The 71,910-nt window shown below is 42.2% G+C and overlaps 2 protein-coding genes across 5 annotated transcripts; one reads left to right on the plus strand and one right to left on the minus strand.

The window, feature by feature from the left end:
- Positions 1-15,733: 15,733 nt before the first annotated feature.
- Positions 15,734-25,957, plus strand: GOT1 (glutamic-oxaloacetic transaminase 1). The gene is made up of 9 exons (XM_020803030.3): positions 15,734-16,031; positions 19,769-19,950; positions 20,629-20,752; positions 21,086-21,198; positions 22,168-22,272; positions 22,569-22,719; positions 23,211-23,376; positions 23,517-23,659; positions 24,939-25,957. The coding sequence occupies exons 1-9, from the start codon at positions 15,908-15,910 to the stop codon at positions 25,076-25,078; spliced, it is 1,248 nt and encodes a 415-aa protein (XP_020658689.1). The 5' UTR covers positions 15,734-15,907; the 3' UTR covers positions 25,079-25,957.
- A 371-nt stretch (positions 25,958-26,328) lies between these two features.
- CNNM1 (cyclin and CBS domain divalent metal cation transport mediator 1) lies at positions 26,329-54,790 on the minus strand. Of its 4 annotated transcripts, XM_072995720.2 has the most exons (13): positions 53,229-54,788; positions 45,956-46,099; positions 44,961-45,101; positions 43,710-43,879; positions 40,062-40,161; positions 38,906-38,953; positions 36,494-36,556; positions 33,627-33,793; positions 29,460-29,643; positions 28,651-28,767; positions 28,429-28,545; positions 27,998-28,106; positions 26,329-26,974 (listed from the first exon to the last, which is right to left on the minus strand). In XM_072995720.2, the coding sequence occupies exons 1-12, from the start codon at positions 54,745-54,747 to the stop codon at positions 28,027-28,029; spliced, it is 2,850 nt and encodes a 949-aa protein (XP_072851821.2). In that variant the 5' UTR covers positions 54,748-54,788; the 3' UTR covers positions 26,329-26,974; positions 27,998-28,026. The 4 variants fall into 4 exon arrangements, with proteins under 4 accessions (XP_072851821.2, XP_072851824.2, XP_072851822.2 ...); XM_072995723.2 differs by lacking the exon at positions 44,961-45,101 and having other exon boundaries at positions 53,229-54,790; XM_072995721.2 differs by lacking the exon at positions 36,494-36,556.
- Positions 54,791-71,910: the final 17,120 nt, after the last annotated feature.

Here is a 71,910-nt window from a genome sequence, read left to right on the forward strand (position 1 = left end):
TCAAGGTAAGTAGGTACAGAATTGCAGCCTTAGTTACGCCCATCTGAGAAGCAGTTAGAACAGAACAAAACAAAATTGAGGTAGAAAACAATGCTCCACATTTTCTAATAAGTAAAGAAACTACAGTAAATAAATGGTCTAATGTGGTCACTTTAATTAAGGACTAGCAGTACATTTGGTTTGAATATTAAGTTTTATAGCACCTCTGAAATCATTTAATTCTAAAGTATACTAAAGAGTGATAATTCCTTTATGCTGTTGATGCATTCACATAGAAATCTTTATTTTTCACATTTCAGTGAATAAAACCTTGTCTTAAAAAGAACTTTTCTTGTTCCAAAATATTTAAAAAATAATAATAAGACAATTCTGTCATCTGCCTCAAAACTTCAATTTTTCCCCTATCTGATAATTTGAGAAATGTCCTCAAAATGTGTAACAAAGGTTTCCCTTTGGATTTTATAAGTGTTAACTCCAGACCTCCTTATCTGTGAGAGGATTTTACCTTGTAAAAACCTTAGATAATTTACTTTTTCCACCTTACTAACAAAAAACCACACACAAACCTCACACAAAAATGCTTTGTGAGTTATCATAATGGGTCAGTTATGTAGCAGAGGATGTAAACACCAACGCTGAGATGTTTATCAAGCTACCTTTTCCTTAAACATGATTTTGTGAGTTGGAATATTTCCTTCAGCTGGCAACACAGAAGGCATTGAGATTAGATTTAGGGCTTCCAGTCTAGCAATACATATTTGGAAACAAAAATCTGGCTTGCAAAGAATAAATCTTATAATAGTTTGGCTTTATGAAGCCATAGTCTAAAATATATTTTGCTTCAGCTAAGAACTCACAATAACCAAGCTTCTCTTTCTGGAGTTATTACACTGAATTTTAACAACAGAAACCTCATGAAGACTCTGAGGAAAATTGTAGGAACATAAACTCTAATTTTAATTTGAGTTCTTCTAGATCTATTTTAGTTGGATATTTGTTTGGTTAAAACAAGTCAAACCCTGTAAAAACAAAAGTCACTATCCCATTACTTGTCCCAACTTAGAGTAGACTCATTAAATAAATTACTGAATGGTAAGTTACCACTTCTACAAATTGCACTGAATCAATGAGTCTACTCTCACTAGAATTAGCAACAGGATATGGCCATAGTTTTTGTGATGAATTCTGATCTAATCTCCACATATTCAAGACATGAATATGAATTAAAAATAACTCCGGACATGGAAGATTTCATTGTTACGATATTAATGGTTACTTTAGAAGAGGCATAATACATTCTTTGAGAGGAAATGTAAGTCAGTGTTCAAAATATAAGATCTACATGTTGATCAAATTAAGCCTGGGAGTGACCAGCAGCTGGAGAAGTTGACGAAGATTGAGAAATGGATGAGCTTGTTTCAATATACAGTACACCAGAGGAAATGAGGATGGAAGAATATGAGTTAGCATAGGTTCCAAACTGTCAGTGACGAATCTTGCTGCTTAATACTCAGAATCTTAAGAATCTTGAGAACCTTTAGAGAGAATTAAGTTCTGCCACAGAATCTATCATAACTACATAGGTTTCATAATGATGACAATTGGCTTTGCATTTAAAAACAAACAAAAAAATCGCAAACTTCAAGATGCTTATTAGCTACTTTTCAACTGAAGCTTCTTGTACAGTTAATGAAATGAAAGCAATAGAATTAAAATCACTGCAAAAAAATTACAATCAAAAGCACAGTCTATCAAAATAAAATATCAGCCCAAAACATTCTATGAATTCAAGAGCCTGATTGTAACATCCATTTTAGTGCCCTTATGTTGCTTAACAACTCAAGTGATTCAGGGCGCAGTTGCACTCCTGAAATAAATTGGGAGCTGGACTGGGTGTTTGAAATTGGTTGGAGATCATATGATAGCCACATGGTTTTGGGGTCAGGGTGTATGTTCTCTTGGGATAACTTAATCTGAGTGTAAGATGCACGGTATACCAGTCAAGGAAGATACACAGGTTTTTAAAATCATTTTTAAATTGGCACCACAGGGCTCCGCCTTCCTGTGTTTTGCCCTCCTGAGGCGATGCATTCCTGGAGTGAAATGTCAGCACCAAAAAACTAAAATAAACCCCTGCACTGCTAAAGCTACAGGGAGACATGCTGGTTGCTGGCACATTATCCTGGGGCCTCTTTTGAGTCCACCTGCCTGCACTCATGCTGGTTGCCTCTCACAGCCACTGCCAACTCACTTTCCATGCTGAGGTGAAGTGGGTGGCACGGACAAAAGCCATGTCCTACGGTGCAATATTTATTATTTGTTTCATTTTTAATGTGTTTTGTTTTTTTTAAACTAGCATAGTGTTAGACCAGTATAACAGATTTTTAAAATTATGTATATAACCTATATATATATAACCCATTTTCTGAACAACAAAAACAACAACAAAGCCTCCTGGACAAAATAAATGTGTGCTTAGCTGCACTTCATGTAAATGGATCTTTTAAAATTGATTTTGAGCGTGTCATACCTGATGCAAACCGAGGAGTATTTTGATCTGTACCCTCAGTCACTTAGAACTGGATCTTCAGAATCTGTTTTTTCTTTCTTTCCTGTTCCACATCATAGGGACACAGAATGAACTTTGCTAGAATCTTGTTTCCTGCAAGTTCTTATAAATTAAATTTGAACAACAAGGTTCAACATAATTTTTGATTCTTTTAAAAGGGCTGTTTTACTCCCATCTTTCTGCAAGATTTTGTATTCCTGATGCACCAAAGGTGGCATAGCACTGCCGCCTCGTGGTTCTAACAGAAATTACCAGCCCTATAGCAAACTGGTATGTGTACATAGAAATTTGACCGAGGGAGGGTGCAGCATGGGACTGGGTGACTGGCAGCATTCCTCTCATTTCATTCATTTTGTTTCTGTATTTTTGATGGTAAATTAGATTTGTTTCATTTTTTGGGACAATAAAAGCTATTTCCACCTCTTTTAATTTAAAATAATTTTATTAAGTTTTGTATTTGTTTTCCCTTTTAAATTATGAATTATCTTTTTTGTTCTGCTTTGTTTTGTTTTTTTGCTAAAAGAGAGTGGGACAATGGTAACAAAGAGACAGGGAATGCATAAGGGATTCTAAAAAATAAAAAAAGGAAACATGATGCTCAAAAGTTTGGGAATCACTGCCCAAGAGGAGTTATATGTGATGTAGCACCATCACTACATATGGCACTGTAAAGAAGTTAACCAACTTAGAGGTTCCTGTCCCAAATACATAACTCTTTGTTTAAATAAGGTTTCTCTCTCTCATACACACTCACCTCATCTATCAGGGTGAAAGAGGGTAACAGTATTTTCTCCTTGTAGGCATGCTTCTACTTCTACTCCCGATTTTATTACTTTTATATTATCAACTTACAGTTTCTCTGACCAGCATTTTTAAGCTCCTCCACCCCTACTGTCAGCATCTCAGGCATCCAGATTTAACCCCTTCCTCACATCTCTCCAAATGTTCACATTGCTCAGCTGCTAAAAGAAATCTCTCCCTTTTGCCCTTGTATCAAAGAAATACTGGCCTCTGCTACCTTTTCTGTCTTAAATTTCCAATCAGTTTCTATCCAGTCCCTCCTTCTGGTTGCTGTATTTTTGTTTGAGAATAATAGATTTCAATTCCCACCAAAGTAGTGTTCTGTCTTTTGGTTAGGCTTCTAAGTAAAATGCCATGTACCTCAGTAGTAGTGCTGTGTATTCACCTGCACAAGGGAAATAAATAATTACAGCACTGTAACTAACATTGTGAGCTTTGCTTTCCATGCATCTTGGCGAATACACAATTTGGTAGAAGTATTATTCTAAAATGAAGGGGAATTTCTCCCCCTGACACTGAAGATGTGGCCTAACTTTCTGAGGGTTACATCTTCTAACCCAGGACTAGACAACCTCCCAAGGTCTGGGAACCATATATCCTTCTTTCTAAAGGCTGGAGGGCTGTACTCACTCTTGCTCCCACACACAAGGCCCACACCTGCAAGAAATGTTCTTACAAAAAGGGTTGTTTTTAAACTGAAAAAAACCCACTTGTGCTTTCTGGAATCTAACCAAAACACAAGTTTTGGTTAGACTCCAGAATCATTTTTGCTTTTATTTAACTTTTTCAAAGGCAGTAGATCACTTCAAAGTTATCTCCAGCTTTTATTATGATAGAAACTGCCATGGAACTCCAGTTCCATTCACTGCTTTACTTGTTTAAGCTTGGCAAACATGTAACTGTTTTGTCACGGGACTATCTCTTACCCACTTTGCCCCAGGGCAGGGGTGCAAGCCCCCTCACGAAAAAGGAGCAAGAAATGTGGTGTTCCTCCCAAAGAGAACACACACACACACACACACACACACACACACAAAGCTGGGAGGTGTCACTGTTTATTTTCTACTCATCTCTAAATTTCACTGTGCTTTACATTTTAGGGGGCTGTGGAAAAGCCACACTTGCTCTCTCCTATTTATGATGCTGAAGGTTGAAGGAGAATTAAATTTTAATCCAGGGTCAATTACAGTTTTTTTGTCTTAGCAATCTGAGATGCAATCAGAAATATCCATAGAGTTCAATTACATCCTTTGTCTCCTGCTACATTTTGGACTAATGGTAAAGGATACTGACAGTAAAGTCTTTTGGAACATAGCCTATTTTGCTCCCACACCAGGGAAGATCTGAGACAGCTCTGTGAAAGCCTGTTTATGAACTGAGCTAGTGCACTACTGTACTAAGGTAATTTTTTTTTAATCAAACTGAATTATCAGTTGCAAAAATACCAGTACCTGTTGTATGACCAATCTTGCAACCAATGGAAGCATGGACATGCAACAATCAGCCTGCCAGTGCAGGGAAGCAGATGCTTATGCTTACATTATTGCCTTTTTTCCTATACATTGAGCCAACAGAATATTGGCTATAGTCAATATATAGAGAGAGACAACCTTTATTGGCATAAAGAGGATAAAACATAACCAAAATGGTACTTTGAATAACACCAGGCACACCAAAATCAAGGAAGGAAGAAAGAATAAGACAAAACCCCCAATAACATTTAATAGTAAGCGAGGCTTTGCTTTCTCACATTTGAGCTGATGAAATCTGCAATTTTTTCCCAGAGTTTCAGGCACCTCCACTGATAACATAAAATGGACTTTGTCCACATCAGATTTTCCCTCCAATTTTGACAAGACCAGTGCCACAGGTTTGGAGCCATCACTCTGGTGGTGTGGGCAGTGCTGAAACATGTGGTCAAGAGTTTCCAATGTACCCTGCTCACATGGACAATGTCTTTCGAGGTAAGGGATTCCTTTGAACCTACCATATAGTAGAGCTGCAGGAATGACATTGCATCTGGCTAGGGAGAATGCCCTCCATTTTGTGGACTTTTAAGCAGGGAAAGGAAAGCAGCAGGTTTTCCAATCTTAAAGGGGATGTGGGAAAACAGTGGCGAACAGGACTTATTGGCTGTGTTCCATAGTTCCTCTAATTCAATGTCCAAAATTCAATATACATTCATCTTTCTGAGTTGTTTACAATTGATACCCTAGATCAGTGTTCCCAACCTTGGGTAACCCAGAAACCCTGGCCAGTACAACTGGAGTTGAAGGCTTCTGGGAGCAGCAGTCTAAGAACACCTGGGCTACCCAAGGTTGGGAACCAGTGCCTTAGACAAACTGTTGGTAGAAACCATTTATAAACATTTTCACAACATATTCTACATGACTGAATATATATACCCCCCCCCCCCGAGAGAAGTAGGTAGGTTTAATAATTTTATGTGGTTAGCATACTGACATTAGTAATTGTAGCAGGCCACTCTCAAGCCTCTACCCATCCAGGCCTCTAAGAGTGCTCACTACTTTTCTTCAAAACTGCTGCCACCAACCTATCCTTAAAATCAAAAGGACAAGTGTTTCTTTCAAAACAAATAAAGTGTTTATTAATTTGTACAAAAATAAAAAGAGTGAATCACGTATAAAATCAATTAGTCAATCACTGTTTATAAGACACTAACTCACAGACTTTTCCCTCACTGACAGGCTCTTTCTCGCTCTCTCTGACAATCTCTCTAAACTCTCATCTTCCAAACTCAATCTGCTCTCCTCTCACACATCCCACACACCTTATATAACCCAGCTCCTCCCACTTCTGCACCACCCTCCATCCTCTCATTGGCTGAGGTTCCCCTGCCCAGCTGTGACAGACAGGTGAGAGCAGAGCTGTATGCCACAGTAATATTATTAGATCAGCAGATTAATTGCATGGTTGTAGTGCCCATTCTCGGTCTTGGCTGTGGCTGCATGCTATCAAGTCACTTTCAACATATGGCGACCCTATGAATGAGTGACCTCCAAGTGGCCTTGTCATTAGCAGCCCTGCTCAGGTCTCATGAACTCAAGGCCATGTCTTTCTTTATTGAGTCAACCATTTCAGATGTGATCTTCTTCACAATACTTTTACTTTTTACTTTTACTTTTATTGAATTTATACCCTGCCCCTCTAGACAAAATCTACTCGGGGTGGCTTACATGAGTAATAATACAAGATAAAATAACATACATAGTAAAACCTAAAATCAAGTGTCTATATATATAGACACACTACATTATCAAGATGGAAATAGTTAAGGACAGCAACAGAAAATAAGTAAATTGACTGGAGGGAAGGCTGGCCTAAAGAGCCAAGTTTTTAAATGGCTTTTAAAAACACCCAGTGAGGGAGCCAGACGGACTTCCGTTGGGAGCGTATTCCATAGCCAAGGGGCCACCGTCAAGAAGGCCCGGTTTCTTGTTCTTTCCTCCCAGGCTTCTCTCGGCGTAAGACCCCTCAGCCGTCCCTGCTGGCTTTGTTGAGTGATTCGGGTAGACCTGGGTGGGAGAAGGCGATATGCCAGATATCGAGGTCCCAAACTGTTTAGGGCTTTATATGTCATCATCAATACTTTGAAATCAATGCGGAAACAAACGGGCAACCAATGCAAAGCAGCCAGAATGGAGCACGGACGCCACCTGGGTTTCCATGTTAAGCGCCAGATCCAGATGTATCCCCAATCTGCGAACCCCGTTTTTTGTGGTGAAGGTCATCCCTCCCCAAAAGACCGCTGACAGGAGGACCGCTCACCCTCAAGACCTCCGTCTTGTCCGGGTTATACAATCGTATAATCATGCTCTTGGTCTTCTGATTTCTTGACTGCAGTCTCCATAGACTGATGACTGAACCAAGGTATACAAAATCCTTTAAATGTTTGTGGTTTTTTCATTGCAAATATTAAAATTATATACTTCTCTAGTCACAAGTTTTGTCTTAATGTTCACTTGCAATCTTGCCATTAAAAGCTGTTGCTAGGAAAACCCGGAAGTGTGTTTTGGTTTTCAGGAGTCATCATCTAACACATTTCTCTTCACATTTGAAAGCAAGTTTGATTCCATATGATTGTATTTCTCAAGTTCCTACAAGACTAGACAGGGGGGAGTGTTACAGTTTTGGCGACAGTAGAAAACGCAGAGTTATTCTTTTGTTGCAAGACGGTTCTATTTACGTACATGCATTTACAGTTATATACAGGCAGGTATCTTAACAGCACGGCAGGAACTCTTTGTACAGTCTGACAGCATGCGTGGCAGCAAGTGATAGTGGAGGAAGAGAGAGAAGCAAAGACACAGTCCACTTATATACAGTACATGGCTTTGTTCAGTCCAATCAGAATGCAGGTGACTTCATCCTTTTGCACCTGGTCTTCTTCTGGTTTCAAGTCATTGCATCAGCTCCAGAGTGATTCAGCATTCTCACATCTGTGCACAATGGCAGCTCGTTAATGAAACACATATACAGGTTCAGGCTTATAAAATTTCTATACTCTGACAGGGAGGAGGGAAGATTTGTCTGAAATGATCAAGCAAAATTTGGCCAAGATTTCTTTGTGACTGAGCTCCCTTCAGAAGAATCAGTCAGAAGGTAGACAATATAGAGTACTGCATATTGCAAAGGCTGATTGAATGGAGAGAAGCAATATGTTCTTCCTTGGTTGTGTCCTCAGGCAGGCCAATAACTTTGGTGATGTCTGAGAACCTCACAGCTAGAGGTAGTCTATCACAATGGCCTAGAAAAAGCAAGCTTGAGATGATTCTTCTTAAAGAATATCTTCATTGAACCACACATGGGCTTTCCTGGAGGAGGGAGAAAAAGCTGCTAGTGCTGAACCCATTTGTGCTCTATATGCTGTGGCTCCACAAAATAAGAAAGGCCTCCTATAACATTTCAACTCAGATTCATCCTTGAGTAGCAGCATTCACAAAATACATTTTCCTGTGTTTTTGTTTGCAGTCTGCATAGTCCCTGAAGCTTGTTTCTCTCAATACTTTATTGGTTTCTGACACTGATCACTTGTATGACTTTGTGCATGATATAAACAGCACAGGTAGCTGTATCATAATATGCATAAGCCCTTAGTCTCTCAGAAATGTATATTTTGTTCTGTTATCATAGTGATACGATGACGACCAACATAGAAGCAGTCTATAATCACAATATGTGACTAACAGAAATTGTATGAGAGTTCCAAATTGATTGCAAAGGTTTTATATTAAGACTAAAAAAAAGGAGTGTGTTTATTTTCCTGTTTTGTCCATTTACAGATTTTACATTGTTTTCATCAGCATGTGCAGTGACCAAGTCTTGTTTTGAGCTTCTTTTGGAAACTCACAGAAACATTCTTGATTCTTCAGTTTTTGGCTGGATTATATCACAAGATTCTCTATGCCTCAATAAATTACAGGCCAGCTTCTCTCCCCCCCCCCCCGCGAATATTTGGTCTACATCACTGAACAGGCTTGTCTCTGGGTCAATTTAAGCTGAACTGCAGTCAATAACTGCAGAAAAATAAACTAAACTATTTTTCAACCAAGGCGAGGATGGGCTATTATTTTTATTGCCTCTGTATCTGGGGTAGCCAATTTGTAAGTAATTCTAACAATGTAACATAGTATAATAGTGTAACCACAACAGAATTGGCAGTTTAGTTAATCTCCCACATACATATATTGATTACACTTCCTGATGCAATACTGGCAGAATATACAGTACTGTGTTTCCATGAAAATAAGAAAAGGTCTTATATTAATTTTTGCTCCAAAAATGCATTAGGGCTTATTTTCAGTGAATGTTTCATTATTATTTTTTCATGTACAACAATCTACATTTACAGTGGTACCTTGCAAAATGATTACCCCTCAGAACGACGAATCCACATGATGACGTTTTGCGACCGCCATTTTGCTTCGCAAAACAGTGATTCCTATGGGGGAATTTCGCTGGACGGAGATTTGGTCCATGCTTCGCGGACCATTTTTTCGCAAGATGACGATTTAGAACAGCTGATCGACAGTTCACAAAATGGCTTTCCTAGGGGCGATCTTCGCAAAACGGGTGTTTCTGGGCCCGTTTTTCGTAAGATAGCGATTTAGAACAGCTGATCGGCGGTTCGCAAAGCAGCTTCCCTATGGATGATCTTCACAGGACGATGAGGTATTTTCCCCATTGGAACGCATTAAACGGGTTTGAATGCATTCCAATGGGGAAAGGCTTTTCGCTAGATGATGTTTTCGCTATACAGCGATTTCAATGGAACTAATTAACATCGTCTAGCAGGGCACCACTGTATTCATTTATGGTCACATCATCTTCTTCTGGTTCCTGCACAATGGTGGAGGGTGGGGTTTCACTTAACTGAGGCTTATTTTGGGGTAAGGATTATATAACGAGCATTCTGAAAAATCATACTAGGGCTTATTTTCAGGTTAAGTCTTATTTTCGGGGAAACAGGGTATGCCAGTGGTAACGTGCCACAAGAAGTCAGCAGAGGCATTGGCTGTTGTGTATCAAGCCACTTCATACTTCTTTACACCGAATTTTGTCATTTCAGCGCCCACAATCCCAGTTTACAGAAATCCTTTTGGAACTCTTCACAACCTGTTTTTGTTCTTATGACTTTAAATAATTTCCTGTTCTGAGCAAATCTGGCCACAACACTGCCCACCTCTAATTCCAGGGCTTGTATGAGGACATCCACCATACCTGAACCTTAGTATTGTATATGTTAATCCATTTTCTTTTAAGAATATTTCATTGTATTCTTATACATGCTAACATAGCTCCATCACCTTCACTGTTAATATCGTAAGCAAGAGGGGAGTATGTTTCAGATACCTTATTGAACAACTCCTTAACATCATCAGGTCCTTTCATAAGGAAATGAAGGGCACTGTAGTTTTTGATGGTTCAACATCAGATCCTTTTGACATCCAAAGTGGAGTGAAACAGGACTGTGTCCTCACGCCAACCCTGTTTGGGATTGTGGCGTTCGCCCCTCATGGCCCCTGCCTGACTCCCCAAAAACAGAGCACACGAAGGCAAACCAATACTCCTTTTCACCTGCTGACATCAATTAATCACTGAATCAACATTACTTATGGAAGGATGAAGATGCAAGTTGAAACTTCACTGACTTTTAAATAAAACTTGTTTATTGATTACAGATGTTTGAGTATTAATCATAGGTAACTTCTACAGGTTGATTATTCTTGATTATTAATTATAGGTAACTTCTACATCATACTTCTACAATCTCAACCTTCTATTTGTTATAACAGTTCTTATTCACTCTGCACTTTAATCACACCTCAGGTCTCCCAAATACCACACTCTATCTCCTTCTTCACTTTCATTCACTCTGACTGACTCACTCTCTGCCTCTGCCTCTTTATTACATCTCTCTCTGCTCTGCCTCTCAGCAACATTAGCCTGCAACATGAATATGCATGACTACTTAACATAATAAGGGTGACCGCTAGTTACCTCCCCCCTTAAATGTTTGTTTGGCAGGGGAAACGCGTTTTTCCTCCTAAACAAATAGGCACAATTGCATTAAACTTCACTTACTATACAACACAATTCTATAGGCAATACCACATTTAATATAACGATTACTATACCTTATACACTAAACATTTCACTACTATTCAATAATATACTTTACCTTATCAGTGACACTTATTATTTTACATTTAACATTACCAACCTTAGAGAAATCACAATCAGGAAACTTTTACATAAATTTATTTTATTTACATAAAATAATTAGCTAGTAAATCATAGTCCATTCCAGTTTCTTTTGTAAGTTCTAGCGTCATTCGCCTAGCCTCCTGGAAAGCGCATCCATTACAATGTTGTGGGCTTTCGAGGCACGATCTGAGTCTATGTTGCAAAGTCCAAATTTGCAAAGTCCAAGTCTTTCACCTTCTTGTTGTAATAAGGTGCACCGTGGACTGGTCCGATTGTTACTGCCTCCTTCAGCTGGACACATGTCTGCTGGCACTCAGGAGTCCCTCTGTTGATCACTGGCTCCTTCCGCAACCTTTTCCGTTTACCGGTGGTCATCGGCCACTTGGTTGTCCACTGGATGTTGTCTGCACAGAATCTAACGCTACCGTCAGGCTTGTATATAAGTACTATGGGTGCAGCCCAGGGACTCTCAGATGGGGTGATTATCCCTGCCTTTAGCATCTCCTGGACCTCCCTTCGTACTTTCTTGACATAATCCCCAGTGATCCTATATGGGGTAACAGCTATGGGGCTGGCATCCCCGGTGTTAATTCGGTGGACTACCCCCTTGACTTTCCCAGGTTTATTAGTGAAGATGGTTTGGTATTTTTGCATGATCTCCACTACGTCTTTTCTCTGTTGTGTGGTAAGGGAGTAGTCTAGATTTACTTCCTCTGGACTAAAACATAGTTCTCCTTTCCCTTCCCAGCACATGCGTTCTTCGTTATCACTTGGGTCCTCTCTAATAGCATATAGGGTCCAGAGATTTCTTCGACAGTAAGGTTTGAATATGTTGACATACACAACCTTGCGACCCTCCTCCACCTTTTGAATTACATCACTTACATTGTTCATTTTTGAAACTACTTTATAGGGACCCTCCCAAGCTAATTGTAGCTTGTGACCCTTGACTGGCCTAAGTAAAAGAACTTCATATACTGGCCCAAAAGTTCTTTCCCAGGCTTTCCTGTCAGACCAGGTCTTCTGCTTGGTCTGGGCAGCCTTTAGCTTCTTTCCAGCTATCTCCAGTGACTTCTGCAGGGTGTTTTGCAATCTGTTCATATAGTCTATTACTGACTCTAGGTCATTTTCACTATGGTCTTCCCAGTTCATGCGGAGCAAATCTAAAGGTCTGTGCACCTCCCGTCCTAGCAACAACTCCAAGGACTGAATCCAGTGCTTTCCTGCAGAATGCTCTTATAGGTGTATAATAGGGGTTGTATTTTGCAGTCCCAATCATTTGGGTTCTCTGCCACATAGGCCTTAATCGTGCGCACTAATGTGCCATTAAAATTTTCAATTAGTCCATTAGTCTTAGGACGATATCGTGTAGAGTTGATTTGGGTTATTCCACAAGCCTCCCATAACCTCTTTATCAGTCTGGAGGTGAAGCTAGTTCCCAAATCACTGACTATTCCGCTAGCAAATCCGAATCGGCTCATGTAATTGATTAAGGCATCTGCCACTGTGTCAGTTTCCATGTTACGTAATGGAATTGCCTCAGGATATCTAGTGGCAAAGTCCATAATGGTCAGAATGTACTTATTTCCCCTTCTGGTGGCTTTAGGCAAAGGACCAACCAGATTGATTCCCAGCCTTTGGAATGGGGTAGAGATGACTGGCAAAGGACATAATTTGGCTTTAGTCCTGTCCTGCCCTGTCCCTCATATCTGACAGACATCACAAGTTCTGCAATAATAATCTGTTTACCCATACCTGGCCAAAAGAAGTTCTGGACAACCCTTCTTTTGGTTTGTGTGATCCCCATGTGTGTCCCAAACAAACTGCTGTGAGCTTGATTTATGATTTTCTCCCTGTATTTACTTGGGACCATTAATTGCTTTTGGGGTTCTCCTTTTCCTCTGTATGGGGTGGCTAAAGTTTCCCTATACAAAAGTTCTTTATACATGCAAAAATCTCTCAGGAGATTCAGGAGACAATACAGTGGGTGTTCTGGCTGCTTCAAAGCAAACCCCCAAGCTAATGTTCTCCTTCTGCTTCTAGGCAAAATAATGTTTACTGGGATTCTTCAGAAGCATGAGATCAACTTCAGCACCACTATTAATCTGGTATTCAAGGGACTCTCCCTCTCCCAGTATCCCTCTGCTACTGTATCCAATTCTGCTGCAGTGGGTGATGTTTGGCCCCCCTTTGAGCGTGTAAGTACAAAAGTACTTTTGACATGCTCTATTAAGTCCCAACTGATTAGAAAAGCAGCTCGTATTTCATCTGAAACTGCCACCTGCCACTTTCCAGACCAATTCCCATAGTTTATTTGAACCTCTGCCACTTTCAGCACTACAGATTATTTCCCAATTACTTCTAGGGTCATAGTTCTGCCTGGGAATATGTCATCCTGGGCTATCAAATCAATGTACTATAGAAATTTAAGATCCTGTGTCCCTTATAGCAATGTATTTCCTTCCTCCCACTAATATCTCTTCACCAGCATTTTTGAGAAGGGTATAGTCATTTTTGATATAACAATGTACTATAGAGGCTTCAGGAATGTCCTTCTCAAGATAAGTAGAAGCTGTAGTTGCCATGGAAACAGGACTCTGGTTACTGCTTCCCTCAGAGGATTCAGCTTGTTTTACACTTTTTTGGTTTGATTATCATTCTTCCCAGTATTAAGTTCATTTTGCACACACTGGAACTGTAAATGCCCAGACTGGCCACAGTTGTAACATTTATATTTCCTTCTCTCATTCTGAGGAGATTTGGTAAACTTTTCCTCAGAGTTCATTTGGTTCTGAGGACTAGGCCATGCTAATTTAAGATGAGGCACCACCCTGGCCTTCATTCCCTGATGTTTTTCTGTGGTACTGTTTGTTGAAAGGTTGGCTGAAGGATTTCTTATGGTTGTCGCAGGTTGGCTTGTTAACTTGTACTCCCTAATATGATCTGCCTGTTTCAGCTTCTATTAGAATTTTAGGATTTTTGTCCCTAACTAGATAGCACAATTCCCCAGGTAAAATAGAGTAAAATTGTTCTAAGCCTATCACAATTTTAATCTCTTCTAGAGAAGTAACTTTTTTACATGTCATCCATTTGTCCAGATACTGGTGTAACTTGCAATTAAATGCAGACTTCCAAAGAATAGCAAGGAGAGACAAGAGGGCCTTCTTAAATGAACAGTGCAAAGATACAGAGGAAAAGAATAGAAAAGGAAAAACCAGAGACCTGTTCAAGAAAACTGGAGATATTAAAGGAACCTTTTGTGCAAAGATGGACATGATAAAGGGAAAAAAATGGTAGGGACCTAACAAAAGCAGAAGACATCAAGGAGAGGTGGCAAGAATACACAGAGGATCTGCTGACCTGGACAACCCAGATAGTGTGGTTGCTGACCTTGAGCCAGACATCCTGGAGAGTGAAGTCACAGAGGTCTACTTGAAGAACCATGGTTACAGGCAAGTAACCTGTCTTTCTGCTTCATTTACTATGCAAAAGCCTTTGACTGTATGGACCACAGCAAACTATGGCAAGTCCTTAAAGAAATGGGAGTGCCTGACCACCTTATCTATTTCCTGAGAAATCTATCTGTGGGACAGGAAGGAACAGTTAGAACTGGATATGGAACAACTGATTGGTTCAAAATTGGGAAAGGAGTACGAAAAGGGTGTATATTGTCCCCCGGCTTATTTACCTTATATGCAGAATACATCATGCGAAAAGCAGGACTGGATGAATCCCAAGCAGGAATTAAGATTTCTGGAAGAAATATCAACAACCACAGATATGCAGATGATACCACTCTGGTGTCAGAAAGTGAGGAGGAATTAAAGAACCTTTTAATGAGGATGAAAGAGGAGAGCACCAAAAATGGTCTGAAGCTCAACATAAAAAAACTAAGATCATGACCACAGGTCCCATCACCTCCTGGCAAATAGAAGGGGAAGATATAGAGGCAGTGACAGATTTTACTTTCTTGGGCTCCATGATCACTGCAGATGGTGACAGCAGCCACGAAATTAAAAGATGCCTGCTTCTTGGGAGGAAAGCAATGACAAACCTAGACAGCATCTTAAAGAGCAGAGACATCACCTTGCCTACAAAGGTCCGCATAGTCAAAGCTATGGTTTTTCCAGTAGCGATGTATGGAAGTGAGAGCTGGACCATAAAGAAGGCTGATCGCCGAAGAATTGATGCTATTGAATTGTATAAAATAGAACGTTAGCCTATTAAACAAAGAGATGTAAAATCACACCTGCAGGGAAGCGACTTTCACAAGGACCTGCCTGCCAACTGTGAGCCCGCCCACCTGAAAAATAATTCCAGGGTCCCTGAGCCACCCATTTTTTCATCCTGAGAAATTCAATCTACGCCTTCCCCCCCACCCCGCCCCATAACCGCACAGCCCCCACCCCGCCCCATAACCGTCTCCCTGGCAGGTCGCATCTCATTTCTACAACCGCCTTTGTGACTCGTTCGTTGCTCTCCAGCGGGTGGCAAAAGTCCTTTCACCTTTGGCCCGCCTTCATGAGAAGGTGGTTGGCTGTATCCCAGGCCCTTCAAATATTTGCAGCATCCTATTCGCCAAGCAGGCCAGCCTCCTACCTTGTGTCTCGTGCGATTGGCTGCCGCGCCTACTCTTCCCGAGAGCGGCTCTCTGGTTGGTGCAACGTGGGTCCTTGCCGTGAGCGGGGTGGGAGTCCGGGATTAACTCGCGGCCGTCTCTCCGTGGCCGTCGGTGAAGGTGAGAGTCTCCTCCGGGTAGTGTGGCTGATTGAGCGCTGCAGGAACTCCAGCCTTGGCGTCGCCCCCGCGATGGCTCCCGGAACAGGATCCGTTTTTGCCACCGTCCCGCAGGCTCTGCCTGTCGCCGTTTTCCAGCTCACCGCGGATTTCCGCGCCGACGAGGACCCTCGCAAGGTCAATCTCGGCGTGGGAGGTGAGTGACCCGGAGGGGCGAATGATCTGCTGTGGGACTGAGACCTTGGGGTGGGTGGGTGGGAAGTGGTTCCGAAGGGGGCTCGAGCACTGGAAGTCCCAGGTTCGACTCAATTTTGGATGCACAGAAGTACTGTTGAGAGCGGAGTTGCAATCAGTCAGTCAATCAATCCCACAGCCTTTGGCCCTGCAGAGGAGATGGTTTTGGACTGCAGCTCCCACGACCCTCTGCCAGTGGCCGGGCTTTGGGTGCTAAAATGCAAGATATCTGAATGGCCCAAAAAGTTCCCACCCCTTGGCCTAGGTCAGCCTTCCTCGGCCTGGTGCTCACCAGATGTGCTGGCCTGAAGAGTGACAATCAAACCCATCTGGAAGGCACCATGCCAAAGGAGGCTGCCCTATATGGAGGGTGGCTACCATCTTTTTTTTCCTTTCACACAGATCCACTTGGACTTTTCAAGGTCTGTATGACCTCCTAAAATCCAGCCCATGGTACCTTCTGCATAATTGCAACTTTATGCTGTCTGTGACAGCTCTGCCCTTGGAGAATTTTTGCTTTCCAGGCAACAGCTAAAAGTACAAAAGCTATTTCAAGACTAAAAAGAAAAGAGAAAGGCTGGTTGTCAGACCTACATGTATACCCAGATAGTTGTGTGGTGAAGGTGACTGGTGCTATTTGCATCAGCATTTCACAGCCAAGTAATTCAACCCTGTTTCGGTATTCCTGCCATGATTCTATGAAACTCAAATATTTAATCAACTGTTTTCAGTATATGTTTCCTCTTGAATAAGTTGTGTTTTTTGCTTTAACCATGTAGGGTGATCAGAAGTACTTCAGCTATTTATACAACCTTTGAAACCCTTCTGTATGTTAACTGGAGGTTTAGCCATGTTAATGTATTGCAATAAAACCAACAATTTTGTAGCACCTTAAAGGCCAACAAAAATTAAATCAATAAGACTGGCTAGTCAAATGAAACTGATCAGTTAAATCTGAGTTTTGAAGGTACCTCAGGACTCTTTGTTGATTTTTGCTGTGTGTTATCTAGTGGCAGCTATTAGGAAGAAAATCATGTATTTTCCACGTATGTGCATCACATATGGTTCAGGCTAATTTTCAGTTGGCAAAGTATATTGTCCAAGATGTTTAAAATAGGAGATAACTGGGATGAGAGGCTCTGTAGTCCTGTAATTAACATCCTTTTAAGATGTTTGTTCCTTTGCCTTAAGGCTTATGAAGATTTCCTGGAAAAGTGTAGGAGGAAACCAGACATTGCATTTTTTAGAGAATGCAATGGATGATCTTTTTTGCCTCTATAGACTTTGACCTGCAGCAGGGAAAGAGTGTTAATATTATTTTGTTTAGATTTGGGATGGGGTCTTGAAGTCAATCTAGTCCAAACTCCCTGTCTAGACTGTATCTAAGTGTTTTCTATACTTTGCTTGAAGCCCTCCAATTAGGGAAACCCTACTGTCACTCTGAATGGTGTGGTGTGTCTCCTTAAAACTCCTTAAAAATCAGAACTTAGAAAAATGTTGTGTTTTGCAGGTTCTGGCATGAACGTTCTTAGAACCATCTTTATTTTTCAAATATTATATCAGTACTTTGTATTGCATATGGTTCAATGACTATACTGTGTAGAAATATAAAAATAATTCCCCATTGCTGATTGATACAGGTACAATAATTGAGCTTTTGACACTGGTGTAAGAGGCCAATACAAATGTAGAATAACTTGCACTTTGTTACCATCACTGTGTTTACTTTTAAATCTGGAGCCAACCTGTAGACTTCATAAAAGGCAACCATTAAAAAAATGTACCAATTATTAGTAATGGGGCTTTTGGTTACAAATATGGGTGCCTAATGGTGTGAAATGTGGTCCATAGACTACCCTTGAAGATGCTGAAGGAAGATTTGTAGTTTACCCTGGTTTACAGTGTAGAATCTGTAATGAGAGGTACAGAGGAAATAAAACAAGGAAGGGGTTTACACTGGCTGGAGAGGGGAAAGGCTTTTGTTTCCTCTGCTTTGATTTGCAGCTGTACCCTGTCAGTGATTTAATGCAAATTAAATTGATAACTCACTGAAGTGAAGTAACTAAGGAGGCACTGGTTGTAGAGTAGATTCATGCTGAGCAACCTCATGGTTAGTAGCAGTTCACTGCAGTAAGTTACCATGTTTTCCCAAAAATAAGACAGGGTCTTATATTAATTTTTGCTCCAAAAAACACATTAGGGCTTATTTTCAGGGGATGTTTTATTTTTTCATAAACAACAATCTACACTTATTCAAATACAGTCATGTTATCTTCTTCTGCGCTGCACAGTGGTGGAGGGTGGGGTTTCACTTAACTGGGGCTTACTTTGTGGGTAGGGCTTACATTACGAGCATCCTGAAAAATCATACAAGGGCTTATTTTCAGGTTATGTCTTACTTTCAGGGAAACAGGGTACACAGTTTAACTTGTATAGATAGTCAACAGGAGTCTTATCTTTCTTACAATCATGTTTTCCTCTTTAATCTGGTCTGCAGCCTAATCTGGTCTGCTGCTTAATGTTCTTGGAGGAGAATGTCATTTGGCTTTCTTCTTTAGGCTTTGACTGTTTTGGCTTCTCTCAGGTGTGGGGTTGTGATGCTGCCCGGGTTTTTGCCACCTGTTATTCTTGTGACTGGGGCTCAGCTGTCAAGAGATCTGGGCTAATGTCCAGGTTCTGCTTGGGTGTGTGTGTGACCTTGAGCATGTTTAAATTGGAAGCGGACTCTGCTCCTGGCATTAAGAACCAGAGTACAACCTGGACACACTGTTCAGATAGTTGCTAGCCCTGCATCCTTTAAAAGTTTACTCTTTATTTCTGAGTTCTTTGGCCTGCAGTCAGAGCTTGGAAGAGTCTTCCCATATTTTTGGACCATAGTTTGCAGAATCTTCCAGTCAGCATATCATCCTGACTCTGGGAGCACAATGGGAAAATCATTTTATATAGTTCCTCCTGCTCCTGTATTGTATCTTTTGCATGATAATAGCTTAAACTCAGTCTATGGCTCACAATTTAAAGTAGGCTTTTCAGTTCTTTGCTGAAGTTGACTGGGGAGGGCATTTGTCAGTCCAGGTCTGAGTTGAGGTCTACTGCTCTTGGCTTAAAGCTCCCATTCAACTGATGATGATGATGATTTCCATCAAAGTTTTTCAGGTTTTGTCCATGTAGTGGCATATTTTCCCAACTTCAAATTGTTGTTTCTTATATTGAGTCTTTGTTTCTGTTTTTAAAATATTCTCCATTTTCCCCACCGTAAGCAATTTTCCTCTACTTACACTTTCATAATCATTTAGGCTTCTTTTTTCCTCCTCTACTACCTGCTGTTTTGCAGTAATCCACAACATCTATTTTTTTCTGGTAAATATAATTTGTCCATATCACTTTTTGGATATAGTACGTGATGTGTGTTCATTAGTTTCTGTGTTTTTTGTTCCAATTTTTCCAATTCATTTTGGGTCCAATTTATTATTCCAGCTCAAATTTAATTACTGGAACTGCCCATGTATTTATGACTTTGATTGTATTTCCACCATTTACTTTTGATTTTAATATTTTCCACAGTCTTATTCAAAGGTTTAAAATTTGGCAGAGCATCCTAAAATGGAAGGAGTAGGGAAGAAAAAGAAACTCAGCACTAAGCCCTTTACTATCAACTGGTGTGCCTTTGCTTAGAGTAATTTTATCCCTTCCACCCCACAGCCTATCGCACAGATGAGGGTCAGCCATGGGTCTTGCCAGTGGTAAGGAAGGTGGAGATGATGATTACCAAAGACACCAGCTTGAATCATGAGTACCTTCCTATCTTGGGCTTGCCAGAATTTCGTGCCAATTCCTCACGTATTGCCCTTGGAGAGGACAGCCCTGCCATCAAAGAGAACAGGGTGAGCCTGAAGAGGAAATACCTATTATTAATTTGGTACAAAAGGTCTTGAGCTGGGTGGCGAGTTAGCTTCCAGAAGTGGGGATTATTTTGTGCAGCTTTTCAGGCTGGTGAATTGGTGACTGGTGGAGCTAGGGAGCGAATGCTAATGGACAAGTACTTCTGAGAGCACAAATGAAAAGGCATTGTGCCATTGAAACAACTGGCTTCTACTCAGTTAGAACTAGGGAATGTTTGGCTTTCTAGGTGCTTTAGAGTAGACTATACCCCCCCCCCCCCAATAATCCCTTATAACTGGCCAAGTTGGCTATAGCTTCTGAGAGCTGTAGTCTAAAATGCTTGGAGGACCAAAAGTTATTTCTCCTGGCCTGGGTGGAGAGACATTGGAAATGGCTGGGCATGGGGTGAGCTCTTCAGGAACAGAAGTGGGGGTGATGCAGAAGGCTTAGGGCACAAAGAAGTTGGCACTCTGATGCATAATGTCAGTTTGTGTCTGCAGACTTCAGTCACCTAAAGGCTCTATGGACTTTGGCTGAACAGAGGAATTTGGAGGTGACTTAGAATCCCAGTGCAATCAACATGTATATTCTTTGGAAAAAGGATACTTGCTGGTAGAATACACAGTTCCTCTCCTGAAAATATTATCTGTTTACTGATGATTCCTTTTCCTTTGTTCCAGGTTGGGGGTGTCCAGTCTTTGGGAGGCACGGGGGCTCTGCGTATTGGAGCAGAGTTCTTGAGACGCTGGTACAATGGAACCAACAACACAGCAACCCCTGTCTACATCTCTTCCCCTTCTTGGGGTGAGTGCTGAGGCCTGAACTCGAATCCTTGGCATGGTATGAAGCAGAGAGATGGATGGTTGGGGTCCCTGCATGGTTTAGAAAGCTTCCTGCATTACAGTTCCCAAAATTCTTAACAGCCATGCTGGGGGAGGCGGTGGATTCAGATAGCTGTAAACCAGGGCAGTAACGTTTCAAAGCTTCATAACCTCACCCCCCTGCCCTGTATCTCCAACGCTTCAAAATACACCCCCTGCCCTGTATCTCCAACGTTTCAAAATACTTAAAAATGAAAGGCAGCTTGGTCCCAAGTGTCGCAAACTTGAATTACAAATGCTTCTCCACATTCCACAGAAAACCATAACTCTGTCTTCACGGATGCTGGCTTCAAGGACATCCGAACCTATCACTACTGGGATCCTGCAAAGAGGGGTCTAGACATCAAGGGATTTCTAGAGGACTTAGAGGTGGGTCAACTTGCCATACAAGGGGAGGGCAAAGTAGATGAAGATCTGAATAGGGCTGGAGGTTGCTTTTTAGGATTGAAAAGGGCCACAGTCTCCTGCTATTTAGAAGTTTTAGAAGAGCTACACTTCACAGTGAGTAGGAATGACCTAATACAGTGCTTTAATTAGTGTGTTAAATTTAGATTAGACTTACTTTTGGGTAGCCAAACTTTTGCTAGGAGAGTCTGCATTCCTTGCCCACAAGACCACTCAGGAATCCTGTATATTGACTAGGATTGAGGTACAGTGGTGCCCCGCATAGCGACGATAATCCGTGCAGCAAAAATTGTCGCTATACAGATTCATCGCTATGCGAAAAGAAAAAGCCCATAGGAATGCATTAAAACCCGTTTAATGTGTTCCTATGGGCAAAAAAACTCACCTTTAAGCGAAAATCCTCCATACGGCCGCCATTTTCACTGCCCAGTAAGCGAGGAATCCGGGCGAAAACACAGCAGGTGGCCAATTTTTTTACCCAGCGCCATCTCGGCTGTTGGGAAATCATCGTTATGCGAAAATTGGTAAGCGAAACAGCTTACCGATAATCGCAAAGCGATTTTTTCCCATTAGAAACATCGCAATGCAATCGCAAAAACAATTGCAAAAAGTTAATCGCTATGCAGATTCATCGTTAAACGGGGCGCCTGTTAAGCAAGGCACCACTGTATATATGTACACAGCCTAAGTGCGTATTTCTAGGTATCTGATGGTGATTCTGGTATCTTTATATCACATCCATTGATGTCTGCTAAACATCAACTCCAGAAAAGGAGTCTTCTAGAATAATGTCTTATTTCATTTCTTATGTATGTTTATTCTACTGTACTCTCCCTGTCTAGTTCACTTGGATCTAATCAGTGAGTCCCAAAAAGGAATGATTAATGCTATATAGCCCAAATTCTATTCTTTTTTCTTTTTGCCCTAATCCAGAAAGCTCCAGAGTTCTCCATCTTTATCCTCCATGCTTGTGCTCATAATCCAACTGGCACAGATCCTACACAAGAACAATGGAAGCAAATTGCTGCTGTTATGAAGGTATGCCACTAAAGAGTAACAAGGCTGTGTATGCTTCAGGCAGTAAAACATCAAATTCTGCTATAAGATACTCCTAGGTTCTGTGCCCAAAAGCAAAATGTTGTGATCTGGCTCAATTAAGCCAATGAAGCTAAGTTTCCTTTTTTGCATAATTTAATTTTTCTAGTTGTTGGCTTCTTAATGGCAAGGAGCTCAGTGTGGGGACCAATAAATGGGATGTGGTTCCAGGGGGCAGTAAAGTCTGCTGTGAAGAATGCACTGCATCCCAAAACTACAACTGATTGTCTTTCTTGCAGCGCCGGTTCCTGTTCCCATTCTTTGACTCAGCCTATCAAGGTTTCGCTTCTGGTTGTCTGGACAGAGACGCCTGGGCTGTACGCTACTTTGTTTCAGAGGGTTTTGAACTCTTTTGTGCCCAGTCCTTCTCAAAAAACTTTGGCTTATACAGTGAGTATTTAATTTTCCTACTAATTGGATTATTTGGTGATGTTTTCTCCTTGCATTATTGTTTCTTTGGACTAAAGCCAGTGTAGTGCTAGCATGTGACTGCTAGCACTGTGGGAGTTTATTTTTTTCCTTCCCTATGTTCCATTTTGAAAATCTGCACCAGAGCTGAACTTCCTGGAAAAGATTTTGACAGCACACGGGGGAGGGCTGCAGAGGGAGCAGGAACCTTCCAGGTTTTGCCAGTGGAAGTAGTTCCGTCAGTGGAACAAGTCTGCTGGATTCAGAACTGTTTTTTTAAACAATTCTGCACTGTATGATTTTGATGCTGAAACCTTCCACTTTCGGAGCCTTTTAAAAAGCTTCAGAAAATGGTAAACTTACAAATAAATGCCGCTTTGAATCTTGGGAAGCGGGGCTTGTTTTTTCACTCTGTGGGTTGCTATCGTATGAAGCTGGAGGCTTATGGTTTGCAATTCTGTTTGTCTCCACAGACGAGCGGGTGGGAAACCTGACTGTTGTGGCCAAGGATGCAGACAATGTGCAGCGGGTCTTATCTCAGATGGAGAAGATTGTCCGTACCACTTGGTCTAACCCCCCATCCCAGGGGGCTCGTATTGTGGCAACTACCCTCACTTCCCCAGAGCTTTTTGCTGAGTGGTAAGAACCAGTAAGGCAAGATTTATTGGGCGTTCCCCTGTTGTGGGCAAATTGAGATTACAATTTAGTTGAATTCTGTTCCTCTGGGTTAGGTTGGTGCTGGGTCAACCTTCAGATATATCCCCCCCCCCATGTTACAGGAAGCAGAATGTGAAGACTATGGCAGATCGTGTTTTGCTGATGCGGGCAGAACTCAGGTCTCGTCTTGAGGCCCTGGGCACACCGGGGACTTGGAATCACATCACAGAGCAGATTGGAATGTTCAGCTTTACTGGCCTCAACCGTGAGTAGAGATATGGATCAGGCAAAAAACTGTAACAGGGGATGGACCAAGAAGAGGAAGAGTTGCCTGGGGTGACCTTGTGGAAGGTCCCATAGTGGATAGTCCCCTACCTCAAATTCCATCCACCTGTTTTATGCAGCTCCTCACTGAGAGTATTTGCACACAGTAGTAAGAAATCTTTAAAATTCTAGCCTACTAGAAATACAAATATTGCTTCAGCTACTTAGCACAAGTCAGAGCAACTAAACAAATAACAAACCATTCATTGCTTTCCTTGACACCCAAACCTAGCAGTCTGGTTTGTTTATTCCCTAATGAACTAGAGAAGTTATCTGTATGTGCAAATATCACATTAAATGAGGCAAAGGACAGGCTGCATGCAGTTCTCCCAACCTCCCACCCTGCCAGGTCTTTGTGCAGCCGTCAGCCGTTTCTTTTTATGGTGAAAAAAGGACAAATTGTAGCTCCTAGAAGTCTCTAGGAGTGGCAGTTCCCATAAATAGCTTGTAGGGACTGCCTGCACCATCTAGCACATCAAAATACCAAAGTGAATTTCTATCCATTCTGCTTCACTTTTATGTTGTTTGGAATTTTTTACTTTGCACCCCTGGCCTATTTCTGGGCAACAAATTGGCTCCAAGTGTTACCCATGTGAGATATTTGTGGTTAATTTTTTGACCCCCAACCCCCATTTATTGTTCAGGGTTTTTTGGCTCCAAGTCTCAGATTTTTCCCAAGAATTCCCTAGGCAAAATTGTGGGGGTACCTGTCCACAGATACATCTACATACTCCCACATTTCACTCAGTTGGAACAAGCCCAGACTGTCTTGGGCCAACCTCTTGTGCAAAAAGGAAACTTCTCCCACGTTTCCTGGGAGGTCCAGGGCTGTGGATGGTGTAGTTTTTTGGGGATGCCCTATATGGAGTCTAATAGCAAGACTTCACCTTTCACAAAGACCTAGGTTTATTGCCCACTCCTGCATTAAACAACCAGCTGTTGTCTAGCTGCTCCCACGTCCAGTGAGAACGATTGGGCAGTGCGGAGTATTAATATGCTGCCTCATTGGTGGAGAGCCAGGCAGAGTTCTACCTTATTTATAAGTCTAAACACAACTGAGCTTCCATTTCACATCAGGCTCTGATTAGAATCTATTGCTCCTTGTCTCTTTCTGTTTACTGAAGGTTTTTCTTCTTGTAAGCTTTTCCATAGTAGATACATCTTAGCACAGACTGCTCTGTATTGTTGCTGAGTCTGATATGTGTTTTTTCCTTCTCCAGCAAAGCAAGTACTGTTCATGATAAAGGAGAAACACATCTACCTGATGGCCAGTGGCCGTATCAACATGTGTGGCTTGACTACGAAGAACCTGGACTATGTTGCTAACTCCATCCATGAAGCTGTCACCACGATCCAGTAAATCTGAAGCCATCCCTTGCATGCAGTTGCGTCTTAAATTCCTCCCCTTAATGTTTTAGGTGTTTTAAAACCAAAATTATTGAAATGTAGAAATGTAAATAGAGGGATGCTACTTAATCCTTTCCCCTCCCTTCTTGCCACTTTTCTGTTTAAATACTGCCCGTTCTGAAGGCTACCTCTTTTTCCCCTGCAGGTGCAAAATTAGCTGGATGGGGGGGCAACTGCAAACAGAAGAGTTGTTCGAAAGAGGATTTAATTAGTCCTTTGTACTTTTTTCACCTGCTTGAATTTGAATCCTGCTTAGGTTGCATGGGGAGTGTAGTGAACAGAACGGTCAGGAAAATTATGCGCACCTGTATGCAAATTAATGTGATCTTCAGCCACAAGAACAATTAATTTCATTCATCTTATAACAGAGTCTCATCTCCCTCACATCCATGACTCACTAGGGACTTGGAACAGCAATTATGACACCAAAGTGTCTCCCTGCCTCTTTAATGGCCCTCTATTTGTATGCAAGCATGGCAGCAGGAATGAGACAGCAATGTTTCTGTTCCTCCTGTGTGCGAGCTGTTGATTTTGCACACCTAGTACTGATAGTGATTCATTCTAGAATGCAAGCACGTGGCCTCTTTCATTGCCTTTTCCGTGTGACCATTTGCACTTTATGTAACCCTCTCTGGCCCATGCCTGCTGCAGCAAAGGAGCAGTATGTTGTGAGGTAAATACCAAAATCGTTGGTTCCTGTGTATTGGTTGCATGGGCTATTTCAGGGAGCAAGGCTGGTGCCGTTTCTGGCCTTGCACAAGTAAAGATTGTAATCTTAATAACTGTACCTTTTTCCTGTCAGTGCACCAAAATAAAACATCTCTTCATGCCATGCTCTTTTTAAACCAATATCATAGTGGTTAGGAGAGGAGAACAAAGCTGCTTTCCTTGGTAGAAAATTACATTTGATCCTGGGCTGTTGTTGTTCTTCCAGGTTGAGATCAAATCCAGAAGTACTCCTCTTCACTCAATACTCCTAAGATTCTGAAACAACCTATCTCTAACTGCCCTTGAAACCTCTGTGATGCCATACAAGCAAAAACCTGTTTGGAACTATGTTCCATAGATAGACTCAACCTCCACTTGCACACTCAGGACCTGAAAAGCAGAACTCTCCTGGCAGTCCCTCCTATGTTGCTGTGCCTTTTCACTCGCCCTTCCTCCCTATAATACCCATCCAAATATATATGTGAAAGGGACTGGTTTAATGTAGAACAAGTACATTTTATTTTTCCCTTACAGATGCCTGATGTCAAAACTTCCTCTTTGCTCTAAATTGCCCTGGAGGCTGGGGTTTTGTTGTTCTATAGCCAAGTGTCCATGTTAGTGTTGCTTGGCGCTCACAGGTCAGAAGGTGATCAGTGCATGAATCTGCACTTCAGCCCAGAGGTGCTGGTTACAAATACCAATGGGTCAGGACAAATCTAGGTAATGCACATGAATACTGTGTATGGTGTGATGCTGCTGTTGAACAAACAAACATGCGCAGAGGTCCAGGTAGGGAGCTGGACCATGCAAGAGGAACTTCCAACAGGAAGGAGAGCTGGCTGTGTGCCACTCCTCTCCCCTTGGTCATTACTCCAATGGAAGTAATTTTGTGAGAGGGGGTGATGGTACTGCCCTGCTGAGCTGCCCACAGGGATACCCGATCGGTTGGTTTCTTCTCATTTCTACCTTTCACTGAGCCTTGGTGCTCAGCTCTCTCTGTGTGCTGGTGTCCCCTCTTGAGCTCAAAGGGCTGCTCTCTGACTTGCAAGCCCTGGAGGCAGGGGATTAGTTGATGTGAGAAAAAAGCAGGTGCCATCACGCACACATGAATCTTACCACGGTCGGCTGGCATGCTGCTGACCTGAGAAAGGAAAAACAGCTATTCACAAATGTGCACCTAAAAGATTATCTCCCCCCCCCCCCCTTTTCCTACAGCATTTCATGGAGCCCACAAGATGTGTCAGGCACCCTCAGCCTCTCAAAAAGCTTATGGCCTTTCTGTGCAGCTGCAAGAATATCCTCAGCAGCAAATTCCAATAGCTGCAAATCTCCTGTTTTGGAAGAATACAGCCCCCAAATAAAGGCTTTGCATTCTTGAGGGATGCATCTAAAGTTTCCAGCATCCATGTTCGTTAATTAAAAGGAAACTCCACTTACACTATGCTTCCATCATCTTGGAGAACTCTGATGGAAACACATGAAAGTCTGCAACACCGATGGAGCAGGTCCAGGGGGTTAATTTTCTGGCCTTGGGACCTTTCATAGACCATAAAGATCACCCAACTTGTACCAAAAATGAAACCAAAAGCAACTGGAAGCTTACACTTACTGATTACTCAGTGTTTTATTGGTATTAAATAATATGCATGGGGAGGATGCTGCCTATTCAAAAAGTGAATCATCACTTCTGAAGGCTGCAGTTACTGCATGTCGCTCTAAACATCCTTGTCTGTTTTTTAAAGTCCCTATTAATTAGTTTATAGTTCAGATTGGTTTGAGAAATTTGGGGGGGGGGGAACAGGAGCAAAGCTCTCTCACCGTGTTCTAATGAAGCAGCAGGTCACAAGGTGATGAGTGCATGGATCTGCACTTATATAGCAGGAAGTGTCCATTGCCACCATTTTTCGTCAGTGTAAAAGTTCACCAAATAACCTGCTGTGCTTTTTTTTAAAGTATAAAGCCAACACTGTGCTTTAACACTTTGATTAAGAAAGATGTGATGGATTGCTGAAGAATAGCAGCTCTGGTGGATGAGGTACAGTCCAAATAAATAACACTTCCAAGCTCTCATGTGGATGCCCTCATGTGCATTCAATGTACAACAGGTGTACACAGGTGAAGAAGAGACCAGCATTACTTGTAAAGGTCAATAAACACTACAAACCTGTGGGAGGAGCAATACCACGTTGCCACTCATGTGAAGAGAGATGTGAAGTTAGTATTATCATCTGCACTCTTTTCGCTGTCCGCCGAGGGCTTTCTTTTTATTCCACCTGCAAAACCAAGCACAATAGTATCAGGGCCAGCAGCCACTTTTGGCACAAATGCCCTGCTGCAGAGGCTAATGTCAGCAAGCGAGGGTTACAATATCCAAACTTCTCACCAGTCAGTGTAAACTCCACAGGCTTAAACAGCATGGTGGCTGGTGGATAGGAGACACCATGAGCATCTGTTCCTTTGCAGATGAGAAATATCCACTGTCTGACCAAGCTGACCAAGGCAAGGTTCAAGTGACTGGAACTGTATACCTGTGGTGTCAAATGGCACCCCCCCCCGCATGAATTCACCCACTGCAGGGGCTGTGGTGTGACTCACTAAGGGTTCGAAGCAGCTTCTTGCCCAGGGGTTCCTCGGGGCCACTAGGAGAAGTGGTGAATTCCATTTCTCTGTTGCAGACTTCATGTTCCAGCCTGACAAAACAGCCCTCATTTTCTGTAAGGCAATAAGAGCCAATATAAGGGTAGGACTTGTTCTGACACCTTGAGGGTGTAATTTCTATTCCTGTCCAGATGTTCTCACTAGTTTTAGAGCACTCACTTTGTTGTATATTAGTTTCTGTGCCACTTGCTGACCCCTGTTGGATGTGAGAGATCCCCTCCATGTGTAGGAACACAGAATCTGTGGGGCTCTTCAGACGCCCATCTGACTGGCTAACTGTAGGATACAGATAGAGAAACTGCAGCATCTAGTACATCAGGTACACATACTGCATTTCAAACAGGAAGACAGCACATTTATTTGAAGAGTGATCAAGGAGAAAATCAGAAATTACACAAATGCAATAACTAACAAAATAACAACAGTGAAGCTAGTTCCAATTTTTTCAGTATGTCCTGATTTAAAACACTTTGAGGTCCTAAACTAGGATGGGTGCTGATGTAATTTGTGATTAGTAAGTTAAAGGCATATTGAAGCAAGCCTCTGAATTGGCCTGGAACAGTATAAATATCTGTACAGTGGGATGGCAATGTGTGGCCTGCAGACTGTCAGTTGCCTCAAAGGCCTGTTTTTCAATCCCCACCCAGTGCTCCAGATTAAACAGCAACTTTTTCTATTTTGGTAATAAAATCATGTTTTTCTGCTCCTGCATGCTTCAAGAACAATGATTTTCATATTAAAAAACAAAATGTCAATATCTGCAGTGGATGTCCAGACCCTTATATTTTTTTTAAAATTCATTCGCTCACTCCTTTTGCCATTTTAGAGCCTGGCACACACACACACCGCCACACACACACGCATCCTATGGATACTAAAGACAAAATGTTGGCCACCAGGCATGCTAATGTTACCCATCCCTGCTTTCCATAACTAGGGCGATGGAGCACACCTCAAGCTGTACCTACCCACAATGGTGCTCTGCTCATTCAGGAGAAGACCAGGGTCATCTTTGGGAGTCTGTGGGGTGCCTCTGACTGTGGAGGGAGGCTTTGTGGAGTCTCCATCATTGAAAACCTCCATGTCAGGAGTCTGGGGTGAGCTATCCATTCGGCTTGCAGCCAGGGCATTCTGGTACTGTTGCCGAGTGATCTAGAGGCATCGGGTAGACCACAAATGATTCAGATTTTTTTTTCTAGTCCTGCCAGTTCAGAATCTCTACAGCTTTTCTACATTCTCTGCTACAGACTACAATCACAACACTTCTGCTCCTTCATCTCTGGAGCTCTTCCATTTCGTGGCAACACTGCTCTCCTGCTCAAAACATCTAGAGTAGGAGAGTGCTGCCAAAATCAAACCAACTAACCACGATCAGAGTTGTGTCTCTGTGCTTACAAAGGCTCTGCAATGCTTCCTTATTGCCTCTAGTTAAATCCTAAGCCTAACAGTTTCCACTATTCTGGTCTTCAGTAGATCTCATCTTTTCTCTTTCCCTTCTTTTCCACCCTTTCTCTTCTATACAATGGGGAGATTTTAGCAGTCCTCTTCTTCATCCTTCACCTTACATGAAGAAATTCCCCGCTATACCATTTCCCCGTTGTCACATCTGTTCTCAAAACTGTGTCACCTGCAAAACAGTTTACATTAGCATTCTTGTAGCAAAGCAACACCTCTGCCCCAAATGATACTTGCATTAAAAGATCTATTAATTAATCACTTTTGTACTTCATTTTGTTTTCTCCTATAACCTGAGGCACCATCACCAGCCTCAAGGCCACACAGTGAATTCATGGCCAAAGATTCACAACCCAGAAGTAACTACCAAGTCCAATATTTCAGATCTCTGTATTCCATGCTCACTGTTCTAAACGTGGGAGAAGGACCTTTGGCACACCAAATACATCACCCAGAATCCCCTGCCACTGGCTATGTTGGGTAGAGCTGATGGGTAAACCAAAACATTAGGAGAGCCAAAGCCCCCCCATCCCAATGCACACCTTAACATGAAAACCACACTATTTTTCATTAGCTGGAATCAGAAGGAAAGCAAAGAAGAAACTATATACTATGCTAATGGGTGAAAAACACACAAGATTTTTGTGTGAAAAGATACTAAATACTGCAAATGTACTACTGTAGAGAATGGATCCTGCATTTTACTAAAACATTTCTTACCAGGTTATATGGTCACCAATGATGTAGTAAGAAAAAATCTTACTCCTTACTGAATTCCATCTTTGTTTTTAAGGAATCTTTTTTTTTTTAAAGAACAACAACTACATGCACAAAGGAATAGTGAATTCTACCTGGTATCTATCAACTTCTAATATCACAATGCAAGCAATACCAAAGAGATGCTATGGCACATAGCACTAGAAGCTTAGTACCATAACAGAGAGACCTGGAAGGATTATTATGCCACAACAGGAATATGACTATATTTCATCGCACTTATTTTGCAATCTGAGTAACTAGAATTCGAGAGAAAATACACTTGTAACCCCAAAAACCAAAGGATCACAAAGATACAGTGGTGCCTCGCATGACGACGTTAATTCGTTCCGAAAAAATCGCTGTCAAACGAAAACGTCGTCATGCAATTTTAAAAAGCCCATGGAAACGCATTAAAACCCAATTAATGCGTTCCTAGGGGCTTAAAACTCACCATCCAGCGAAGATTCTCCATTGCGCGGCCATTTTCGCTGCCCATGCAGTGAGGAATCCGTGCCAGAAAACAGCAGGCGGCCATGTTTTTCACCCAGTGGCCATTTTGAAACTGCCGATCAGCTGGCTAAAAATCATCGCTTTGCGATAATCGGTTAGCAAAACGGGACCGATCATCGCAAAGTGAAATTCCCCAATAGGGAACATTGTTTTGTGATTGCTAAATCTTCGTCGTGATGCGATTTCATCGTCAAACGGAGCACTCGTAATGCGAGGCACCACTGTATCTCAAATAAATGGGGGAGATATCTCCCCCAAATAAATGTTCTGCAGAAGCCTAGAGACTTGAAAATGCTATGTGATGTGCCTGGTTAATCATCTCTGTTGTTGTTGTTTAGTTGTTTAGTCATGTCCGACCCTTCGTGACCTCATGGACCAGAGCATGCCAGGCCCTCCTGTTTTCCATTGCCTCCCGGAGTTGGGTCAAATTCATGTTGGTAGCTTTGGTGACACTGTCCAACCACCTCGTCCTCTGTCGTCCCCTTCTCCTCTTGCCTTCACACTTTCCTAACATCAAGGTTTTTTCCAGGGAATCTTCTCTTCTCATGAGATGGCCAAAGTATTGGAGCTTCAAATTCAGGATCAGTCCTTCCATTGAGCACTCAGGGTTGATTTCCTTTAGAATGGATAGGTTTGTTCTCCTTGCAGTCCAGGGGACTCTCAAGAGTCTCCTCCAGCACCACAATTCAAAAGCATCAATTCGGCGGTCAGCTTTCTTTATGGTCCAGCTCTCACTTCCATACATCACTATAGGAAAAACCATAGCTTTGACTATGCAGACTTTTGTTGGCAAGGTGATGTCTCTGCTTTTTAAGATGCTGTCGAGGTTGTCATCACTTTCCTTTAATTTTGTGGCTGCTGTCACCATCTGCAGTGATCATGGAGCCCAAGAAAATAAAATCTGTCACTGCCTCCATATCTTCCCCTTCTATTTGCCAGGAGGTGATGGGATGAGTGGCCATGATCTTGGGTTTTTTGATGTTGAGCTTCACACCATTTTTTGCACTCTCCTCTTTCACCCTCATTAAGAGGTTCTTTAATTCCTCCTCACCTTCTGCCATCAGAGTGGTATCATCTGCATATCTGCGGTTGTTGATATTTCTTCCAGAAATCTTATTTCTGGCTTGGGATTCCTCCAGGCCGGCCTTTCACATGATATAGTCTGCATATAAGTTAAATAAGCAGGGAGACAATATACACCCTTATTGTACTCCTTTCCCAATTTTGAACCAATCAGTTGTTCCATATACAATTCTACTGTTGCTTCCTGTCCCACATATAGGTTTCTCAGGAGATGGATAAGGTGGTCAGGCACTCCCGTTTCTTTAAGGACTTGCCATAGTTTGCTGTGGTCCACACAGTCAAAGGCTTTTGTATAGTAAATGAAGCAGAAGTAGATGTTTTTCTGGAACTCTCTGGCTTTCTCTATAATCCAGCGCATGTTAGCAATTTGGTCTCTAGTTCCTCTGCCCCTTCAAAATCCAGCTTGTACTTCTAGGAGTTCTCGGTCCACATACTGCTGAAGCCTACCTTGGAGGATCTTGAGCATAAACTTGCTAGCATGTGAAATGAGTGCAATTGTACGGTAGTTACAGCATTCTTTGGCACTGCCGTTCTTTGGGATTGGGATGTAGACTGATCTTTCCCAGTCCTCTGGCCACTGTTGAGTTTTCCAAACTTGCTGGCATATTGAATGTAGCACTTAATAGTGTCATCTTTTAGGATTTTAAATAGTTGAACTGAAATGCCATCACCTCCACTGGCCTTGTTGTTAGCCAGGCTTTCTAAGGCCTACTTGACTTCACTCTCCAGGATGTCTGGCTCAAGGTCAGCAACTACACTATCTGGGTTGTCTGGGATATCCAGATCTTTCTGGTATAATTCCTCTGTGTATTCTTGCCACCTCTTGTTGATATCTTCTGCTTCTGTTAGGTCCCTCCTATTTTTGTCCTTTATGATGCACAAAATGTTTCTTTAATATCTCCAATTTTCTTGAACAGATCTCTGGTTTTTCCTTTTCTATTATTTTCCTCTATTTCTTTGCATTGTTCATTTAAGAAGGCCCTCTTGTCTATCCTTGCTATTCTTTGGAAGTCTGCATTCAATTTTCTGTAACTTTCCCTATCTCCCTTGCATTTTGTTTCCCTTATCTTCTCTGAGATTTGTAAGGCCTTGTTAATCATCTTAACCATTCTTTTTTTTTTTTAAATCCCATCTTGTCTTACCTCTCCATTTTATCCATCTAACTCAGGATGGTAAACTAGCAACACAGGATTTATGCTATCTATGCTGTTGATGCTAAATAAATTACTCAGCCACAGTCACACTGTTAACAGTCACACTGTTATCCATTGGGCAATTAAGATCACATTGCACAGCAAACTGCAAGGAGTCTGTACTTGTCAAGATACCTTGACAAACTGTACATCACAAAGGATGTGGACGGAGTAATCAGGCGTGTAGATGTTGTTGCTGCTACCACTGTGAAGCTGGGTACTGCTTCCTCCATAGTCGTTGCGTTCTCGAATGGGTGACTCAGAGCGGTTTAATCCACTGCAACGAGATGGTGACTGGTTCACTAGAGAAAAAGATAAAGCAGTGGGGGGAAATGATTATTTCTGATGCAGTGAAAATACTGTTCCCAAAGTACAGGGTCTATAAAATACGTCAAAGCACTGCTTAGATCACTCCTGCAACACATCTCCTCAAAGGTTAAGTCCCAATGGGTTTGCATTACATAAGGCTACTCGGCTTACATTACAGCCCAACATTTCTGAAGTTAGCCATTTTAACTTGTCTTCAATACCCTAACAAAACATATCAGAGTGGCCCTAAGGGGCAATACCGAAATTCGCTAAAAGAAAAAATGTTGAGCACCTGCTGCCAACAGAACTAAATGGAGAGGGTGGCAATGAGCAAGAACACACTAAACAATGTGGCTAGAGGCAGCAACCTACTAACTAAAGAACTGCATACTGCTTTAAAACAACATCTGTTCTCAAACATGCACAAATACACACTATACTTTTCAAGCTGATTTGTAGAAGGATTTTGCAGAAAGGGTATTAGCAACAGGAAAATTTGGAGGATTATTCACATGACATAGATTCAGGTCACCACTGTAATTCTGCCTCCTGCAGAAATAAGCTATCAAAGGCAAGACTGAAACAGAATTAGGAGAAATTGTCTCTTACTTGAAATAATTCTTAATAAACAACAAATTGAAAGGGTTTTTTTAAAGAAGAGTAACTGACAGCATGGAAATGTGTAGCTTCGTATTTACTGATGGCTTCTACAGATAGCAGGAACAGAAGCCTTCACAGATCTGAGTAGCAGGTTTGTTCACATGAGCACAGCTTGAGAACAAGTAGCACCATGTTGGTCTGTTTAATTCTTTCTCCTGGTAGAAATGCATGTCTTCAATAGATGTTCTGGGGCACCACTATCATCAAAGAGGAACAATGAAACGTTGCAGCTTATCCCCAACTCTTCAGAGAAGTGCTTCTGCTTGGGGCTACAGCTACCCTGTAACAAGCTGCTTATAGCAGTGCTGTTCTGAGCTTGAGGATCAGAATTTACAGAAGGGAGTAAAAATAGTTTTTCACTTTTCCAATGTTCAAACACCCCCACCCCCACTTCCCCCATGTTATCTAGCAGGAACAGACAGAGTATGGAGTTGAATCTGTTTATCTATCTTGGAGCGCCTGGCAGTAGAGCTGCTGAGTCCAAAATGGTTAAACAGCAACAACAAAATCCTGCTCATCTTCATTGTTGTCTTCTTCCTTTATTGCTGCTGCTGCTTTAGATTCCTTTAAGAAAGCTTGGAGGAAGACCAGGAATGAATCTTTGTGTGGGAAGTGCTGTGAGTGTAGATCTGCCACTGGAAAACAGTGTTTTGTTTTGTTTATTTTTTTGCTAAATATGTGCTTAGAGGCACATTGGTTCTTTTTTCTAAACATACAGAAGCTCAATTTTCCCGTTCCAGCCACTATTTTGCTTTAAAAAAAAAAAAAAGACAGATTTTGCAGCACTTTGAAGAAGGAGCCTGATCATTTCTTTTGGGGACAGTGCCATGATTATGCAGCTTATGGTATAAGCTCTAATGAAGCTTACATTTTCATGCTTACAAAATGTTACCCAGAGTTACCCTGTCCCATCTCCATTCCTATATTCTTGGGACACACTTACCCGTATTTTTCGCTCCATAAGACGCACCTCTCCATAAGACGCACCAAATTTTTAGGCGAAGAAAACAGAAAAAAAATAATCTGGGAATTTTGTTCCATAAGATGCATACACTTTTTCCCCAATGATTTTTGGAAAAAAACTGCGTCTTATGGTGCGAAAAATACGGTATCTTTCTTCCTGACTATTCCTGGGGATCTAAATCTTACTTCCATGCTAAGCCCCATCTGGAAAAGGCCTGAGATAAAAGAGCAATAACCACCTTAAACTGAAATGCCTCCACTCTCATCATCCTTCAATAACTTTTGCTTCTCTTTGTGCTTTTTTGAGCATTTCTATTCCAAGAGCAAAAGTTATTCCACTGGATGCAGTAGCTTTTCTTATGCAGTCCTTTTTCAAAAACTGCATTTCCCTCTTAACTCTTATCTCCTTGTTAACTCTTCCCTGCCTATCCAAAAGGCATAATATTTTAATTGCTAGATGTAGTTATCAACATGTATGCCATGACTTAAATGTATTTCCATATTCTTCCTGCCTTTTCCCCAGGCTTCTCTCTTGACCAGTTTCTATCAAGTAGGAAATTTCCTCTGCAGTAAGCTACCACGGATGATGCTGAGAATACAGTACACTACTAATATAAAAGTGAAAAAAAATCATGCACAGCTGGAACGGTGTGCTCACAATCCATCAGTCAGGGAGATGTGTCTCTGGACAAAGAAAGGCTTATTTCTCCCTTTTGATATCCACAGGAACACATGGAGTGCATTTATGTATAGGCACACATTGGTACCACGAATACGTTTCCATATACTTGATTGCAAGCTCTTACCTGTGCATGGCACAGTGTAAGAAAGCAACAGACTCTGGAGCATTATATACAGACCTGAATACAAAATATTACTTAGCACAGGCAAATAGATGCAGTTGCGCAGAAGCACCACATGTACAATATGCATAGTGCTATTCTGCATGCAAGACAGTGTTACATGCACAGTGCTGTGATTGGGATAGGAGGAAGAATTCAGAGAAGCACAGACCCAGAACCATAAGGCAGCAGAATGGGAACCTTGCTGGGTGCCACATACACAGTTACCTGGGGAGCCAGCCAAAGATTCCCCTCTGGTGAAGGCAAAGGAACGAGAGACGGACACTGGCACTAGAGAAAGGACCAGGATCAGAAGATAAAAGTCAGGGTAAATGGAGGAGGGAGAGAGGTAACTGGTTTTAGAAGAAACAGAGAATGAAACAGAGCTGACAGGCAAGAGTTAAAGTTAGGGGCTTCATGATGCCTCCAACAACCTGCCCTTAAGAAGCTGCAATGTAACTGGCAAAGGGTTTGTCAGTAAAGAAAAGCCGTCTTTCCTACAGTAGTATAAGAAACAAATAAAAGGATAAATCAGACATAGGCTGTCACATATGGGAAAGCAAAAAACCTTTCCCAAACTTCCTTAGTTTTGTAAGATTATCTTTATGGAAGGTGGGGAGTAGGAGAAAATGTAAATAGACTGTAGCTCTTGAGAACAGCTTTCCATCCACATCCCACCCATATCATGCACCACACATCTTACTTCACAACAATACATATGAAGGCATGAAAAGCAAAAAAAAGGTGGATTTAATAAATACTGCCTGAGCATTTATAGATGCAACTCCATACATACCATTGGATGGCAACAAGAAAACACATGATGGAAAATAGACTGCTGAGGAGCTGGGTTACCTCAGGGCATTTGCAAGACATTATAAATTCAAATGTATAAGAGTCATACATGTTAATTCTGTAGACTCTCCCTATTTGCATTTGAACAGTGAAGGGAGGGCATTCAGCATGTAAAATGGAGTATACATTAAGTAAGATGCTTGATATTCCAAGCACAAAAAATATCCGTATGATACATGTATGGAGACAAAATCTGAGGTTGATCAATGCCTTTATGGAACCACCAAAGTATTACAAACAAGATAAACTTTCAAGTTCTCCAGAAGTTTTCATCAGGCAGAGATGGTATAAAAGTTGGGGTTTATAGAAATGATTCAAAAGTTCCCCTATTTTGTTAATGCAACCACTTGAGACCCTGCTTCACATTCTTTTGTTCCAAGCCTATAAAAAGAGGCAGTATGGCTTCATCAAAGGCAACTGGCATATTCCGGGGGGGGGGGGGACTTTTTTTCTACAGAGCAGGGGCAGTGTATATTGCCACCTCCGATTCAAATTTAATTCAAATTCCACTTTTCTTTACTGGCAGTCTAGTTTCATGTGTCATGGGTATTACATCTGGCCCAATATTTGAACTATTTGCCTCGATTCCAGGTTTAATATCATCTTTGCCTGAAAAAGAGTTGTGGATAAATCAAAAGTTTCTCTTATTTCTAACTTTTAACTGATCCAGTACAGATACTGCTCTACACTTGACTCACTTGATACCATTACTGTTCATACCAACATATACAGAACCAACTCAACATTTTACAGATCTTGCACAAGAGAAATGAAGACACAGATGGAAGAGGCTACATGCTCTTTGCTTTCTGAGAACTGGCTATAGAGGCACAGAAAGGAAATGGGGAGTGCGTAGAAGAGCAAACTAAAACTAGGAACGATGGCGATAGCAAATTGCCATAACAAAAGGACAGCCACAACACCATCACCCCATTAGACCCAGAGAAAGAAATTATGGCTGGGGTGAGCTAATGAGTTGTAGCTGTGGCTCTTTGCCTGGTCCATCAGCAAGAAGCAGCAACAGAAGCCACCCACAGAAGTTGTAACAGGTTCCGGTAGGTGTCAAGTCTGCTTAATCATGGGAGATGCTCAAGAACATTTGTAACTGATGCTGCTCTGTAAGATAGAAATATTCATTCTGTAAGTCTCTTGTACCTACACTGGTTTCTTCATTCCTTGCCATCACCTGTACTGGTTTCAAACTATGACCTACTCTAAGGAGGGTAAGAGAACATTAAAAATCAGGGCCTCAGAATGGAGACAGTCAAGCCAGGTCTCCTGTGTGTAAACTCAACTTCCGTTGGTAAGTTGTCAAACCCCACCAAAAGTGACAAGCTGACAAATATCTGCCTGTCACTCAAAAGGGTAAACAAAGATTTTAAAAGCACTGCTGTAAAGCAGCTATGTCAAAGAAGAATATGATAATGACAAAAGCTAACTAAACACCTCCTAAACTGGAGAGCTGAATATGGCATTGCAACATCCAAGTGGCACAGCTGGAGCGCACAAAAAACTTATCTTATATGATGCAAGTAAAGTATGGGCAAAGTCAGCAGAAAGCCCACCCCTTTATTCACCAATATCTGCCTGATCAGAGCCAGCAGAAGTTACTTTTTTGGGATCATAACTCCCAGAATCTCCTTACTTTGCTGCCTGAAGGATTCTTGGAATCACAGTCTGAAAGAGCATTTCTTTCACTCCAAGCTCTAGGAAAGCCTAGCCTGAAATTGACCTCTGAGTCCCTATATCATTAATGAACAGAACTGTCAGGAAGAAGATACATACACAGGAAAGATGACCCAGTCAGGCTGCTCATTTTGCGAACGTCGTTATCTGAAAATACAGGGGCAGATGGAAGGTGAGTCCCAGTCAGTGCTTTGTTGTGTCACCCCTATCCTGTGCAGGGAGGAAACACTTTCTCAAGGGTAGGAAGAGGTATGGGGAGGGGCATTATACAAACTGTAGCATGCCCGGATTGGCCTCAGATTAACTGGAAACCACTCTCTTCCCCCAGCACAGAGAGTTTTACTCCTCAGAAACTCTGCCTGGTGCTTAAAAGACAAGAAAGTACCCTTTCATAGCTATCTTTTATCCCAGCTTGTGACTTTTCATAACTATTTCCCATGCCATACTTCCAGGCTTCTATGGAGAAGGATTTTGTGTAACTTCATACAGAAATTGTGGGGTGTGACAAGGAGAAGGGTTTCTTACACTCTGTCCTAAAAAGGAAATGCCATGTATTCAGTTATACAAGGACTCTTCCACAACAATAGAGCCTCAAGTATCCTAAGCCCACCAACTTCCACCAAGCCAGCTTCAGCATGTCCTCTGGCAACCACAACAAAATGCTATGTCCCCATATAGGTACAGCACAGAACTAAAATGTGACACAGACTCTGATTTCATTAACAACCTGAAGCCAAACAATTTTCCTTAAAAAGATGTTTGGCGTTACAACTGTAGAACAGCTTTTGGTAGAACACGAACAGTGTTTTCCGAAGATCAAGGCCACAGCATGAAAAAAATTATCAGAGCTTCCAGAATCCCTCCTCTGCATGGTCGCTAGGGGATTCTGGAAACTGCAGATCAATAATGTAATTTTTCAAGCTCTGGTCAGGATAGGGACAGATTAGTCACCCAACAGGGCTTCTTCTGTGTTTAGTCTGGTAATCAATGCTTCCTTGTGACTTCATTCACCACAAATGCTGGCATCACCAACACAGTTTTTGATTGCTCTTTATTATGCCCAATGTGGTAATACATTCAGTTTGGAAAACTCTGAAAAATAATAATCAGAATATTTTTTGCAAATTTTTGTAAGCAATACAAGTTGTCTCTTAAATTCTGAATAATCTGTCACCTAGGTTCTCATGGGACCAGCCCTACCCTTGAGGCTTCTTCTCTCAACTTGTTGTGTCTGCCCCTGGACTTTTTTTTTTACCTGAGCAGGTAACAGTCATGATGGCTGGGACACCATAATATGTGAAGGCTCCATTTTCGAAACGTAGGCCTTCTTTCCCTACTTCCACTTCCACTTTTCCCTGCAGAAGCAACAAAAACAAAGGAAATGGAACTCAGCAATGCCAGCAATTCTTGTTCAGAGATGGAAAGTTTTGGGGGATTATACAGTATATTTTTTAACTACAACTTCCAGAATCCTACAACTAATGGCCATGGGGCCTGGCTGTGGGATTCTTGTGTTTGTCATCAAAAATGCAAGCACTTTTCATATCTGCTCCTGTTTCTACAAGAGTAAAGCTTAACAGAATCACTCTGGGCAAGAGCAAGGCCTATTCACTCACTAGGCACTTCTAGATTTTCTTTCAGAAAAGCCACCTTGATCAGGCAGAGAAATATATTAGGTCATGTCTGATGGCTGGATGTCAGAAACCAAACTCAATCTAACTCAATGTTTTACTACATTTTCCTAGTGTATACTCTCTATTTTTCCCCTTCTTTCTTATTTCTTCATCTACCTTCTTGACATGGAGAGGAGGGCCTGCCCCCCCTCAGCAAGGGCTTGAGGGCTAGGGTCCCCCTTGCCCTCAAGGAGACACTCATTAGGCCCATTAGGAAGAAACCAAATTTGGCGATGGACGACATTGGAAATTATAGGCCTGTTGCCAATGTTTCTTTCCTTAGCAAAGTGGTTGAAAGGGTGGTGGTAGATCAGCTTCAGGCGCTTCTGGACGAAACCAACGCTCTGGACCCATTCCAGTTGGGCTTCAGGCGGCGCTATGGTACAGAGACCGCACTGGTCGCACTGTTGGATGACCTATTGAGAGAGGCCGATGGAGGCAATATGTCCTTATTGGTCCTTCTCGATATCTCAGCCGCGTTTGATACCATCAACCACGGTATCCTCCTGGGGCGGATCGCTGAGTTGGGGATTGGTGGCCTGGTGCTTGCCTGGCTCCATTCCTTCTTGGAGGACTGTCCCCAGAGAGTACAGCTTGGGGAGAGTGTCTCGGCCCCACGGAGCCTCAACTGTGGGGTTCTGCAGGGGTCAATCATCTGTTCAATGCTGTTCAACATCTACATGAGGCCGCTGGGTGGGGTAATCAGGGGGTGTGGGGCATCGTGCCATCAGTACGCTGATGACACATAGCTCTACATCTCCTTTTCACCTACCTCAGTGGATGCCATCCCATCCCTTCAGCGCTGCCTGTAGACTGTACTGGAAAGGATGCAGTCGAATGGGTTGTGGCTGAACCTGGACAAGACGGAGGTCTTGAGGGTGGGTGGCCCTTCCATTAGCGGCAAAGGTGACTCCCTCTCTTTAGGGGGGAAGACACTTGCCACAAAGAGTGAGGTCCGCAGCTTGGGGATACATCTGGATCCGGCGCTTACCATGGAAACCCAGGTGGCGTCCGTGGCCCATTCCACCTATTTCCATCTATGGCGGATTTTCCAGCTGCGACCATATCTTGATGGGGGGCCCCTCACTACTCTTGTCCACGCGCTTGTAATCTCAAGACTGGACCATTGTAATGCATTCTATGTAGGGCTGCCTTTGAGGTTGACACGGAAACTTCAGGTGGTCCAGAATGCGGCAGCCAGGCTTCTAAGTGGGGTGAGAAAAAACCAGCCTGCCCCCCCTGAAGCGCCCACACGTCCTCTGTTGTCAAGAGTTAAAAAAAAGCCTCACCTTGCTCGCCAGCTATCTCCCAAGACAGCGCCTGTTGCATCCTCTATCCGGAACTGCAGCCTGCCAGCCGGCCCGCCTGTCTGGCAGCTGGCAGGCTGCAGTTCCGGATGGAGGGTGCAAGAGGCGCTGTCTTTGGGGAGAGCTGGCAAGCGAGGTGCGCTGCCAGCCCTCTTCCCCAAGCACCTGAGCCACCACCGAGTGATGCTGAGAGCGGAGCTCACTCCCAGCCTATCCTCAAAGAGCGCCTCCAACAACGCCTCCAACAGCAGCCACAACCATCACTTCTTCCAGGTAAGCAGCTCGCTTTCTCTCTCAGCACCCCCAGCACCAGCTCGGCCAGCAGCCGCCTCAGCACCCAGCAGTGCTTCCTCCTCCTCAGAGCCCCAGCCGGGCTAAGGAAACTCCTGGGTGGCTTCCTTGGGCTCTTGCTCCACTTGGCGGAAAATCTGATGCGGCCTAGCCTCAGCCAGACTCTGCCTCCAGCGGCCCCCAGGTAAATTGAGTTTGAGACCCCTGTTATACACTGATCTCTTTTAGCCATTTTTAAAATGGGGCATTACTAAACTTGCAATTCACCCACAACAGATAACAGAAACGGAGGGTCAGAAGTGGAATATCAGGATGAGTAGTGTGATTTTCCAGCAGCATATTTATAATGCCATAAGCTTTAGGGTAAAAACAACCAAGAGTCTAACACCACCTCATAGACTATGATGGTTTTACTTGGCATAAGCTTTTATGGATAGCAGTCTACGTGACCAGATACAAGGGGTATTACCTGTTAGCAGATATTTATTCATATACTTGTATGGAGCAGGATGCTGGGAAGCTGAAACACTGAAAGTGCACATATTTGCCATCTTAATGTTACTGTTCTGTGCCATCAAGTCACTTCTGATGTGCTGCAATGCTATGGATTAGTGAACCCCAAGATTCTGCCATTAATAGCCCAGCTTGAGAAGGAAAACTCCGATTTCAAACCTCCACTGCCTTGTGGCTATATCCATTCATGGAAAAGGCTTCAGGAGTTAACCTAGAGGCAAAATCCGGAGCTGGAGTCCCGAAGGCAGTTCTTGTTGTTCTGCCAACTCCTGCGACGTTGCTGGAACCAGTTGTATTGGCTTTTGCCTTTCCATTGGACCATTTCAGCAACGTGGAGAGGGGGGATCTGCTGCTTGGGTAACAGCCTATCCTCCATATTACTTTACCCAGGCTTCATGCTCTGGAGGGGGCACTCCTCAATTCAGAGCATGTTACCATAGTCTTTCGAGACTGAAGGATGCCTATGATGATGATGGGTTTTTCAAACTAATGACCATGACTTCCTTTATTAAGTCAATCTCTTAACAAATATTATCATCTTACTAGTGATCATTAACAACCAGTAAATTGATGAAAATATAGATGAGATAATGTATGTTATGAAATAAACAGTGAGTACTTGTGCTACAGGAGAAAGGGTTGGTGAACTCTTCAGTTGTTTTTCTTTGATATTCTAAAATTGGGGGGGGGGGTTGTGGACTATTAATCTGCCAGGGTACACTGTTTCTGGGTTCATCACAAGTATCCCTGAATAAAAGAATGTCAAAGACAGGTTCTCCCACACATCCCTTCTCCCAAGTATGTGAATAAATTTTGGACAATTAAGACAGCACTACACACATCTCATGAAGTGAGTGGCAGTCCACAAAAGCCCAGGCCAAATACAACTTGTTAGTCTGTAAAGGGCTACTGGACACTTTTTGTTGCAATAGATTAACCAATTGGAAATCGGGGACAAAAGAGCCAGAATTCCATATCACATTCTTTTCTCTAGGATGCACCACTCTTTTAAATTGCACGAGAGAAATGATGCTGTAGGTCTGTACAACAAAGGGGCACACACTACACAACCACTACACCCTTGAGGGTTATACATTTCCATTAGTAATCTTTACAGACCTGAAGAATGAGTACAAAGTAGTCAACTGGCCGATTGCGCTGGTACAGGTAGTGCTCAGGTGCTTGCTTGTTCTTGTGGTCAAATTTCATCTCCTGGATGACATTTGGGTGTTTGAGCAACCGAAGCAGGATCTTGTCTGACAAATATGGGGTCTTGAAAGGCTCCACCTCTGCAACAGTGGAAGCGAGGAAAGGAGAACAATAGGATTTGTTAGAGGGCTGGCTGCCTCCTATTATTTTATTTGAGCCCAAGAGGGCTATCAATAATGATGTAACAGCTCAAGCAGAAGGAAGAACTTCTCTAGGTCAGAGACTATGGTGGGGATGATAGCACACAAGGCAGAATGATGCCATTGAATATATTGACAGCCCTCTTCAGATGAAATGGGTTTTTTAAAGTTTTCACCACTCTACCATATTTCTAAGACAGGAAATAAAGTCTTCACCCTGGAATACAAAACTGGAGTAGAATATCTCCATTTAAGATGGAAGAACAGGAGCCTACAGTAAAAAAAATATTATTTTTTAAGAAAAACACCACACACAACAAATTGTTATGTGATCTGCCACTGAAAACTGGCAGTACAATTTCCCTGACTTTGCAGTCGCTCTTTTATATTTATTTAAACTGTTTTAAATTGATTGAATGATTAAATGTGATTTAATGCTTTTACCCTCCTAATGGCCTTAACTGATGAAGTCTTCAGTCAGAAGTCTTCTATCAGCTTCCTTGCGTGTTTACTGGAAACTGTTATTTCCTATAACAGGATTCTATGGTTAGAGACCATTTAGGCATCATGGAGCCACAGAGCAGCAATTTCCTAATGCCCAGACAGTCCCTAATCATTGAGTCACACAACAGGAAATAACAATTGCCAGTTGACACAGAAAATTTGGATTGAAGGCATTCTTACTCAGTGAAAACTATAACGATACAGAACCGTTTTAAAGAAAAATAATAATAAAAGCAGTAACCAATGATTATTCACTGAATAAGTTAAAATGTCTTTAAACAAATATAAAACAATGCCTGCAAAGCCAGGAAAATGGCTGGGAACTGAATTCATGTTATTTGTTTCTGGGAGGAGGGGTACAACCTACAGGTTGCCAGCTCAAAGGAAAACTAGCCCTCAGCTTGCATCCACCTGTTCAAAATCCTCAAGATATATAAGCATCATGTTTTCTAAAAACACTAGGCAATGCAAAGTCAAAATGTAAAGAGAGAGAAAATGCTTAGGAAGCACAGGATACCTGTAGCCATGAAGCGGTGTGTGGCCAGCAGGAGTTGTGGGGAAATCTTCACCCTCATCTCACTATCCGATAGGCGGAAAATGGAGAAGTCATGAGGTTTCCTACCACGATGGGGAGCCCGCTCCTTCTTCCGGTTGTCAGCTGATTGTCAGGATGGGAAAGATATACTTGTGCTACCACTGCTAATATAAAAATGGCACCATATATTCATCTCTTCTCCCTGCTCTCTGAAACTCAGAGCAAAACTGCAAACTTGTGTTTAGCTTGCCAAAACCATTTGTTGTATATACTGGTGTTACAATTACCTTGTTTTAATAATTCTATTTCCACACTGTTCAGTATTTCATAAGCTCTGTCACTGACCAAAGCCACAAGTGTAAACACTCCTATGTAGCTGAACACACTGGCTGAAATCCTGTTGTGTAACATAAACTATACAAGGCTGATGATATCATCAACCATGGCAATTTTTCAGAAATTCAAAATTTCCTAGCCCCCCTGAAGTTCCCTTTCATTGTAGGGAAGCCACTGAGTGTTACAGGGGAGTCTTTAAGTTAAAACAACAGGAGTAACAGGAGTCTAGCCTTTGAGACTTACTTCTGAGTAAATGTGAGGAGTTTGCCTCCAGTGCCCCTGGTGAGCTGTCTGCTCTTGCTCAACACCTCCTGAGGGGCTCATCAGAGGCAGCACCAGAGGATTTAAAGATGCTGGTTGAATATTAAACAAAAACACACACACAGTAGAAAGACTCTCGTGAATTCCCTCTTATGTGGATACCTTTGGAAAACTGAAAAGAGGAAGGGCATGCAGAAAGAGTCTGGCATGGGCTTCACAGCTAAGCAAAGGAAGAATGGCAAGTGAAATTGTTAGAAACTAGATGGGATCATATCTCCACCCTTTCCTCTGATATACAGGCAGTACCTTTAGCTTCAGCTGTGGGCATGTGGGAGCAGGGAGAGAGCAGAAGACAGAGCACCAGGCCCCCGAATACTTACTATAAAGGTCTGTCTCATCCAGAATCTCCGATTTGATTATCTCTTCAATCACATCTTCAAGAGTGACAATCCCCATCACCTCATAGAAAGGGTCTCCTTCCCCTTCATTATTCACTCGTTGCACAATTGCCAGGTGTGATTTACCTGCAAGGAGAGAACAAACTGAACAATAGTTCTATTGCGCCACCCACTATACCCAACAAAAGGTAGGAAGTGAAACGCTTGAGAGTTTATTGACTCCACTGGCATGGTTAACATTAAGACTGTCTTGAAATGAATATGTAAAACAAAAACACTCCTCCCCACTCCTGGCAGGGGGAGGTAAGCATACTGGATCTAAGCAATAAGCCATTGATTACACCCTCAATAGTCTTCCTCATGTACAATGAACTCTGCTATGACATTTGGGATTGGTAAGAGCAGAGCTTGGAGAAGTTTCTTTCTTTCTTGACTACAGTTTTATGCCACTGATGTGTAACTGGGATTTGAAGTCTAACAAAGTAATTTTTCCAGGCTCTGGCTAAGAGGTAGTCCATAATAATGGAAGGCAAAAGAAGAAATCCAAGAAAGCATTTATTTTGTAATGGCACAGAACCCTCAGTCATTAGAAGTGCGGTTCTCAGCGAGGAATCTAGCTTCCCTAGTACAGTACTCTCACATACAAAATCAGAAGTATCACACAAGGGCTGGAAATTCAAGGACTCAAAACATGATTGGCCTCTAAGGCCCATGAGAGCACTCTTGAATGCTAGCTGTTAGTATTATATTGGAGTTTGAACCCAAAGTGCTGAGACTTGACTGTATCTCCCCACAGGAGCCTCTGTGGGTCTTGGTGAAGACCTTTCTCTATATCTAGCCACCTTCACAACCATCTACGGCAAGGACAAAAAAGAGGGCCTTCTTGATGGCTGCTCTCAGGCTGCTGGACTCCCTGACAAGAGAAGCCCCTCTCTGTTCTCCTTTTGCAAGCTAGCAAAGACAGGCTGTCTTTAATAGTGTGTGTTGCACTTTCCCTACTTTTTGTTGCACATTTAAACAGTTTTTAAATTGTTTTAATTCAGTGCTTGTTTCTAATATTATAACTTGTTTAACTGCATTTTAATATTATAATAGCATGTTTTAGCAGTATGTTTTAATTCATATTGTGAGCCACACTAGGTCCTTCACTGGGAGAAATGTAGAATACAAATAAAATAAATAAGTAATATATCTGCTACCTTTCCTCTGATTATACCTTCTGAGTTTAGGTGCAGTTCTTGCAATAACAATGAGGGAGTTAGCTGCAACAAGGTTTAGGTTGTGGTAAACTGTAAATTATTCCAGAGGGCCTCTGCACTTAATATGCAACGATGCATGTAATTATTCATTCAACTTATATACTGACCAACAGTGCGATGAACTCTCTTGAAAGTTGACAACCAACATAAATAATATGCAAAAATTAAGAACCATTAACCTTACAAAAACAGATGAGAAGATAAAAACTGCAAAAACTGATTCATTTATATGCATCTATACAGTTGCCTGCATTTCTGAATTCTCTGTGCATAACTATAAGCCTTGTCTTCTGGAGGAGTGCCTGTATTTCACAAATAATTATTTATATCACCACCCACTATACTTCTTGTACTTTAAAGTATTTCTGAAACAATTACTTTGATTTTTATGTAATTTCATATTGTTATTGTGATTACCTTCACAGACGGGTCAGTATCTAAACTTACTTTGATGAGCACCACCACCTCATCCATGCCAACTATTGGGCATCAATTAATTAACCTGATTTCTGGAAAATAAATAATGACTTCTTGTGGAGAAGGTGGACCAAGAGTCCTATGGAGCTTCAAGGAACTAGATCATTTCTAAATTACACAAGACCTCAGACACCAGCAATGTCAGTACCAACAGGAGACCAAGGCAAAGGATGCCATTTGGGCTCTGACACAGAGAACTGCAGGAATTATGGCAGCTTCCACAATCAGCTCCTGCACTGAGATGTGGAAAGTACAGGAAACTACCATATTATATATTCCACTCATCATGGCTAGACAGAAATGTTAAGAGTCTCTCAGTCTCTGACAGGCTGTAACTGGCCAGATGGTACTAATTATTCTGGGTTCAAAGTCAGACCACATTTTAGAATCTATGAAGTACATCTGACACAGGAAAAATCTACAGCACACTTAAAGAGTTAGCAACAAAGAACACTGTGATCCACTGAAGAAGTGACGTTCATTGGCCAGAATATGATGGTGTACAGACAGATAATGGGCAGGCTATGTTTTATTCACTGTTAAGAGTTGTCACCCTAGTAACAAAACATTTAAGTACAGCCATTCCTTTATTACATATAACCATCAAGAAAACAGCATACTTTCAAAAAATAATAGTGCTCATTACCAACAGATAGTAATAATTCTGTGATACTTGATGGGAAAGGACTGCATTGCTATTTGAAGACAGCAGATCAACAAAATGCACTGTACTAAATGGTGATACTGGACCAGAAATAGGGGGATTCAAAATCAAAAGAGCAATATATCTTAACTACAAATAGCAAAGTCCTGGACTCATTGATGCTTTTGCAGAAGTATTAAAATATTAGAAGATAATAACTGAGATGCGTAGAAAGAATCTACAAAGCAGGAATCATTCCTTAAATTTGGTTGAGACTCACCTTTCGTACATTACTCAAAAAAGGAAAATGTCAAAACCTGCAATGATGATAGAATAAGTTTAATGAGCCATTTGCTAGCTTGCATAAAAATGGTACATGGCAGAATATATCAGAATAGTGAAGAAAGGGCAGTTGACGTGTCATTTAGAGTCATAGGGAGATTGGGAACCAGGGAAGGATTATTTTGTATTCATGTACTTCAGAAGAGATACCAATATATGAATATTAGTTTTACTATGAGAATGCATCTAACATAATTCAACTTGGCAGTCTGAAAGAATTATTGATAAATAAAAGTCTTCATATACAAGATGTTGGTATAATTGGCAACCTGTATTATCAGAAAAAAGCAGCAATGAAAGCTGAAGATCATATGATTGAAACTGTAGTGATACAAAGAAAAGTAGAAGAATGTGTTTTTGCTGCTTTTTTAAAAAAATTGTGATCTGAAAACAGCTTTAAAGAAGCACTTGTTGATTCAAATGACAGTACAGTATTTTCCCTCCAAAGTTTTGCAAAAGCCTCCAATATACCAATTACATAGTCTTACTTGCCCATGTGCAAATGTTAGTAAAGTCAATAGAGGAATGAACTCAGTCGAAAAATTAGTAAGAAACCCATGTTCATGAGAATCAATAATAAGTAGACCACGGAATGATTTGACTATCCAGAACAAAAGTGTGGAACACATTGGCAAACAGCAGTATCTTGAAATTTGGTTGAATGATACCCATTCATTGCATCAAAATACCCATGGCATGGAACAACTTTTTTAAACAAAAAAATAACATCCAAAAGGAATTTAAACTTGGCTATGAAAATGTGCACTATACTGTGCTATATATCTGTAATCCTACTGGATGGCATGTAATTGCGGATTTCAACACTAGCTACCATAAAAGATAAATGGATTTGAAAGTGGACATATTGCTGAACATTAGAAATTTCTTCGATTGACACGGTGACCAATGAAAAATGATTAAGGAAATAGATTGTTGCAGCTGATCATTCAACATAAAATACATATGGGAAAAGTGTAGGAAGGAAACCTCATTGGCAAAAACCCAAACCTGACAACTGACTGTGATGCAGGACAACACAATGTCACTGTTTAGAGCTGCGGCATTCAAATAAAAAATAAGAACATGAAAACAAAAAATATTAGTATTGTACGGGGCTTAAATCAAAGGGACTATAGTCTTAAAGATGGAAAAGGTTCTGGTTTATTCTAAGCTGCTTATACATACTTCTCTGCTCCTGTGACATGATGCCTATTACAAAACAATGCTGGCAGCTGCTCTTGTGCATTGCTTTGAGAAGAGCTTTCCAAACCATCTAAATAGGGAATAATTTGCTAGGAAATAGCTCTATAGGGAACGCAAGCTAAACATGACTCAACAAGATTCTATTGAGCTGCATTCAGATGAAACACAAAGAAAAAAACATGAGGCATAATATTCAGCACTGGCTAGATACCAACTGCAAATATATGACTATTTCTGAATGCTATTTTTAAAAAATCTCTCAACAAAGCAGAGATGACTGGAAGGCAAGCTGGATTTCAGAAATCCTTAATCTTGGTCTCTCTAATGATATGTAGGACCACAGACTTAATACTTTTGTTATCATTCTGATGTTTTCTGGTAGCATTCAGAGCTGCAGCATCAATTAAAGGCCCACTGGGAGAAGCTCGCGAAGTAAGGCACCCCCACCCTGTGACCACAAGTATCCTCTGCTAATTCAATGTATGAATTCCACTAAATTCATTCTATATATTTATCCAAATCAGCACAATGCTCTCCACAGCACTGCTGCCTCCCTTTGTCAAAGTTCAGAAAAAGTGTATCTTTTATTATTTGCATCTCGGATGCTAAGATTTTCCAGCTATACTGTGGAGACAATGTCTAAAAATCTGAAGTTTTCAAGAAAGAAAGCAAAAACCCGACTATTTCAACTGCTGCAGCTTTAGCATCCACTGTCACAAGGCTCACAATAAAGTTGTGAAAGCTAGTGACCCTGAACAACATCAATGAGACTTAATGATTTCCATATGGCCACAGCCAAGCTGAACAGCATCAAGGGAGCCTGTAGTGCACACCTGGAGATTAAAGAAAGAAGTCAAATTCAAGACCAAACATATAACTCCTTGCCTTTCATGAGGGCAGCTGCTTTAGATTGCATGCATCTGGTACATCCAGCTGCAAGGCAGCCAAATAATTCTAGCATCCCTCAGGGATGCTTGGAGATAAGCAGAAACACCACAGGGCACTGTATTAAAAGTGGCATTATTCTGGTCCAAGGTACTCACATATGCCCAAAAGATGCACAATGTTCTCCTGAGACACATGGAAGGGCAAGTTTCCTCCAGAGGTGTTTGTGACTCTGAACTGATTGCAGAGAGGTACTAACAGAAACTGTTACATTTATGCCGAGGACAGACTGATGGATTCAGGAGACTTGGGTATGAATCCCTGCTTGTCATGGAAACTGACAGTAAGGGGGGGATAGTGACAAGACCTTCCCTTAAATACCTCACATACCTTGAAGATCCTGTTGGTGTTGCCCAAAGTCTGATATGACTTGACAGCACATAACACATATATTTATATCGAACAATTGCAATCATTGGTGTCAGTTCTTTAGGAACAGCTCCGTTACCAACTGCAAAGCTAACCCCGTGGTATGATCAGTCAAGGGAAAACCAAAACATGGGCGGGTTGTTCCTGCAAAGGTTAGCAGGAAGGTGAGGTGCACTTCCGCATCATCATAAATCTGCAACTTACTCTTTCACTGCCAATCAAAGCAGAGTTCCTGTTTGAATATATGCTCTTTCCTTCTCCCAACACAGCATTCCCCAACATGGTGCCACACAGACATTTTGGATTCTGAAATTCCATCAGCCCCATTCAGCATGGCTAATGGCCAACAATGGTAGGGGTCATAGTGAAAACATATGGAGAGCATCTTGTCAGAGAAGGCTGCCTACATCTTGCAGAAAACTTAAAATCAACTGGAGTGTTGCCTACCACTTCGTTAATGTACAGATCAAACAATACCCAAGGGATCCTAAGTCTCCAGGAGCCACACAATATCCGAATTCAGCACAATGCAATCAACAGGCTGCCTATTTTCCTTTATGTGCCTCCAGAATAAACTCATAAATCTCCATTGTATTACCTGCCAGTTATTCATAGTGTTTGTTGTGGGTTTTTTCGGGTTCTTTGGCCATGTTCTGAAGGTTGTTCTTCCTAACGTTTCACCAGTCTCTGTGGCTGGCATTTTCAGCGTGCTACTCCTGTCCTCTGAAGATGCCGGCCACTTAGACTGTCGAAACGTTAGGAAGAACAACCTTCAGAACACGGCCAAAGAACCCAAAAAACCCACAACCACCATTAGATCCCAGCCATGAAAGCCTTTGTGAATATATTCATAGTGTGCTTGCAGAAAATAGCTTTTTCCATCTACAGTTCACAACCCAGTGCCACTAGATGTATTATCTAAATTTGTGCATCTGTTTTTCTGTTTTGTTTCAAATTTAATCCCTTACACACAATACTGCGAGAGAGATAGTGCTCCATATCATTTGAAAATCACATGAAACAGTGCCCTACAGCAGCTATTCTCAGTGAGGTTCATATAGCTCCCTGGAGGACCCTGACACATTTGAAGATGGCCACAGACTGGAAACAATTCTTCACACATAACTTGCTAAGGTTTGTTATGTGACTTATGCAATCCTGATTTGCCCTATATTTCTTTCATATTGTGTTTATGGCCGAGACAAAAAAAAGATGGAGTATGGTTGCTTTAGGGGTCACGTTCCAACTCGGGGCAGGTGCACAAGTTATGTGTGTGTTTTGGGGGTTCCGCAGACTCTCCACCGTTCATTAGAAACACATGCATTAATTGCATATGAGCCAATGATTGATCCTTAGCTCCTCTAGCCAAGGCTGAGCTATGTGGGGCCCTGGGGCCAGTCAGATACACAACACAGAGCAAGATAAATCAGACTTAGCTGAAGACATCTTCCCAAGTGTAGGGAAAGTGCGTCCTAAGATATTCTGAATCTTCTGCTGAAGTACACAGATCCTGGCAACACCACCCCTCCTTACAAGAAAAATGCCAGTACCAACCAGATTAGAGAACCCCCGTGCAAAGAGCATGGAATGGAAATGCATGAATCACTAGGCTAGAGACTGGTAATGTCCATGTCAATTCATGCATGTGGACAACTGAGTGGAAATGGAGCAATGCCTACAAACCCACGTAAACCTCCCCCAAAAGATTCAGGTGTAAGTCTTTTATATCAACCCTGATAAACACAATGGGGGCAGGGGTGTCTTTGGATAATCCCAATGAACTGCATGGGCCATGCAATGACCAAAGCACAGGCACACATACATTTGCACCCCTTCCAGAAGTTCAGCTACAATCCTCCCAGTGGGGCAAGAGTGAGCTGAGGCAACAGGAAGAGGGCAAGCCAATGCAGGAGTGGGCACTGTGGAGTCCCAGGGTACCTCGCAAGCAGGGCGCACAGGGAGCAGAGAGGCATGTGATGCTGGCGGGAGGCGAGCAGTTGGGGCCCCGGGCCCTCACCCTTCTTGAACTCCTCAAGCAGCGCATCTAGGCGGGTGTCATGGAAGACACAGTGCAGAGGGCGGTGGTAGAACCGGGTGACCGTCTGCAGCGGGGTGCAGTCATCAGGATCCACGAAGGCCAAGTCCTTGACAAACAGCAAGTCAACAATGTTGTCTCGCTGGTCCCCTTCGTAGACTGGGATGCGCGTGTAGCCTGAGCGCAAGATCTCGGAGATGGTGGCAAAGTCCAGGATGGCGTCAGACCGCAACATAAAGCAGTCACTCAATGGGGTCAAAATATCTTCAACCACCTTGGTACGGAGCTCCAGGGCCCCTTGCACCATGGCCAGCTCCTGACTCACCAGGTCGCCATGGGGGTCAGCAGCGCGAAGGGTCTCCAACAGGCGCTCCCGGGTGGAGAAGGTGCTCAGCTCCTGGTGCAGGGCCCAGTCCAGCAGGAGGCTGAGCGGGTAGCAGATGGGGAAGGTGGCGGCCATGAGAAGGCGAGTCAGGAAGAGCGTGTGAGCTGCGATAGCCAGTCCGTGTCGGGAGCACACCGAGTAGGGCAAGACCTCGCCGCCCAAGAAGACGACGCCGGTGCAGAGCAGCACCGGCAGCCAGGGCACCCCTTGGCTTGCCTCGGGCAGCGGGCTGTGGCCGGCCTGCAGCGCGGCGCACAACCAGCCGGCCAAGGCGGCGTTGGCGCCGGCCTGCCCGAGCAGCAGCGTGCACAGCAGGTAGGTGCCGCTCCCGCCGCGGCCGCGCGCCGCCTCCACCTTGCGCGCCTGCTCGCGCTCCGCCGCCGAGCCGCTGTTGCGCAACACCCGGAGCTCCATCGGGTCGAGGGAGAGCACGGCCAGGCGGAGGCCGCTGAAGAGCGCCGAGAGCGCGAGAAGGACCAGCGCCACCAAGGCCCGCAGCCAACCCTCGCCGGGCAGCGGGACCAGCCCCGCGGCCAAGCCCGCGGCCGCCGCCTCCACCTGCAGCACGAAGCCCCCCGGCGCGCCGTGCAGCTGCCAAGCGCGCCCATCCCAGGCGCAGAGCCAGAAGCGGCGCCCTCCGGGCCCGGCGCCGGGCTCGCCTTTGCGCGGCTCCCTCACCCGCACCTCGACCAACGCCGAGCCAGCCGAGCCTCCGGGCAAGAGCGGGCCCAGCACCTCCACATCCGAGGCCCAGGCGCTCCGCTGCGGACAGCTCTCCGCTTTGGCCGGCTCCTCGACGAAGACCAACCGGCGCTCGCTCGGCTGCCTCCCGGTGTTCCGGCTGTGGCTACTGCTGGCGTTCCCTTCGGCCGGCGGCTGGAAGTAGAGGCGCAGCAAGAAGCTGGAGCCCTCGGCCGCCCGCAGGGCTCCCCTCTCCAGCCACACGCGCCCGGGCGTCGTGTCCTCCGGCCGCAGCCCTAGCAGCCACGCCGCCCCGCCGGTGGGCCGCGGCGACAGCGAGAAGAAGAGGAGCAGGACCGCGCCGCGGCTCCGGCCCCAGCAGAGAGCGCTCCGGCGCTCCAGCCCAGGGCCCGGCCCTGCCGTCTGGCCCACCATCCTCGGCGGGCGCGCGGCTCCGAGCGGGGCTCCGAAGGGTTGGCGCCGGCCCGCACGTGACGCTGCCGCGGCGCTGGGGGTGGGTGGGGAGCGGCCGCCGGGCCACGTGGACGTGGGGCGTGCGTGACAGCCCCTTGGCCTGCCTTCATTGGCCCGCTGGCCCTCCGCGTGGATTCCGCGCCCCCCACCCCGCACCGCTCAAAGGTGTAAGAGCGGGGAGCCCCGGGGGCGGGATGGTGCTCAGCGGTCGGGCAAGGATGAGCGTTCGCCGCCGCCCTTTCAGAATTCGAGATCGCATCCCTTCGGACCTGTGACGTCGGTGGGCCTTTTTAAGCAAGACGCTCAGGATTCTGTGTGCGTACATCCAACGAGAATGTGTGGGCCTTATGGCAGACTTTCTGTTAAAGCCATGGGGAGGGGTCCTCGCCTCTTGGCTGAATGAAGTCTTGTCACCTCTTTTAACTCACAAATAAATTGATAAGAAGGAAGATAAGGCTTTGTTGGAAAGCGAGAATGAATGAGGGTAATGTATATAGGGAGACCAATTGAATATTTACCCTTCACTTGATCTGTTGGGAAGAATATGAATGAGTATAATGAGAAGAGTGGTCTTGTAATAGTGTGAATAAAATCCTGCAATCAGATATAAAAGGGTTTAATTAAAATTCGTTTTTTATTAATAGCTCACCAAATGAAAGACCTGGAAGTGTTTTTTTCCCTGAAAATCCTCTGCTTGTGTGGATAAGAACTTGCTAAGGAACATCCTCATTTGTAAAGAACATTTTGGTCGGAATTTGCTATAATCTCAGTTCTGTGTCTGTGCTTTTTGATGATGTCAAAATAGCTTTAGTTACAATCTGTTTAGTTTAAAATCTTTCTCCGTCTCTCTGAACTTCAGACCCGAAGGATGTTACATTGAAATCAGTGGGAATTTTTCCAACGGAAGATTTTTTAAAATCCATATTCTACCTTTCTGCCAAAATAAAGTGTTCAAGGCAGCTAGATTTAAGATGTGCTTTATTAGTACAGTAAATTCTTTACGTGAGAAATGAAAACAACAAGAGAAGATGTGAAAACAAGGGAGAAATTAATACAGTACACATACAAACACACACACAAAATGCCAGGTGCATCTGCAGCCTACTTTGGCGGCCTAGATTGCGAGCCCATGCCAGGCAATCTAGAGACATGACTGGAATGACCCCTGAACACCACATCATGCCACACATACAAAAGGTCTCCTAACTTGAGTCTCAGTAGCACAGGCAGTAAGCACACAGTTTATCAGGGGCCTGGTACAGGTCTCCTAACTTGAGTCTCAGTAGCACAGGCAGTAAGCACACAGTTTATCAGGGGCCTGGTACAGTCCTCTAGAAAAGGTTCTCAACCCCTAAGTACTGCACTCACAATCATCCTATCCTCAAGACTGAAGTTAGCCAATACCTGACAATCCATGGGATTCATCTCCACCCACCCCATCCTTCCCAATTTCCCTGATAAGCCTGTCTTTCTGAACATCACAGGAGGCTTTTCACCATTGAATTCATCCAGTCACATCCACTCACACTGAGTCCTCTCTACACTTTGGAGGCAACATCATCTTATGCACGCTGTAGAGAACAGAAAATGGAGGAGCCCAGACTTCAAATCCTGTTCCATCCTATCACACAAGAGTCCTGTTTTGAAGTCAACCCAACTCAGTTTGTGCTCTGGTTGAGAAAGGAAACCCTATCCACATCCCTTCATCAAGCACAGAGACAATGCATGTATCATATGAATGCACCAGAGACAGGTGGGATCCTGCAAAGATCAAGGTGTTTGTGTGTTATGATTCTATGATTTTCTAAATGAACATTAAAAAACGTGAGATTTTGAGTAACAACAATAATGCAAATTCAGCTGAAATTGGACGTTACCATAAAAACACTTATGCCCATGAATTCCATCCACAAACAAGCTGCTAGAGCAGGAGTCACCCACAGAAAATAAAGTCCCCCAAACTGACTGTAATCCAGGTGCACCAGGGACCAAATTTCAAAACAGCTGCATCTTTCAGTCTCACTCTTATACAATGATGCAGGGCTCAAAGCAGGTAGTTCAGGAGACAAAGTATTTCAAACCCTAAAATACTGTACAACATGGCCAAGCGCAAATACAGATTGTCACAGCAAGAATTTGCCCTTCAGTTGTCCCTCCTGCAAACATGTATTGACATTCTGTTACCTACACAAAGATGATAAGAGCCAGATTCCTGCTCAGAGGGAATAGAACCTCCTGTTTTGTCAATCCTCTTCTTTTTAAAATGGACATGTTACTATTGCAGCCTTTTCCTCTGAATTTTTATAACCAATGAGCTGAGCCAAGTGGCTCCTAGGGGGCTACATATGGGATTGCCAACTGCTGACTGCATCAGATCTCCTGTGCTGCATGGCTGTCCTAAATCTGCCTGACTGGCTTGCAGGAACAATCAGTACATAACATGGAGTCTGCAGGAATGGGATGGTGGTGGGACGTTTACATCATTCCCTTCTGGCAGTGGAATAAAACACCAGTCTGTGGCACCTGGAGCATGTATTCTGAATCCATTTCTGATAGCACAAGAGATACCAGCTGACCTGAATGCACTTGGCAGGGCTCATATCTCAGTTCAAACAAAGACCCAGTCCAGGTTAAACTGTTCCCATGCCTGGGTCATCTCCTCCTCCTCCTCCTCCTCCTCCTCTGTTCCTGCCTATGAAGGCAGGAGAAAAGCAAACTATACTCAGCTGACACTTCCAGGTATATGCTAGCTAAGGGCAGTGCTGCCTTTGCGAGGGGCTCATTGACAAAGATAGTGACACAATGGGAGTCCCATACTGTTACCTCTGATGAATGATTGAAGTTAACAGCATGGATTCCCCTGTGTTCCCCTCCCAGCAGCTTCTAGAGGAATCTCTGCTGTTAACTACAGTCATTGATCAGAGATAACAGTAGGGATGCCTGTTGTGTTGTGCACTGCCTTTTAGGGCTCTCTTGCCCTGAAAGGTTCCTTTTTCCTGACATTATAAATGCCGGATGAGAGATTCCATGCTTCAATAAAAGATGAAGAAATTATGCTAAGGTGGAGATTGTGTTCTTGTCTTATTAAAATGAAAAGATGCTCTGCAATTTGAACATATAGGAGAGCAATTAATTCATAAAGAAAATAATATGTAAATGAATTTTTCCACATTAATTCCACATTAAATGCTTAATGTGTAAGGACCCCTGCCAAGTGAAAAATAACTCCTTACACCCTCTGTAACAATGTGGGTTTCTGTATTACATCACTTTAGTCTCTCTATGACAATCTTTGCAAGCAACACATTTCATCTCTCTCGGCTTCATGCTCTATCTGGATTTTTTAAAAAAACACGAGATTTCCCGTTATTCCTGGTCACTATTGTTTCCTTAGTGGGGAATACCATAGAAGCCTTGTTTACATTTATAGGAGACAAAGCTCCAATTCTTCTTTGGATCAGATTGCATTGTTGTGCAACCTAGGCTACAAAGTCATCTGAACAGGCTTGCAGGTTCAGCTGACACTGTACATGGGGATGCAGAAAGATAATAGGAGATCACAACTGGCACGCATGCCCATGAATTACAGCAGTCACAAGGAGCCATTGCACATTTAGCAGTGTTCTTACTAGTGGCTACTGGTAGCCACTGATAGAACAAGAGTGGCCAATGGAAGGAGAGCCGAAGTTATCAGTAGGTAGTGTCAAGCCGTTCTGATTTCGTCCTTTCTTCCTTGTTCGAAATGGCACTGAAGTGCAATCCTTGATGTTTAATATGCAATCAGACTGAATAATATTGTATGTTGGCTGAGTACGTTTCCACCCTATTATAGTTGATTCCATACTAAGAAGAAAAGTATGTCTTCTCTACCACCCTTTCTGGTCAGTAGGGAGATAGGAGGGAACAATACAGTATCTTCTTTGCTCAGATGGACCCACATCTTCCCTTATGAAAAGATATAGCCATTGGTTTTTGGAATGAGTTGAAAGGCTGTTGTATCCTGCTAGAATTTTTAGAAGGCTTTAACATATGACCTAACTTGGATTTAATTCTATACGTAGAATTCCCCTGCTCTTCAAAATTTACAAAAGTACAGCTTTATATTCAATATGACAACCACAGTATAAATATAATTTCTTAATGCTACATTAAAAATATTTAGTTGAACTAAGGCAGTTTATCACTGCTTTCTTCCCTTCTTTGGGCTTTTGCTTTGCATCTCCCCTTTCTACTCTGTATATTTAAAAATAACACAAAGAACCATGGGGTGTCTCCCTTTCTCCATCATTCTACACAACCCTGCAGTACTGCTGATTTTCAGCAAGTATAGATGGGCTGTGAATTTCTTTAGCAAAATCCCACATGGCCACCAATGATACTGTACTACCTGGGGGTTGCTAAGAATTGTAATTAAAAAACATAACATTTGCAAGATTTATTTCTTAAGGAGGTTTCTGGCCATGAAGCAAGTTGTTGTGATACACACTGGAAGTAATAATGTCTAACTGAGAAGGTAGGGCTGAGACTTTTCTGTTAATGTAAATTAAAATATGAGGACCTGCAGAACTCCAAAACTGAAATGCATCCCTGACCTGTTTTTTTTAAATTATGATTTGAGTTTGTGCACAGAATCATAATAATACAGTTTCTCTTGATTTCAGGGGGTTCCCTCAGTGAATTTGGAGACTGGTAATTCATGGGTGATGCTAAGAGTTGTTTGGTTCATATAGTTACCATATTATTTCACACTTTGTGACATTGGAGAGTTTCTACAGCAAGAGTGAACCAGTTTCTGGCTTGCAAGAAGATCTACTTTGCTACTAGCTCTAAATCAGTGGCTGGGTGGGACATGTATGATGCTGTCTTGCAGAAACACTGTCTGCATAAACAGCTAGGAGTCCTGTGATACTTTTAAGACTAACAAAATTAATCTGGCATAAGCTTTTGTGGACTGCAGCCCACTTCTTCAGATGCATACTCAAGTCAACACATGAAGGTGTCAAGAGTTTTTGAGGGAAAAGGCTGTAGCCTAGTGGTAGAATACTTACTCTGAATGCAGGAGGGCCCATCTTCAGCAACCAGCATTGCTGGGATCATTTTCTCACCCAGAGTCTCAGGCTTGGTGAAACTTCAACCCATATTCCATTCTCTCTCTCTTTTGATCTATCTATCTATCTATCTATCTATCTATCTATCTATCTATCTATCTATCTATCTATCTATCTATCTATCTATCTATCTATCTATCTATCTATCTATCTATCTATCTATCTATCTATCTATCTATCTATCATTTGCCTGTCTGTTAAAAGAAAAAAAGACCAAGACAGCCAACAAACATTAAAAACAAATAAAGTAACAAAACTCTTTGCAGTCAGAATAATCAATGAAAATAAAAACAGTCTAAAAGCCCTCTTCCCAAAGCATCTCCTTCAAACTTTTCCTAATTGCAGTAGTAATGGAGATAGCAAGCAGGCAGATGAGCAAACATATTTAGGGGAAGACGACAAGTGGATTTTCTATGTCAGAGGGTAATCATAGCACTGAAAACAAATTGTCAGGTGAGCATTTGCTCAGAAACAATCTTGCTCCCTATTTCCAAGATTGCATTCTGAAATCCACTTGCTCGGGCACATTTCCAGAAAAACATTCAGAAGGAGTTCAGGCAGACAGTGTGACTGATCAAAGGTCGCCTAATGAGATTCATGGCACAGTAGGGATTAGAATCTGGATCTCCAGGATTCAAGTCCAAAACCTTAACTTCTATGCTCTATGGCTGAAAGTCAGATTTGAGGACTATTTGGTGACACCTCTCTTTATGAAATGACCAAAAATGGCTCTCTTCCCTTTCGTCACATATCATACTCTATTTTAAAACTATGCAGACAACTCAAGAAAGGTGTAAGGCTAAGGCCTGCAGCTTGTGGGAGGTACCGTATATCTCTTTTTCATTTGCTGAAACCCCACAGCCATCAGCCATAGCTGATACTCTTTTGCTTTATCCAGAGACACATTCCTGATTTCCTTCCAAGTGTTTTCATTTTTGAAGCTTAATTTGGAGGAGGAGGAGGAGATATTAAAAACAAGCAAACAGCTTTGGTTTTTTAATTTCTATTTTACTATGTTTAGGTTTTAGGGTTATTATATTATGTAATGTTATTAATGTTTGTAAAAGGAAGACATATAAATAAAATCTATTAATTTTATATATTTTTAAAAAGCTTGGAATTAAAAGCATTTCCCTGTCCCAGAATGGGGTTTATTTTGAGGAGGACCTTAAAACAGAGATCTCAGTAAAGGAGCTTTCTGTATGAACATCCAAACAAAGTGTCTTTTTGGTTTGATTAGACCACTGCACAGTTTCTCTGAAAGAATTCAAGGCAGTGCCTTGCAAGTTGTAGTGCAGATCTGAGATGGCAGCCTGGGCAGTTTGTTCTCACTGGGAAATTTAAACAGAGGAAGTTGAGAAAATGCGGTCCTCCGGCTCAAAAAAAAATAGCCCACTTTGGATTTAGTTCTGCAATTTAAATATATAATCAGCAACAGTTGGTAGTATAACTGTAGAAGGAGCCATTGTACCTCTGAACAAGGAGATCTCCCTTCCATTTTGCCCACAGCCCAGGATACAAACTGACTTTCTTGCAGGAAATCAACAGCAGCCAAGGAAGGTGACTGACAGGATAGCATATGAGTTTATTAGATTTGCATCTATATACACATACAATGTGTGTATGTATGTATACTGTAAGGACATAATTAGAGCCCTGCTGGATCAGGCCAAGGTCCCATCCAGTCCAGCTTCCTGTGTCTCACAGTGGCCCCAGCAGATGCCTGTGGGAGCACACAAAACAACTAGATACCTGTCTCCTGATACCCCTCCCCTGCATCTGGCATTTTGAGGTCCCTTCCTTTTAACCCTGGAGATTATATACATCCCCATCATGCCTTGTAACCTGCAATGGACTTTTCCTCCAGAAATCCGTCCAATCCCCTTTTAAAGGCATGTAGGCCAGACACCATCACCACATTCTGTGGCAAGGAGTTCCACAGACTAACAACATGCTGGGTAAATAAATTTTTTTTGTCTTTTCTCACTCTCCCAACACTCAATTTGAGTGGCTGTCCTCTGGCTCTAGTATTGCATGAGAGGGGGGAAAAAGAGCTTCCCTCTATCCACTTTATCCATCCCCTGCATAATTTTATACATCTCAATCATGTCCCCTGTCAGGAGCCTTTTCTCTAGACTAAAGAGCCTCAAATGCTGTAGTCTTTCCTCTTAAGGGAGGTTCCCCCAGCCTAGTCATCATTTTAGTCACTCACTTCTGCATCTTTTCCAGTTCCACTATGTATTTTTTGAGGTGGGGCGACCAGAACTGTATGCAATACTGAATGTCTGTAATAATGCTGATGTTTATAGTAGAGTGTAGGATGATGTTGTATACACAGCACTTTACAAGTTGAGTTTACCCTGTGTATTCATGCAGTCTGAAGTGCCCCAGTTGTAAACAGCTGGTTGTGTCCCCTCCATGCAGCTCCCATCTCCAGGGCAAGATATGGTAGTGATTGTTTCATCTGTACATGTTTTTTTTTTTTTACACAGAGGAAGCAACAGCATGCACAACTTTAGTGCTGAAAGAAGAGCTACTCTGTTCTGGGCAGAAGATAGAGGATATGGCTATCCATAGAAAAGGCTGTCAGTAGCCACTAGCCATTATGGATACATATTCTCAACCTCGGGCCTCCAGATATTCTTGGACTTCAACTCCCAAAAATCCTGGCCAGTAGAGCTGGTGGTGAAGGCTTCTGGGAGTTGTAGTTGAAAAAAACCTCTGGAGTCCCAAGGTTGGGGACCACTGCTCTACAGTATCCAGAGTAAAATGCACATAAAATCGCAGCCTGAATCTCATTAGCAAAATCTGTACATTTTCATGTGTTAGTTTGTGTTTTCCTTGCTACCTATGGACTAAGGGCAGGTTTGAATCCTGAGAGCCAAGATAGTGAATAGAAATTACCAGGCCATATAAATATGTGTGACTGAAGCTCTGAATACTTAGTAGTGCTGTCTGCATCATTTTTGTTGTTGTTGTTTAGTTGTTAAGTCGTGTCCGACTCTTCATGTCCCCATGGACCAGAGCACGCCAGGCCCTCCTGTCTTCCACTGCCTTCCGGAGTTTGGTCAGACTGCATCATCTTATATGGATGTAAATTCATGAACTCATTCATGCACTCATTTCACATGCTAACAAGGTTATGCTCGAAATCCTACAAGGTAGGCTTTAGCAGTATGTGGACCGAGAACTCCCAGAAGTACAAGCTGCATTTTGAAGGGGCAGAGGAACTAGAGACCAAATTGCTAACATGCGCTGGATTATGGAGAAAGCCAAATGGAAGGGGAAGATATGGAGGGAGTGAGAGATTTTACTTTCTTGGGCTCCATGATCACTGCAGATGGAGACAGCAGCCACAAAATTAAAAGACACTTGCTTCTTGGGAGGAAAGCGATGAAAAACCTAGACAGCATCTTAAAAAGCAGAGACATCACCTTGCCAACAAAAGTACACATAGTCAAAGCTATGGTTTTTCCTGTCGTGATGTATGGAAGTGAGAGCTGGACCATAAAGAAAGCAGACCACCAAAGAATTGATGCCTTTGAATTGTGGTGCTGGAGGAGGCTCTTGAGAGTCCCCTGGACTGCAAAGAGAACCAAACTGTCCATTTTGAAGGAAATCAACCCTGAGTTCTCACTGAAAGGACAGATCCTGAAGCTGAGGCTCAAATACTTTGGCCATCTCATGAGAAGAGAAGACTCCCTGGAAAAGACCCTGATGTTAGGAAAGTGTGAAGGCAAGAGGACAAGGGGACAACAGAGGACAAGATGGTTGGACAGTGTCATTGAACCTACGAACATGAATTTGACCAAACTCAAAGGCAGTGGAAGACAGGAGGGCCTGGTGTGCTCTGGTCCATGAGGTCATGAAGAGTCAGACATGACTTAACGACTAAACAACAACAAATTCATGAAGGTCACAACTACACTCTGGAGTCTAAATAAGTCTGAAATGGAGTTGCAAAAGTGCAATGTGGCATTTTGCATCCACAAAGGCCTTGCATGTTGCAGCTCCCACCATTATGTTTTGTTTACACACATATGCACACATGGAATGCAGAGGCACCCATGTTGACCAACTTTATATTAGTGTGTCTTGCCTTTATTTGGGCAAAAAAGTCTGTTTGATTTCTAATTAGAGTTCAGTCTTGATTTGATATAGCATCCACTTATTTATCTTTCTGACAGTTCATGATAACTGTAAAGTGCTTCTCCAGCATCATGTTTCAGATGAATTTTTCTTTCATTTCAGCTTTCTTCATTTTCCAGCTATCACATCTATATGCTAGAATTGGGAATACCACAGTATGGATGATATTGGCTTTGGTCCGTAGTGAGTGACACTTCCTCACACTCAAAAGACATTTTCTGGTTCCTTCACAGCTGGCCTACCAAGTCTCAGCTTTCTTCTGATTTCTTGGCTCCAGTTGTTGTTTTGTTTGATAGTGGAATCAAAGTATAGAAAATAGTTAAAAACTGTATTTTTTTCACTATCAGCATAAACATTATGCAATTCTACAGACATTATTTTTGTCTTCTTAATGTTCATACATAACCTTATGTTCTCACTTTCTTCTTTACTCTTTATGAATGGTCTTTCAAGTCATTGCTGCTTTCTGATGTGTATATTCTATCAATTTCCACACATCCTTCAACTGAGTCTAAGCCATCTCTGTATAATATGTTCTATGTACAGATTGAATAGGAAAGTAGGTAAAAGATTCCCTAGTCTGACACCTCTGCCAATGGCAAATTTTCTGTTTCTCCATTTTCTATCCTAATAGGAGCCTCTTGTCTAAAATATAAGTGACTCATGAGAACAATCAAATGTTGTGGCACATGCATTTAATTTTGAATGTTCAATAGCTTTTCATCATCCATGCAATCAAATGCTTTGCTAATCTATAAAGTACAATCTTTTTTAAAAGAATTTTTTTGTACCTCCCGATGGCCAACATATATTGCAAGATCATTTTTAGTGCCTCATCATTTCACAAATTCAGCTTGAGCATCTGGTATTTCTTGTTCCAGGTGTGGAAAAATTAATTGCTTTAAAATCTTGAGTACCGGTCTGCTTGCACAAGAAATTAATGCAACAATCTACAGTTACTCCAGTCTTTGGCATTTCTGTTATTTTGAGGGATCAGAATATCTATCAGGCATTTCCTGTTCGTGGGCCATTGTTTTGTTTTCCATATTTGCTGGCTTATTTTGTTAAACTTTTGAGAGATTCAGTCTCTGTAGCTTGAATTAGCTGTACTGATATACCATCTACTTCTAAGTATAATTTCTTCCTATAGCTTTAAGAGCAGCTTTCACTTCATCTTCTGAAATTACGGGTTCTTTATCTAAGAATTCTTCTTTGAAGGAATCCATCTTCTTTTTATTTCTTCTATATAGTTCTCCAATATAATGTTTACATCTTCTCTTTATTTTTCTGCATCACACAATGCATTCCCTATTGTTCTTTCAACAGCTTTAATCCTGGTTTCAATTTCCTTTTGATTTCTTGGATCTGATGGAGATTTCTCTTCCCCACATAATTTTCTTGTCCTCTTCTTTACAATGGTTATTGTAATATTTCTCCTTATTCCTACCTGAAAGTTGCTGAAAATTGCATTTAGGATTCTGTTACTGTCATTTTTTCTTTTACTTTGTTGTGGCCAGTTTTAAGACTTATATCAGTCATCCCTCAATGGGTTTCTCTTCTTTTGACTACAGAAGTAGCATTTTCTCATTCTTCCACAATAAAATTTCTGGTCTCAATCCATGGTTCTCTGGTTTCTAGTCACTGAGCTTAGTAAGAGCTTAGTAAGATACATATCTATTTTTACATGGTCTTTAAATTATTTGGGAATGTTTTCTGAAGCACTGTGATTGCTTGAGTGTTCTTTCTTGGCTTTCCTCTAATTTTTTTTATATTAACAATTCATACCACAGTCTACTCCCAGTCACATTTTTGCAGGCAAAATAGGGCTTCTCTATCGTCTGCTACCAGATAGATATCACATTTGATTTCTATATTGGCCATCTAGTGATTTCCACATGTAAAGTCATCTGTTTGGTTGCCTGAAACATGTAACTGCAATAAACAACTTGTTGACTTCGTAGAATTCCACAAGTCTCTCTCCTGCTACATTTCTAACTCCTAGGACAAATTCTCCAGTGATGTTTTGCTGTGCTTTATTTCCTACCTTTAGTATCCAGTAATTTATTATTACCAGCCCAACTTGGTTTGGTGTGTGATCCATTTTTCCCTGAACATTTGCATCAAGCTTTCAGTTTCTTCATTGTGAACATCTGTAGCTGGAACCTTGGCTTGAATGATGGCAGTGCTAATAAGTTTTCTTTGACATCCAATTGGCATTTGTTGTAGTCTTTGTAACTATCCAGTCTCTGATGCTGGAGGTATTACGTTCATAATTGGTGGCCATTACTTGTCTTTTCTATCATTGTCTTTTGAATCCATCCAAGTTGGCGACCATCACTGTACCTTACAGGACAAGATTCAAGATATCAGTGTGCACTTCTTTTTGCTGCATCTCCTGTACACACACCTACAAGCACTGCTATTCTTGATAAACACAGACACAGACAGACAGACAGACAGACAGACAGACAGACAGACAGACACACACACACACACACACACACACATGAGATGATCATTCTCATGGGCATGCAGGTAATCAGAGTCTTGATGATACTTAGGCTTTGAAACTTTCCAGATATTTTTTGGAAACATATCATGATTTCTGTGTGCCTTTCTGATTCTGGGAAGCCCATCAACTTTTTTGTCTCATTTCAAGACATTGAGAACAAAGAGAGTAAGGGAGGTACATAGAACTGAATGACAGAAAACAAAGAATCTCAGGCCAAGGATGAGCTAGGCAGTAGGGTTAGAATGCTGGGACCTTCTGATGCAAAAGAGCACAAGTAACACTGTAAATAATAATAATAATAATAATAATAATAATAATAATAATAATAATAATAATAATAATAATAATAATAATAATAATAATAATAATAATAATAGTAGTAGTAGTAGTAGTAGTAGTAGTAGTAGTAGTAGTAGTAATGGTAATAGTAATAGTTGTTGTTGTTGTTGTTTTAAAAAGGGGCAGCTGTGAGAAAAATCCAACAAAAAATTCCAGTACTTTAAAGTAAGTTGTTAAAAATAATAATGTTACTGATTGCTTGTTACTTTTTTAGCACAATGCCAAGGTAATTCCTTTAAACATTTTAATTAACTTTTTCAATAATAAGCAACAACACTCTTTATTTTGAAACACTGGCTGAAATCCAGCAGTAAGTTGCAACTAGAGTGAAGCAGTAAGGATTTGGTGAGTCAACTCTTCAGTAAGTTCCATTGATTCAGTCAGCCTATCCTAGTTGTGACTTACTGCGGGATTTCAGCTATTATTTGGTGGGGTGGCTTTGAAATGTTTTGCTGATCACTCTATCAATCCAAGAAATTTTTATTGCAGAGAGAGTTATTTGCTGCAATGAATCCACATTTCAAATGTTTTTAGCCTTTTTATGATAGCCTGTGTTAAAGATGACTATTCCTACTGCCATACAGTAGGACTCAGACTACACTGCACTGTACGATGGAAATTGTTTTAAGCCAATGTTGCATTTTTGCTGTGTATTCTTCATTCTAAGGAAGATGTTAACAGGTGATAATGCTTGTCCACATTCCCTCCTCCTTCTACTACTTGTATATCATACTTTTTTTTAAAAAAACAACTGTTCATGAGGAGACTAGACTGCTTTTTAAAAAATAGTAAACCTGGCCACTTGATGATGCTATCTACCATCTTTAACATCCCTTCGTCTGATTTCAGATTTGTGTGTATGCCTCTGTGTGTGTGTGTGTGTGTGTGTGTGTGTGTGTGTGTGTGTGTGAGAGAGAGAGAGAGAGAGAGAGAGAGAGAGAGAGAGAGAGAGAGAGAGAGAGAGAGAGAGAGAGATGTGGAATAAGCTGGCTTTCCTAACTGCACTGAAAGGAATCGGCTTCTCTCAACAAAGAAACTGCAGACACAGGCAGCCTTGCTAAACTCCTCCATCTCCCCAGCCATCTGGATGTGATCTACGGCAGTGATTTCAGCACCTGGCTATTACAGCGATTGGACTGTAGAAATAGTTTAGATAACTCCAGTGCTGCAGTCTTCCAAGTATTTAAGACTGTGGGAGCATTTTGCTTTTCATACAAGCCTTTATAGTGATAACATCCCCAAGCCTGGGCAGTGCAGATAGAGTTATTCTCTGCACTCTGACTGCGCTTCTGCATGGGCTTGAATCTAGTACCTTGCTAAGCCAAAAACAAAAAGAAGTAAAACATCTCATGGACTTTGATGGAGCAGGATCATACTTTTTGTTTTCAACGCATGCAAATGTTCAAATCCCTTTGGAAAGAAATAGCCATAATTAGGTAAATAGCCTTGCCATTTGTGACTTATTTGTATCTTAAATTGGCAGTATGTAGGGATATCAGCATTGTATGAAAATGCAGAGGAATGTAACATCAGCAAACAATACCCAGATGTCTGTTTGCAAGCAAAGACTGGAATGTGCACCAGCAAAATAACACTTCACTCTGCTATGCCTGTGCATTTGGACTAGAGAGCAAGTACAACAGCTGTGTCCAATTGAATTTGCTTCCAAGTAAGTCTGTAACTTTCTCCATGCTTACTCAGGAGTAAGTGCCACTGATCTCCGTGGAATGATTGCCCAAGCAGTGGGTTAGGGCCAAAGCAGACATTGATAACAAAAGGAGATCTATAGCACAAGGAGTGCAATTTGAGTTCACTTTAAAGGGTATGCATGATTCCAAACAGCATGTGGGTAAGGAAAAAAAATCTAGAGACTCCTCTGAGAAGAGGGGAAGGGAGATGGGAGCTGCTTACACCCCCACACTCTCTGTGACTCTCTCTCTCACTCACTCACTTTATGTCAAAGACGACAACCTGGTTTGCCTGAGACTTGGTAAGCAAGTTGTTTCAGTTTATCGTGACAGTTGCTTTCCCTCTTTCCAGGTTAAATAAAGTGCACAGGGATTGCCATACTGTTCCTATCTTGGCAAAGAGAGGGGGCAGCCAGAGGACAAACCTTACCAACAGAAACAGAGATATGGGGGGGGGGGGGCTCTCTTGCAAATCAGGTGTCCATGAGCCTTTTCTCTGCTGGAACTCAGAAATGGCACTTTTAAAAGACAATAACTGCCAGAACAGGCCTTCCTAGCCATCATGGCCATGCTTGTTTGGTAATTCTAGGAGCTGTAGTTTTTTTTAAAAAAGAAAAGCTGTACAGTATTTCCACTGCCCAAATTAGCCTGGTGTGCTCAGGTGCAATGAAGACAAGTGGTGCTCAAGCCAGGGTCCACCACCACTCACTCTGGTTTCAACATAAGGACTTTAAGACATCTTGCCTACATGAGAGCAACATCTCTTGGGGCAGTACAGGCAGGGCTCCTGCTTTCACTTTCACTTTGTGCAGGTGCTATACTGAGGGCAGTCAACGTTGTTGAGTCTGGGACTGTGACTACACAATCAAATGCCATGGGTTTTGCAGCAGTTATAGTATGGGTTGATTCTAAGTATTTTTTTTTTTTCTGATCACAGGATGCAAAAACTGATTTGCATTGATCCAGCCTTATTTGCTCCCAATGTGCCTTCTTTTCTCTGCTGATTCTCTCTGGTCTTTCTACTTTTTTTAAAGCCAGAAAGATTCAAACGGACTTTCTCCTATGTGATCAGTTGATTTGTTCTTGTAAAGACAGGGGGCATGTCTGTGGGTGGTGCTTCGGTCATGTAGTTATTTATTATTTATTATTTCAATGTATATGCTGCCTCATGGGTGCAAAGCACTCTCTGGGCTATAAGCAGTTGGGGCATGATGTTCAGGACAGCAAGAACAACTGCCCCCATATGTGACCAGCCCAACCAGGCTAATCACCTTTTACCTGCCCTTTCCTTTCCCTGGGGTAGCTTTAAGCCCAAATAGTAAGAGCCAAGTCGTTTTTAAGTTGAAACATAAAGTTTATTTAAAAAGCATAATAGTTACAAGGCACATTCTTAAGCTTGAAGTACTTACAAGTGTTGTAAGAATCAACTTTTCCAGGCCTGAGCTAGCTCTCTCTGTTACAAAGTACTGTAATCATATTATGTAACTCCCTGAAAAACCAAAACTCCTGTCCTTAAATACTACCTACTAACCTTCTCCTCCTCTCTCGTCTTCCCTCCTCTGTCTTATAGCACCCTCTGGCATCTCTTGATTGGCTCTCCTTTCTGATGTCTTCCAGCCAATATCTTTATACCTGTTGTCCCCAGGTAGAAAATTTGAGGTTTGTGTCACACCATGTTCTTTCTCCTTGGTTGTCCTCCTTTTTTGCTTTTTTACATATATGAGATTAGTGCTAGATCACCTTATCATTGGTACTGATATTACTAGTGTACCACTAGATCCCCTCTGGATGAGTATTAATATTATTATTTTAATTATGAACAAACCAGAAACTCAGATGAAATAAACGACATTCATGTGGTATAAACTGTACATGTTAAAAAAGAATGATGGAACACTGCCACCTTTCCCAGAACATTGTACTGGAAACCAAGTACGGTGTTTCAAAACCAAGCGGCTTGACATCAAACTATAAAAGGATTGGCAGAGGAGGGACTACAAGAAGGAAGGAAAGAAGGGGGGGCCTCTGGACCGAAATTTGAATGGCATCGCATTGAGTATGAAGGCTACACTCCCAGATCAATCTGCAGCCCCTGTGTGATCACTTACTGCAAATTCAGCTGTAATATGGGGCTGTGGATCAAATTGAGGCAAAGCTGAATTGGAGTAACTTGGCTTGTCAGTGTAGTCACAGCCTGAGAGAGCAATTTTTTTTTTTTTGCTCTAAGAACTGCTGGGGGCCACACAGAATGAACAAAAATGTGAGAAATGAAACCAGACATGGATTGAAGTCCACCTCCTGTTTTGAAAAATTGGTATTCTTGAGGTGTTAAATGGTGCAAAGTGCTCTGTGCTTATTAAAAGTCAAGTTGCCAATCTTGAATCCTTCCAGGATTGGCAAATCATCCTTTTCTGCCTGAAAAGGAAGAAAGTTGGGCTGTCAGCCACCAAATCAGCATTGAGGGCTGACCCTTACCCACTTTTACCCTACAGTCAAAGAAAAATGTGTTTTTGTTCTTAACATTCGCAGATTGCCCTGCAAAGCAATGGACCACTCTGTCTTTGCACCTCTTAGTTATTCATAAAGCAGGAAAAGCAATGGAGTTCTGCTCCTTTTCCTTCACAGAGGCCTTCACACAGAGATGGAAGACACCAGTGGCACACATTGTTCTGTCTTCTCAGACTGGGCAAAGGCATAAATAACTGGCTTATACTTTGGAAATTAGACCAACAGTGCCTTGCAATACTTAAACAAATGCAAGCCCACTGAGCCCTTTAGGACCAGCAGTACTGTTTGCCATGACAACAGTGGTACTGTTAGTGTATGACTCTGGGATAGATGCCTGGGGGCCCACTCAGCAGAATGAACGGGACAGACTCCTCAAAACACAGTGAAGGCATATGCATTGTCATCTAAACAGCACAACCTGGTTAAGGCCATACTGTAGGTCCAAAATATAAAATTACCTAAATGTGCCCTGTGTTGGATGCCCAGGGCAGAGACCTAATTGGATACACAGAAAGGAAATACAGATGCAAATGAAATATGCATATGCCTTCTAGTCCTGGTTAAGCAACACAAGAAATAATTATAAGTATGTGAGTGTATTATAACAAGCGTGAGCAAACATTCTTCTGCCATCTCCTTTTTAATTCCTGGCTGTTAGAGGTAGAAGTGGTGGTGACAGAATATCAGGTAGCAGGAAGATGATCCTTATCATGGGCACACTTTTTGTGACATTCAAGATGAAAGGTCATCCTTGTTTGGAGAGATGATTTTTCTTCTTCTTTGAGGGAGGGACAACTAGTCACAACATACTGAGGGAGGT

This window comes from Pogona vitticeps, chromosome 3, assembly GCF_051106095.1.
Source record: "Pogona vitticeps strain Pit_001003342236 chromosome 3, PviZW2.1, whole genome shotgun sequence".
NCBI lineage: Eukaryota > Metazoa > Chordata > Lepidosauria > Squamata > Agamidae > Pogona > Pogona vitticeps.

What these genes read in the sequence shown, in the direction of transcription:
- CNNM1 (XM_072995720.2), bottom strand. Translation starts at nt 54,747, where the DNA reads ATGGTGGGCCAGACGGCAGGGCCGGGCCCTGGGCTGGAGCGCCGGAGC. An exon ending in GACTGGGTCATCTTTCCTGT is followed by an intron (nt 36,557 to 38,905) that starts GTATGTATCTTC and finishes TCCTTTCTCTAG; the next exon opens with TGCCAGTGTCCGTCTCTCGT. An exon ending in AGAAACTAATATACAACAAA is followed by an intron (nt 28,546 to 28,650) that starts GTGAGTGCTCTA and finishes ATTGCCTTACAG; the next exon opens with AAAATGAGGGCTGTTTTGTC.
- GOT1 (XM_020803030.3), top strand. Translation starts at nt 15,908, where the DNA reads ATGGCTCCCGGAACAGGATCCGTTTTTGCCACCGTCCCGCAGGCTCTG. An exon ending in CATCTCTTCCCCTTCTTGGG is followed by an intron (nt 20,753 to 21,085) that starts GTGAGTGCTGAG and finishes CACATTCCACAG; the next exon opens with AAAACCATAACTCTGTCTTC. An exon ending in GATTTCTAGAGGACTTAGAG is followed by an intron (nt 21,199 to 22,167) that starts GTGGGTCAACTT and finishes GCCCTAATCCAG; the next exon opens with AAAGCTCCAGAGTTCTCCAT.